This window comes from Primulina huaijiensis, chromosome 16, assembly GCF_012295235.1.
Source record: "Primulina huaijiensis isolate GDHJ02 chromosome 16, ASM1229523v2, whole genome shotgun sequence".
Lineage (NCBI taxonomy): Eukaryota > Viridiplantae > Streptophyta > Magnoliopsida > Lamiales > Gesneriaceae > Primulina > Primulina huaijiensis.
The window spans coordinates 15,770,376-15,839,391 of NC_133321.1; the positions used below are offsets into that span (position 1 = coordinate 15,770,376).

At 34.2% G+C, this 69,016-nt stretch overlaps 11 protein-coding genes and 2 long non-coding RNA genes across 21 annotated transcripts; 6 read left to right on the forward strand and 7 right to left on the reverse strand.

Moving 5' to 3' along the window:
- Positions 1-12: 12 nt before the first annotated feature.
- LOC140960797 (uncharacterized) lies at positions 13-3,036 on the reverse strand. Of its 2 annotated transcripts, none has more exons than XM_073419074.1 (6): positions 2,636-3,036; positions 1,569-1,689; positions 921-1,060; positions 743-802; positions 567-635; positions 13-344 (listed from the first exon to the last, which is right to left on the reverse strand). In XM_073419074.1, the coding sequence occupies exons 1-6, from the start codon at positions 2,846-2,848 to the stop codon at positions 273-275; spliced, it is 675 nt and encodes a 224-aa protein (XP_073275175.1). In that variant the 5' UTR covers positions 2,849-3,036; the 3' UTR covers positions 13-272. The 2 variants fall into 2 exon arrangements, with proteins under 2 accessions (XP_073275175.1, XP_073275174.1); XM_073419073.1 differs by having other exon boundaries at positions 743-805; positions 2,636-3,035.
- A 2,332-nt stretch (positions 3,037-5,368) lies between these two features.
- Positions 5,369-9,496, reverse strand: LOC140961847 (NAC domain-containing protein JA2L-like). 4 transcript variants are annotated; one of them, XM_073420587.1, is made up of 6 exons: positions 9,256-9,496; positions 7,966-8,172; positions 6,556-6,782; positions 6,310-6,483; positions 5,872-6,202; positions 5,369-5,776 (listed from the first exon to the last, which is right to left on the reverse strand). In XM_073420587.1, exons 2-6 carry the CDS (start codon positions 8,126-8,128, stop codon positions 5,529-5,531), a joined length of 1,143 nt encoding a protein of 380 aa, XP_073276688.1. In that variant the 5' UTR covers positions 8,129-8,172; positions 9,256-9,496; the 3' UTR covers positions 5,369-5,528. The 4 variants fall into 4 exon arrangements, with proteins under 4 accessions (XP_073276688.1, XP_073276689.1, XP_073276691.1 ...); XM_073420588.1 differs by having other exon boundaries at positions 7,966-8,167; positions 9,251-9,407; XM_073420590.1 differs by having other exon boundaries at positions 7,966-8,167; positions 9,256-9,399.
- Positions 9,497-13,647: 4,151 nt separating this feature from the next.
- LOC140961343 (geranylgeranyl pyrophosphate synthase, chloroplastic-like) lies at positions 13,648-15,117 on the reverse strand. The gene is made up of 2 exons (XM_073419805.1): positions 14,386-15,117; positions 13,648-14,276 (listed from the first exon to the last, which is right to left on the reverse strand). Exons 1-2 carry the CDS (start codon positions 14,936-14,938, stop codon positions 13,726-13,728), a joined length of 1,104 nt encoding a protein of 367 aa, XP_073275906.1. The 5' UTR covers positions 14,939-15,117; the 3' UTR covers positions 13,648-13,725.
- Positions 15,118-23,815: 8,698 nt separating this feature from the next.
- On the forward strand, positions 23,816-25,909 carry LOC140961344 (protein BRASSINAZOLE-RESISTANT 1-like). Its single transcript, XM_073419806.1, has 2 exons — positions 23,816-24,286; positions 24,912-25,909. Exons 1-2 carry the CDS (start codon positions 23,996-23,998, stop codon positions 25,605-25,607), a joined length of 987 nt encoding a protein of 328 aa, XP_073275907.1. The 5' UTR covers positions 23,816-23,995; the 3' UTR covers positions 25,608-25,909.
- Positions 25,910-34,009: 8,100 nt separating this feature from the next.
- On the forward strand, positions 34,010-35,520 carry LOC140961226 (anthocyanidin 3-O-glucosyltransferase 5-like). The gene has a single exon (XM_073419608.1). It carries the CDS (start codon positions 34,094-34,096, stop codon positions 35,516-35,518), a length of 1,425 nt encoding a protein of 474 aa, XP_073275709.1. The 5' UTR covers positions 34,010-34,093; the 3' UTR covers positions 35,519-35,520.
- A 615-nt stretch (positions 35,521-36,135) lies between these two features.
- Positions 36,136-39,708, forward strand: LOC140961227 (lysophospholipid acyltransferase LPEAT1-like). 3 transcript variants are annotated; one of them, XM_073419611.1, is made up of 8 exons: positions 36,143-36,811; positions 37,432-37,551; positions 37,640-37,677; positions 38,140-38,204; positions 38,504-38,572; positions 38,768-38,901; positions 39,071-39,211; positions 39,438-39,708. In XM_073419611.1, the coding sequence occupies exons 1-8, from the start codon at positions 36,305-36,307 to the stop codon at positions 39,543-39,545; spliced, it is 1,182 nt and encodes a 393-aa protein (XP_073275712.1). In that variant the 5' UTR covers positions 36,143-36,304; the 3' UTR covers positions 39,546-39,708. The 3 variants fall into 3 exon arrangements, with proteins under 3 accessions (XP_073275710.1, XP_073275712.1, XP_073275711.1); XM_073419610.1 differs by having other exon boundaries at positions 36,155-36,832; XM_073419609.1 differs by having other exon boundaries at positions 36,136-36,811; positions 38,504-38,901.
- Positions 39,709-39,937: 229 nt separating this feature from the next.
- LOC140961228 (uncharacterized) lies at positions 39,938-42,667 on the reverse strand. Its single transcript, XM_073419612.1, has 8 exons — positions 41,893-42,667; positions 41,181-41,703; positions 41,024-41,078; positions 40,867-40,931; positions 40,719-40,784; positions 40,553-40,630; positions 40,304-40,480; positions 39,938-40,233 (listed from the first exon to the last, which is right to left on the reverse strand). The coding sequence occupies exons 1-8, from the start codon at positions 42,282-42,284 to the stop codon at positions 40,195-40,197; spliced, it is 1,395 nt and encodes a 464-aa protein (XP_073275713.1). The 5' UTR covers positions 42,285-42,667; the 3' UTR covers positions 39,938-40,194.
- Positions 42,668-43,507: 840 nt separating this feature from the next.
- Positions 43,508-45,883, forward strand: LOC140960810 (APO protein 4, mitochondrial). Its single transcript, XM_073419090.1, has 2 exons — positions 43,508-43,938; positions 44,945-45,883. The coding sequence occupies exons 1-2, from the start codon at positions 43,670-43,672 to the stop codon at positions 45,666-45,668; spliced, it is 993 nt and encodes a 330-aa protein (XP_073275191.1). The 5' UTR covers positions 43,508-43,669; the 3' UTR covers positions 45,669-45,883.
- Positions 45,884-47,194: 1,311 nt separating this feature from the next.
- On the reverse strand, positions 47,195-49,467 carry LOC140961698 (arabinosyltransferase RRA3-like). Its single transcript, XM_073420361.1, has 2 exons — positions 49,030-49,467; positions 47,195-48,487 (listed from the first exon to the last, which is right to left on the reverse strand). The coding sequence occupies exons 1-2, from the start codon at positions 49,204-49,206 to the stop codon at positions 47,375-47,377; spliced, it is 1,290 nt and encodes a 429-aa protein (XP_073276462.1). The 5' UTR covers positions 49,207-49,467; the 3' UTR covers positions 47,195-47,374.
- A 765-nt stretch (positions 49,468-50,232) lies between these two features.
- LOC140961556 (probable protein phosphatase 2C 55) lies at positions 50,233-55,887 on the reverse strand. Of its 3 annotated transcripts, XM_073420156.1 has the most exons (7): positions 55,602-55,887; positions 53,500-54,403; positions 52,722-53,046; positions 52,337-52,486; positions 50,790-51,080; positions 50,497-50,549; positions 50,233-50,454 (listed from the first exon to the last, which is right to left on the reverse strand). In XM_073420156.1, exons 2-6 carry the CDS (start codon positions 54,252-54,254, stop codon positions 50,517-50,519), a joined length of 1,554 nt encoding a protein of 517 aa, XP_073276257.1. In that variant the 5' UTR covers positions 54,255-54,403; positions 55,602-55,887; the 3' UTR covers positions 50,233-50,454; positions 50,497-50,516. The 3 variants fall into 3 exon arrangements, with proteins under 3 accessions (XP_073276257.1, XP_073276256.1, XP_073276259.1); XM_073420155.1 differs by having other exon boundaries at positions 50,233-50,549; positions 55,602-55,886; XM_073420158.1 differs by lacking the exon at positions 55,602-55,887 and adding an exon at positions 55,348-55,558 and having other exon boundaries at positions 50,233-50,549.
- A 990-nt stretch (positions 55,888-56,877) lies between these two features.
- Positions 56,878-57,362, forward strand: LOC140961331 (uncharacterized). The gene is made up of 3 exons (XR_012172331.1): positions 56,878-56,932; positions 57,095-57,163; positions 57,267-57,362. It is a non-coding gene; the product is annotated as an uncharacterized lncRNA (long non-coding RNA).
- Positions 57,363-65,415: 8,053 nt separating this feature from the next.
- On the forward strand, positions 65,416-67,223 carry LOC140961125 (uncharacterized). The gene is made up of 3 exons (XM_073419422.1): positions 65,416-65,879; positions 66,642-66,866; positions 67,029-67,223. Exons 1-2 carry the CDS (start codon positions 65,601-65,603, stop codon positions 66,864-66,866), a joined length of 504 nt encoding a protein of 167 aa, XP_073275523.1. The 5' UTR covers positions 65,416-65,600; the 3' UTR covers positions 67,029-67,223.
- Positions 66,737-67,937, reverse strand: LOC140961127 (uncharacterized). The gene is made up of 3 exons (XR_012172285.1): positions 67,334-67,937; positions 67,027-67,287; positions 66,737-66,861 (listed from the first exon to the last, which is right to left on the reverse strand). It is a non-coding gene; the product is annotated as an uncharacterized lncRNA (long non-coding RNA).
- Positions 67,938-69,016: the final 1,079 nt, after the last annotated feature.

Below are 69,016 nucleotides of genomic sequence, written 5' to 3' on the forward strand. Positions count from 1 at the left end.
GAAAGCTCCCCCTTCGTTAGCAATACATTAAACCAAAGCTTTAGCCAAGAATGGCTTCTTAGTAGTCGAGAGTCATCCGATAGTCCACCGGCTTACATATATCTACATAGCTAAAAACTAGGCCTACGTTAATAAAGGGATAACCCTAGAAGATACATGCATATACATTCTTCTAAGGGAGGAGATGGGGTAGATTCAGGTATCTCGATTAGTTAGAGTCAGCAAACAGCAAACCAACAGCATGTAAAAGAGTTGGAGTAGTCACTCGATAGTCATTTGCAAACCATTTTAAGTCTCTTAGCAGCCCGCACAAACCCTGAGATCACTTGCAGCTCATCCAATTGCTGCACAAATGAAAGAGACGTGATGAGGAAAGGAGGGGAAACAGCAGCTTATGAACTCCTTTACCACCTGGGGTAACCAGTTTTATGGAGGGGTCACAGTTATAAAATAGCTACTGGCAGAGCTTCGATCGCATGTGTGCGGACACTGGAAGTGACAATTTGCTTGAATACAGTGAACGAAAATGAGTTGCAAGTCATTTAACAGGACCAATGTAATGTTACCTGCGACATGAAATGCTTCTGGACAACATCGATTAGTTGCTCTTTAGAAGGATTGGGATTAGAATCCACCTAATGGACACAACATTATATTAGCATCGTAATTTAAAAATTAGATGCCATACTTCCGAATTAATATATAATTCAGATCAATTCCTATGTCATATGAAACTACTCACGAGGTTGAAGTGACGAAAATATCTCCACAATGCAGCCATCTCAAGTTTACCGAAGTCAACCTTCTGTGCAAAATGAATTGACAATTTTTTTCAGTAATTGGTTAATGGATATAAAATTATTGTAAAAATATGGAAACCCTTTTACTTCTTTAAAAAAGAAAATATAGATGTCTCTTACAGTGGAGCCCCTTGTAGTAGAAAGGGAATCTTTCGACTGCGAGTCACAAGAGAGTGACCATCTTATGGATTTGTGAGACAACCCAAATGACCGGTGTATACGATGCCTTGATCTATGCGATTTTTGAGTATCATCGGATGCTAAGAAAATGGTGTATATGACACAATCAGATTATGTGGTGGGCCAAAGAATAAAGGACTGAACACCAGAGATTGATAAAAAGAAAAAGAAAAAAAAAAAAAAAAAAAAAAAAAAAAAAAAAANGCAAAAAAGTAGGCAAAAGAATGAATGGGGGAGAGAAATAAATGAAAAGAATCCAATGCTAAAACCTAAGCAACTTTTAAAAAAATTGTATGATTGTTGAAATGAAACAAAGCATTAAATAAGATATAAAAAACTTTACCCCAAAGCAAAAAAAGTCTCATTCAAGTTTCAATTGAATCATAATTTCGTGCATATGATCATATAAAAGAATGCCGCCTAATTTCAGTAAATCACCAAAAAAATTGAATGCTTAAAGATTCAATATTAAGTATTCAACCATATGAAGAGTTCTCTTTAAATAGCTGAAAAAAATAGCATCTAATTTAGCAGTGGAACATTAAAATCGAGTAAAAAAATTTAGGTAAACACAACACTAACTGGTACCTGAGCCATTCCACGGCACATGTTCAAATTCAAAGTCATCATCTTCCTCGTTCCCGGTTGGAGCTTCAATGACACTTAAGGCATTCCTTTGAAGCTTCACCTCAATCCCATTAGTAAGAACCTGTAGTACTAAAATAATATCAAAATCTTTCATCCATAACCAAAAAGAACCATTTGGAGTAATGCTTTCTCAAAGATACGATAAATGCAGATTGGATCTCAAGTTACAATGAAAATAACTATAAAATATTTCACAACAAAAATTAGAATAATAAGAAAAGGGATCTGATTCTAGTTTCAAAAGTAAGTGAAATACAAGGAATAAAACGGACATTTAGAATATGTACGAATATACAAACCAAACAAGGCACACACCACAATCCCAGAGAATGTCTCCCAGTATGAATCTATTATTGTGCATAAAAAAATTATAATGTTCAACAATCTTGCAGAGAAAATTATAATATACTGACAATGAAGACATAAAGAAAAAAAAAATCAAAGAATGATTCAATAGAAAACTCTGAACAATATCAGATGCCAGTAGCTAGCTATTGCTATTAATTTATCCAACTATTATATTCTTAGTGTTGTTTAAATAAAAATCCACAATTAATCAGTGAAATGATTATATCAAAGAAATCGTTGTAAACACATCATTGGAATTATAGATAAACAAAATAACATCAATAAGATCAAAATCAAAGGATATAACATTATTAGAGATAGATCCGTTAACAAAGAGCCCCATGCAGAAAAATACCAGATGATGACACAAAAAGGTAAATGGAAATTGGTATAAAATTGAAACTAAAACTACAAACTTTTAAGAAATGAAATCCATAGAGCACATCCTTTTGAAATTCAACGACGAGAACGGAAAGTTTTTTGCCATAAATAATCAAGAAACCCCCCGAATCACAAACATAAGCATCCCACATTACTCCACCGAACTAGAATTGGGAATTCAAAAGGTCGATATGAATTACTAAAACCCAAAATAAAAAAAAAATCCAAAACCCACTCCTAGAAAAACAAAAAGACGCAAAATTTCCACCATGAATTACCAGCCAATGCCATCCACCGAGCCCAACAGCTTTCTTCACCACTCCGTGAAGACCCACAAGCACGGATTTGGTACGGTTATTCCCAGTCACCACAACCTTCGTGTGGCGTGGCAGCACAGAAAGCTCCTCCTCACTACTATCCCCACTCTGCAGCTGCGACGAATGCGACGAAAATCCACCATTACTCTCCATCACCGCAGCAGTTTGCAGCATTTTCAATACTGTCTAGACACCTTATGTAACGAAAATCACACTAGCGGAAAGATGCGGCATTACTGAGTCCAAAAATGTTGTCTTTAGGCGAAAAGATGCTGGAGAAAAGGGGAAATTTCGGTTTTTTTCGAGAGAGAAAACACAGTGCGCAAAGAGAGAGAAGGAATGAGAGTGACGCTGCTAGTTGTGTTTTTTCTCGCTATAATTTCAGCTGTGTGTGGAGGTTGTGAATCCCGAAGGCCTAAAGCTGACGAATCAGTGAGGGCCACGTGGTGTAGAAGAGTCGTCAATCATGCATTAGGGGGGCTTGCGTTTCGGCGTGATGCAATATACCACTCGCAGGAGATGGGCGTTGACAATCTGACTTGATGGAGAATGGTGTCCGACCTCTTTGTCAAATTACTCTTTTATCCTTTAATTCATCCAAATATACAAAGGAAATATACTATCAAATATAAAGTATTAAAAATCATTATTAAATATATTAATTAATTATGTACTTTTTATGTTATTAAGATATTTATTAAATAATAGTAAAATGATTTTTTACTCTTATTTAATCAATCAACCATTATTATTAAATACATTAATTAATAGTTGGATGGTAAAAATGTTTTCCCTCCAAGTAGAAAAGGTGTTCCCGCCATAACCGAGAATATCATTATTGGCCATTAATTATCGTTATTATTATATTATTGTCAGCCGTTAGATGATTTCGGCGGAAAAAGGAAGTGACTCCTGGATTTTTTTTTTTTGGTATTGAAGAACTAGGAGGTTTTTTCAAAATGTTACGGCAGTATTTTTATTCATTCAATACATGATACGTGTGAAAGATAATAAATCATGATTACTCGTCAATATATCATAGTTGAATACATGTGCATGATTTATTCACTAAACATACGTATCATATGATGAGTGGATAATGACACTTTTTATAATTGCATATTTATTAAAAAGGTAAAATGGTGCATGTAGAATCAAGAATCGTAGGTTCAAAGATGGCTCTATAGATTGAAGGGATAAAAAATTAGGCGGATACAAATTTATGTAACTTGTTATGGATGAAATATACTATTTCATAATTTTAAATTCTAGAAATAAATAATAATTAGAATTTAATCATGATAACATATTTAATGTTTATGAGCAAGTCGGTGAACATCGATAAGTTTGAGTGATATAAACCTCAAATAGTCTAACGGAAACGTAACTAGCAGTCAATAGCAAAACTGGAAGAATATATGAATATGTATTTGATTCTCAATCAAATCTATGACAAAATTAATAACGTTTGGTGACATTAATGAGTGGTTGGGAGTTGGTCAACATGAAAAGCTAGTGTGAAACAAATGATAGAGACACATTTCAATCAATATGAAACGCATTTTACAGTAACGAGAGAATCTATAAATCGAACTCTCTCTTTACATTTCAGATAATCTCATTATCAAGTTTTTATCCTCATCTCATGAGTATTATTTGAGTGTTTATTCTATAATATTTGTGAGGTATTTGTTATTTTGTATTGAGAAAATGATTGTTTTCTTTAAAACATAGTTACATATTGTAACTTAAAAAATATCATAGTGGAATCTTTTCATCTTGTCCATAATTTTTATCCTAATAAGTTTTAAGAATCTTCCATTTAAATATCGATATTTAATTTTATTATTTATTTTAATAATTATATTTCAAGATGTCGAACCACCGATGACCAACAACAAGGAAGACTTCATGATTTTAAGCTTTAAGTGGTTCTATATTCCGAAATTTTGAAATAGCCAAAATTTATCATTTTCAAAACAATAAAGAAAAACCAATCAATCGTATCTAAGTTATAATAATAATAAAAATAAATTATAAATTATAAATTATAAATAAATATAAGAAAAGGAGCAGCCAATTAGAAAAAAAGTATCCAAGTATAGAGCATAATTATAATGTCACAAAAGTCAATAATAGTAGCCACGTTATTTATGTACGATGGGCTGATATGCTATCGTAGGTAACATGTGTCTGGTCAAAATTCCTTTGTATTTAATGTGGGGTATAGGGGCTATGTTGACTATGGGTTCCCCTACCTTACTTTTTGTTTCATTATTATTATTAGTTTTATAACTTAATTTATAAATAATGAAATGAATACATTTTAAATTATAAAATGTCAAAAGTTAAAATTTTACTAATTTCTTTTGAGAATTCCACCTAAATTTTTATTAAATAGACATTGTCATATATCTCATAATTTTTTACAATAAAAAAATAATAATGCATGATAATGAGTAAAAGAATAATAATATCAAAAATTGCTGCAAACGTTCGCATAGTAAGCGATTGGTATTAATCTTCTAATTGTTAAATTTGTATAAAATTATATCTCGATAGATTTATCATAATTAAATTTTTTAAACATCAAATATTACAAAAGTTTGGTTGGATTGGGCCAACTTAGCCCAATCCTTAAACAAACCCATCACCATTGTTTTCAATGTGTGCCATATATTATAACATAATACAAACGAAAAATACAGAATATCAGAAATAAGAAGCCTCCAAAGATTCCTTCTCTGCATGGATCAATTTTCTGATCTTCTTCTTAATATAAACTAATTCTTGCAATATTAGTCGTGCTTAGCTTAATTTTCTTGGATTTCCGTGTGAGTGAAATGTGGATGATTCACAATGGTTTAAAACAGCAATATCGCTTCAGCTTTTTCATCCGGCCTGACCGAGCCCGGGGGGAGGTCTTCTTTTCTCCATCTGAACTTGCATTTGTATGGCTAGCGGATGGCGATGAAGAAGAATCAGAGAAATTCGAAGGGCCTTCATCTCGGGTGTCGGATATATGCCTTTTAGCAGTATTTTCTAGTGTTGCCGTTAACCGTTCATTTCCTGAAGTACTTCCACCAACAGAGAGTGCAGATCCTAGGAATGCATCAAAAGAAAATAAAGAATAAAGTCTTATCGAGTACGGATACAGACTATATGGAAGTGACTCGTATTATCACTGATAGATACACCTGAAGAGGGAGGCTGAATGATTAGGCGGTCGGATTCCACGGAGTGAGTGAAATGGCATCTAGAACTCAAAGGATTCTCCTTAGTTTTTATGCGACCTTCTTCCTCAAGATCCTGTAGTAAACCCAACGAATCAAAGTATTCTTCTGACAACTTGCTAGGACAGGTTGAATTCTGTGAACTGGAAAAATTAGATTCAGGATCATCTTGTAGATCATTCAATTCCAAATAATCGCCTCTTGACAAACATTCTAGTTCAGACCAATCTCGTGGAGAAAAATTTGAAGTGATATCCGTCAATGGGAGCAATCCTGCATCACATTCCGGTTTAGCCTACAAAAAATGAAATATTGACAGAGCCAAGAAACCATCGGTTAAATATTGTGATTTAGATCATTACAAGTGTAAAACCAATGTACAAGGAACATAAGTCAGCGCACCTTGGATTCATTTTTAGAATCTTGTAGTGAGGTACTATTTATGTCTGGTATAATCGATGAAGCCATACTAATTGGCTTTGATCCAACCACAGTTTTGCTGTTCTGAGAGGAGTGCGACTCATTTTCCGAAATTCTTGCCTTACAGAGGAAGACTTTACACAGCGATCTCGACTCCTACACAATTACTAACCAAATTGATTTGCAGTTCAAAAGAACACAGATAGATATAATAGCTACAGTGGGTACTTTTGGCTTATCTTTATAGAATGGTTCCTTCTGAGTTATCTTGTGCTCATGCATAAGCCAATCAGTTCGTTGTCCATAAGGGGCTTGGCCTTCGAAATATTCAAGACTTGCTCTCCAACCAAAAATGGATGAGTTCGAATATATCTCACAAGCTTCCCCTTTGTCTTTCCAAAATCCGTAAACTGAATCCTTTTTCTCATTTGCATCTACTAGGTACCAAATTCCTTCTGCAAGAAGCATCGAGCATTTCTTTTTCATTTCGGAAACTGTAAAATGGTAGTAGCTAAGCATGCCCAAGAATCTTTACTGTTTTGTCGTATATGCCAGGAATATCACGATTTAACACGAAAGTTACAGGTGAAGGTCTTAGCTGTGTTCTACTGAATGAAACAACATATGTTGGTGAGTGATAATTGATGGAAGGACATATTGCATATTGAAGTATAACTAGAAAAACATCTAAGATCCATATCCATGTTAATGAAATACTATGTCTAAGCACTAAATCGGTCAGATTATCTAGTCCAATGAAGAGCAATAACTTATTTATTCTGTGTAAAAGACCTGTTTGATGTGAGCAGTTTTAAGGAAATAGAAAAGAGAGCTCGAGTCAGAAAAATGCTACTGACTATATCCTCGCTGCCATACAAAAGCTCCAGATATATACGTCTGCCTACGGGTGATTTTATTAAATATGTTCAACAAACTTTGTGAGAACTGAAAACAATAGTCGATGACACACGAGACTTTGGTGAATTATTACTCCAAACAATTCCCCTTACAATATTGTATAAATAAATATTTTATGTGAATTGAATATGTGATATGAACTCTGATACATTGAGCTATCGCCCGTTGTACTATGAGTTAAAAACTGGTGGCTGTGACAAGACTCTAAAGTTGAGCTTGGATAGAAAGATTTCATTTGAAGGGAAGGATTTGAAGGGTGAATTTGAAATAACATTCATCTTGAGTGTATTTCAAATCCATTGTAATCGACATTACATCTACATAAGCTAAGGAATGGGTGAATTTGAATAATATCAAAGCAATCAAATAGATTTGAAATTCATAACCTCGAATCCCTGTATCTAAGCACAACCTAACATTTGAAACCATATAGCAATCCGAACTTCACATTTTGATTGTGACAGCCATCAAAAGACAGCCACAGAAGATGACCTAGGCAACTACTGGTCAACTATTTAATTGTCACCACCATCATAAAAGTAGTTTGACACGAGAGTTAATAATCACTTCCATAGTATTTCCAATCGGAATCAGTCACATTAGCGATGGCACATAAACGAGGCATGAGTAAGAATTTTTACAAGCATGGATATTCAATTGATATAAAGAATAATAGTTAACATACATAATAAAACCAATGGCAGAAACCTTAAAACTCACCTGGTAAATTCGAAGGGTGGTACTGGAAGGGAGTCATATCTGCTAGCACGTTAGTTGGGAGAGAGAATCCTCGACTGTATCGATCCAGCCACAAAAAACATTGCTCATCATTCAAAAGCTGACCAATTTCAGCAGGAGAAGAGGGCCCTACCGGAGGACACATGGTAATCCAATGCAAAGAGAGTGCCACAACACTTGATGCCTTAACTGGGTTCATGAGAAAACAAAGCAAGAAAATTTTGACACGAAAGCTGACTGATCACAAAGGGAAGTTTTAGATTGTGACAAGAAAAATAATACAAATCCCATTTGCTAACAGTGGCACAGAAATGAGCAAATAGTATGTAGGCAGCTATTTGAAGGATGAACTGGTTATGTGGAAATGTTAGTTTTAATAGATCATATTCTACTTAAAATAAACATATAATTGAAGAGTTTTGGGCTTTATTCTACATTGTGATGCAAGTTGATATATATGTTAAAATCGGATAATGAAATATATAACGATGAAGTTATAATTCTGAACTCCATCAAAGGGACCCACAGTCTCCACTCCCCTTCCCCAGCCAAGTAACTCCCCCTTGGCGTATTTTATATGAAGAAGCTAACTCTTAATATAGACGACGACACACACTAGGGCTCAATACGCTTGCTTCACAGGAATTTCCCGAATGTAGGGAGTCATCCCCACTAAAATTGTAAGTTTAGACAAACAATTATCGTTGTGTCATAGATTTTTCGAGCTTCCTATAAAGCCGATGAATTCTTAGAATCAGAAGTGTTACAAGTTGGCCACACATGCTTCAGGTTTGTATCTTTCTATGAATGATTAATCAAGTCCCATCTACTCATAAGAAATTTCTACAAGTTTCAATAACAAGATTTTCACCACGGATTCCACTCCGTGCCCGTGTGTTAATTCATAACAGGTTCCATCTAAACATAAACAACCAGAGAAGACAAAAATCACAGCGGAAAATGCCTCGAAGTTTACTCAAATAAGGTCTAAATATGAGAAAACCTGAAGTACACTACGATCACAAGTTGCAATAATTTCGAGAAACCTCAGCTCAAGTAAACCCAACTAGAAATTTGAAGACTGCTCACCAAAAACACCAAGATCACTCAGTTGCAAACTCAATCCAAGAAAACAAAGCATCGGCTACCAAACCAGAAGGGCAAAAAAGAAGAAGCAATATTTTCGCAAACAACTCACAAAAATCCTCAAAGAACAAGCAAAACAAATAAAAAAATAACCCACAAACCCGAGTAAAAGGGCGAAAACCAAACCTTCTCGTTCACAAGGCAAGGCAGAAACGCCCAGCCCTTCTCTTCGCGTCACTTCGACGCTAATCAAGAAATACCACTGGTTTATATGTAAAATATGATTATATCACAATTTTAACATAATTGCTCTACTTTCTTTCTTTCTTTTTTGTCTCTCAAATCATCTTCATTTATATCTACATCTTCGAAAAACAAAAACAAAAACAAAAACAAAATTTTTAATAATAATATTTACAAACCTTCGTGCTTTGCTGTATCAAATAATATTTATAGTAATCAAATAATATTTATAGTAATTTGAATTAATTTGTATGTATCTATATTATCAAGTATAAAAACAGAGAGAAATTAAAAGTCGATCTTATTATCAAATGGAAGTCGGTGAAAAATCCCTAATAAAACATTTATTTGGGTTCACTCTTTACCCACAAAATTGTGGTACTATGTCATATAAATTGTGGTACATTTCATGTGGAAATGTGATATACTTCATGTGGAAATGTAGTACTAAAAAAGTACACATGGACTAACACAAAAAAAACGACGGCGGAAGACTAAAGACCAATTTCCCGTATTATCAATCTGGTCTGGTTGGTGAAAATGGACATGACAAGTGTCTTATCATGATTGGCTGAGAAGATAATTGTATAAACCTAAAATCATGATGAATTCCCTTTTTTGGTCAAATAGAAAGACCGCACATTTGACATTTTGTGACTCACTAGAGTAGTTTTCTGTTATGAACAGGATTGGAAGTCGACAACTACGATTAAGTCTGCTAATCAACAAGAAAGATGATCTTAACATAAAAATATTGTCCTTGAGAGTTATTCAAATATGTTGGATTCGTTGGATCTACCATTCAAATAAAATATTATACATGAAATATCAAACCATGAGCTGGTATTGGAACGTGCATGAATCAAATTTAGGCGATTTTGATCCTATGGTTCAGTGTATCACCACACATGTCATGGTATGGTTCAAAACAAATCAATGGATGAGAGTCTAAAAATATTAATGGAGTCAATACAATTTTCACTTTCAAATCATTTTGGCATGAGATGATCGTTATCCAAATGAGTAAGTCTTTCATGAGACAGTCTCACGGATCAATCATATCCATATTTACAATAAAAATTAATATATTTGACGTAAAAAGTAATACTTTTTCGTGAGTGACACATATAAAATATATGTATCACAAAATTAACTCGTAAGACCGTCTCACAGGGATTATTGTGTATCTAGATAATTAACTATATTAATTATTGAAATTGGAATAAGGACAAACAAATCTATTCATTACACAACACATTCACATACGAATATGATCAGCAAGATTTTAGTTTTTAACAAGTCATCAAATACTTTTATTCAATGAACATCTTATTTAAATAAATATAACACATACCAAACTAATATTAACAACTTATTAAACATTTTGTGACAAAATTATATTCTCTTTTAAAAATACATTTTTGTATTCCCCTTGTTTAATAATTATATTTGTTTGCCATATCATTTTAAGATCACCTAATTAAATATCCATAAAAGATGCATTTTTGTGGCATAAAAAAGAAGCGCATCTTCGAAGAGCGACACTTGTGTTTTTGTAATATTTGTGGACCTAAGACAGAAATGGCTATACAAGAGGACAATAACTAATTGACCTTTCATAATCTTTACATATAAATTTTCAATTTCCATATCTTTATGTTTGGTCACCGCATTTTCAATTCGTATTCATTTTAATGTTATGTTTAGTAAATGAAATATTCTTTAGCACAAAAAGAATGAATTAGTTGCTAATCTCAAAATTCCTTTAAAGCAAGAACAATGATGTGATGAAGTTGATAACACAGTGATGTCAATTTTGATAACTTCATCTCGTTTTGTTCAGTGATGAGATAAAGTTGTAAATATAAACTTTTTTATTTCGTTAAATAATTTTGTTTTTTAAAATCAAAATAATTAAAACAAAATTATAAATAATTTGAAAAATACAATTCATGTACAATAGTGTGATGAAGTTGATAACTTTATCTGATAATGATATCACTATTCATAACTTCATCTTATTTTGTTTAATAGTGATATGAAGTTGCAAAAATGATGTTAAAACATAAATTTTTTATTTCATTAAATAACTTTGTATTTTAAAAACAAAATAATTTAAACAAATTACAAATAATTAAAAAAAAAGTACAATTGCATATAATAAAATTTAAAACACAACTAAAAATTATACATAATTAAAAAAAACATAATTGAAAATTATACCTGACTAAAAAGTATGTGGATTTTAGTATGCATCCCAATGTAAACTTCAAACATTTTAAATCAAATCCTTTTTATTGTTTGTATACATTTTTATAGCAGCTTATCTCAATCAGAAAAATCTGGATGTCGAAAATTTTCCTAAAAATCAAAAATGAGAATGAACATTTCACCGCATGGAGCCCACCAGCTTCCTCATCCCTTGGAATCCGTGGCGAGTATATAAAAGGGAGAGGAAGATGCCTGGCCTTTGTTTTATAACTCTCTTGAAAAATATTATATCGCTATGTAATTTCATATTCTATTATCATTGATGTTTTCATGATCAGATCGATGATTGAAATATTTCACTTTTTAAAAAGGTCCAGTTGATTGTTCGGATCGGAAACTTTTATATCATATAAAATAATAATATAATATATTAAATGTATATAAATAATTTTCAAAATATATTTATTAAATTTTATACATACATATATTTTTAAAAATAAATTAAAATAAGACTAATACTAATAAAATAATATTTTAATAAAATTCAAAATCTAAATAATCATATATATAATTAAAATAAAATATAAAATTAAATTTAAAATATAACAAATAATCAAATTGTAAACAAATTTTTTTTTTTAAAAAAAAATTGAACCAATCAAATTGATTTTTCACCATGTAACGACCAATCCAACCGATTCTTGATCGGTTTGTCTCGTTCAAATCGATTGGACCGTACAAACGATTATCAGACTTGGTCCAGATTGAACCCGTGATTAGTTTTAGTCAATCCGATCGGTCTGATTTTAAAAACACTTATTAGTACAATATAACATGTTCTAAAATTTATAAACACCAAAATATTGTAGAACATCAATCACACAAAAAGTTATATTATCTGATCACCAGTTGTATATGTATTTTTTCTTAAAACATAATCCAGGGGTTTTTTTAAAAATAATTTAATTTTTAAAATTTATTTCAAAATTAATTTAAAAACATAGGATGACAATTTTACGACAATCCGTGCTTACGAAGCACGTACGGTGCCCACGTGGAGCATGGTCCGTGCTTCGTAAACACGAACCCTGCTCCACGTTGGAGCGTCCGCGCTTACGAAGCACTGGCGCTCCAGCGTCCGTGCTTCGTAGAAGCGGACGCTCCACGTGTCTCGTTCCCCACCTTATCCCCCCTCCACCTTATCCCTCCTCATCTCCTCCTTCCTCCTTCTCAACCCATCCATTTTTCTCTTCTATTCTTCATAATTTTTCCTTTTTCGACATCGGTGCTTACTATATATTGAATTTTAGAAGATTGACAACATATTTCAGAATGTGGCTTACAAGTTTTTGATAATCATTTGATTACTGCTCTTGTTGAACGTTGGCGACGCGAAACACACGTTTCATTTTTCATGTGGTGAAGCAACCGTCACGTTGCAAGATGTTTCAATAATTTGGGGCTTAACAATTGATGGTGAAGCAGACAGCAGTAACTGAAATAGATGTGTCACATAAAGTTGAGGAATGACAACACATCTGTTTGGATTTGTTGGGATTTTTGCCATTATCAAAACATTTGAAAGGTGATCATCTGTCTATGACTGCACTATACGATCATTGTATGTCTAACCTTGTTACTGATGATACTTAGATGTTAAATTTACATGTTATGTAGCGTTAATGATTATTGGAGGAATAATGCTCTCGACTATCAAGAAATTGATAACTCAATTGCTCTCAAATTCAAGAAGAAATCAATAACTCAATTGTCTATACGATCGATTATATATACTAAAAAATTTCAATACCAGTACAATTATTTTACTCCACGTGAACTTCTGAATATTCACGTGAAGGCTCCAGAAAAGAAAATCGAATGGACAGAAAAAAGCGAAAAAAATAGATATTTACAGAGTCCGTGCTTGCCGGTGCTCCACGTTGGAGTGTCCGCGCTTGTCTCCAAGTTGGAGCACGATCCGTGGTTACGAAGCACGGACCGTGCTCCACGTGGGCACCGTCCGTGCTTCGTAAGCACGGATTGTCGTAAAATTGTCATTCTTTTTTTTTTAAATTAATTTTGAAAAAAAAATTAAAAATTAAATTATTTTTTAAGAAAACCCAATAATCCAGCACAATTTTATTGAAAAAAGGCACTAAAAACTCCCAGGAACTTGTTACAACAAACCCCAAATTCCCATCTCTAGTTCTGCCTAAAAGCAATGTAATTGGCCAAAGCCACCAGCGGTGCCGCCTTATAGGGATCAAAACCAACCAGCTGCTCCTTAGCCTCTTCATTCAACTTATGAGCAAACTCCCTAGCCTTTTCCAATCCAAGTAACTTCGGATACGTCGTTTTGTCCGCCACCAAATCTTTACCGGCAGTTTTCCCCAGTTCAGCTGATGATTTTGTAACATCTAATATATCATCCACCACCTGAAACAGAAGCCCTATTTTCCTAGCAAACGTCCTTAATTTCTCAACTTCAAAATCACTCCCTCCGCCCAAAATCGCCCCCAAGACCACCGAAGCCTCGAGTAATGCAGCAGTTTTATGTAGGTGTATGAACTCTAAAGTATCCAATCCTACATTTGTATTCCCTGTGCAGCTCAAATCCACCACCTGCCCAGCCACCAGACCTTCCGACCCAATCGCCTTCGCCAATTCCCCAATCGCCGCCAAAACCCTGTCCGGGGACACCCCGGTGGTGCCAGTGGCGAGAAATTCAAATGCAAAGGCCAGCAAAGAATCGCCTGCAAATGGGAATTTAAAACCGAGATTTTAGGCTGACTAAAAAAGTCAACTAAGAGTGTTGTAGCAGTTTCATTCAAAAAATTAAACCAAATGTCTTCCAAATCTTACCGGCCAAAACCGCCACATCCTCGCCGAACACTTTGTGATTAGTGGGCTTTCCACGGCGGAGGTCGTCATTGTCCATACACGGCAAATCATCATGCATAAGGGACATAGTGTGAATCATCTCCGCCGCGCAGGCAGCGGGCACAGCGGCGGACTGCTGGCCACCGACCACCTCACAGGCGGCGATGCACAACATGGGGCGGACCCTTTTTCCACCAGCTAACAAAGAGTACCTCATCGACTCGTGAATCATCACCGGATTCTTCACCGAAACCGCCTCGTCTAAAGCTTTGTTCACAAATGTGGCTTTCTCTAAACCGTAAGCTTTGAAATCGAAAGGGGATTCCTCATCCGAGGTCAAGACTTTTGGTTCCTGTTCCGTAACAATGGCGGACACGCTTAAAGAAGAAATGAACTTCCTCGATTTGGAAAAAAAATGGGGCTTGCAAACGATTCTGGGATTGTAAACGAGGCCAATTAAGGATCCAAACGGCAATGGTTGCTTCAAAATCGAGCAAGACTGAACCCATGGATCCACAAGATTTAAAGATCTCATCTTTTTCTTGATTTCAGCCTAAAAAATCACAGCTTTTGTTTTCTGGGAATTGAAGAGTTGGTACGTTTTTCGAACTAGTGTAGCTTAAATTGATTTAAATGGCTGTAAATAGGACACGTAAAAAAGGGTTACGAGACAACATTGGAAAATCAGATGCTTTAAGTTTGGAAAGAGATAGGGTTGTGGATGAGGAGTGGGATTGCAGTTAAAAATGCAAGATCACGCAAATGGTGGATGCTTCATATTTGGTTTAGGTTGGGTGTGGTCTGCTCCACTAGACTGCCTAATCAAGTCACCAAATTATTTAAATATTTTATGAAAACAATTAAATTTTCCCTTAAAATAATATTGTTTGATGTATTACTCATACTTTATTTTACAATTTATATATATAATTTAGAGATGGTATCGCAGTGGAGATAATTTTTTAGATTAATAAGCATCTTTTTTATATTTTATGGTTAATTATTGACATTAAAAAGTTGAAGTATAAGCGTCATTAAATTAATTAGCATCTTGAAAAAACAAGTTGTTTTGGTATAATTATTGACAATTAAAAGACAATGGAAATGGGCTAGTGAGATCTAGATTAGGGATGACAATGGGTAGGGTATGGGTCGGATTTCATACATCCATCCCCATACTCATTTATTAAATTCATCCACATACCCATTGGGTATTGAATTTCATCATCATCCTCATACCCATCGGATTATCGGATACTCATATCCTACCTAAATACCCAATTATCATATACAATTGAATTTTTTCAAATTTAAATTGTTTCAATGAAGTTATGAATATTTAAAAAAATATTCATTATGATATAATGAAGTTTTATATATTTTCTTCTCTTTTAATATACAAAGCATCGTTTTCTTTAATTTTCAAATTTATGATTATAAGTATTGAAAACTCCGAAAATCGGTGGATTGACTGATGAATCTTTAATATAAATAAATATAATTACAATATATATATATATACATATATATATATATATATTTATATATATTAATTTAAACGGTATTCGGGTCGGGTGTGAGTCGGATTATATCAAACCCGTCTCTTTACCCGAACCCGAAAATCCCCATACCCGATTACCCAATTATTTAATCGGGTCTAAAAATCCCTCCATACCCTCTTCTATTCGGGTCGGGTATCGGATCCTCCAACGGGTTCAGAGGAAATTATCATCCCTATTCTAGATCGAATAGTTAAGAATGAGGACTGTCATGAGACTTGTTGGTCTCATATTGATTGCGAGTAGTTCTCTTAATTTTCCTTCAGTAATGCGGACAATTATATTGTATCTAATCTATACTATTTTATTAAGGTTAAGACACTTAGAATAACTAATTTTGGTGTCATGGTCTGTTTCAATAATTATATATAATAATAAAATGTTAAAATTTTAATGTAAGTTATATGTAGTTCAGATGATAGAGTCATTGATTTTTTGGTTTAGGTTATAGGTTCAATTTTTACTGAGATAATTTTTTTATCCTTTTAATTTTCAATTTATTTTTTAATTTATATGTCAAAATTACAGTATAGTCTCTCACTATTTATAATTATATTTTGATCCTCATTTAAATATAAATCAAATGAATTATAAAAAATATTATACAAGCACGCAACGCGTGCGTCGACACACTAATATTTATAAATTTCATTATACATTATGTATGGAATGTATAATTATTGTATATACCAGATAAAATATGTTCATTGCCATGGATGGATGTGGAAAAAATTGGTTTGGACGACGAAAAATGGTTTTTCAAGTTGTTGATTGAGGAATAATTTGTAAATATTTTTTAAATAAATAACCTCAATAATAGGTGAAGTGATTAATACACATCAAAGAAAAATCAACTGCGAGTTTTATGGTCATTAAAAACAAAGTCATCTACTCCCTTAAAAGTATTTTTTTTAAAGTAGAAGAGAGTTTCAAACCAAACACAGCCATCTTTCTGGACACATTAACGTATTATTTTGTCTTGGTTATTGTATACATCTAAGCTCATAGCAATAAAAATAACATTATTAACTCAAACCAACATATATCGCTTAATATAATTTTGACATTAAAAAAATATTTTTTACTCATACTATCACATATTACACAATATTTATTCAAAATATAACTAGGAAAAAACGATATTTTTGTAGTAAAAAAATAATATTTTCACATAAAAAATAATGTGTTTTCATTTAAGGTACTTATATATGTTTATCCACAGTTATTGGAAATTTTAGAAATTTGTTTTTATTATTCATATCAATATATTTTGGGAATTCTGGGAAAATATTTCCGAATAATAAATCGTGACACTTGGTTTTTATTTTGGAAAATGAAATCGTTGAAGAAGAATATATCAGATCGCAAATTATTTTTGAGAAAAAACGAAAAAGTAAATAATAAACTAAACTAAAATAGAGAAAAATGAATTTGTGGAAGAAAATTCCAAAGCCAGAAATAGAAAACTTAATCCATAGACACGCCTTTGTGGCCCAACGCGGCAACAGAAAAATACAGCGGAAAAGGTTCCAACTGAAGATAATAATAATTGCCTAACAATTTCCATTTTCATGTTTTAAGTGTTGTGAAAAAATAAAAATTTACGGTAAAAAATAAAAATCTCAAACTCTTTAAATTATCACACTACACACTTTATAATATTTTTCTCTCAACTCAATTGTGATTTTCTTCACAAATGAGAGATCTATTTATAGAAAATTTTTACAAATAATCCAAAAATAAAATACATCATTACCTACATCATCACACACTAATTTTCAATATTCAACACCTAATTTTACCTAATTTTCAACATTCAACATTCACATTTTCAACACAAATATTTTTCACATTTTTAAATAATTTTTCAACACTCCCCCTTGTGATGATGATCATAATGATTGTATACATTACGTGTTTTTATACTGTCTCGTTAAAAATCTTACTAGGAAAAATCCATTTGGATAAAAACCATAGTAAGGGAAAAAGAGTGCAGTCACGTAAACTCCCCCTCATGTTGACACGAACAATTCTTCACAAATTTCGTAGATTGCGCATCCCAATATTATATATGTGCTTTCTGAATATTGTCGTAGGAAGTGCCTTTGTGAAGAGATCTGATGAGTTTTCACTTGATTGAATGTGACGAACATCAATACATTTATTCTTCTCAAGCTCCTTGGTGAATGCGAAGAACTTAGGAGGAATATGTTTAGTTCTGTCGCTTTTTATGTATCCTTCTTTCATTTGAGCAACACATGCAGCATTATCTTCATATAGTATCACAGGCTTCTCGTCGAATGATAATCCGCATGAGATTTGGATATGTTGAGTCATTGATTTTAACCACACACATTCACGGCTTGCTTCATGTAGTGCAATAATCTCGGCATGATTTGATGAAGTTGTTACAAGTGTTTGTTTCTGTGAACGCCAAGAAATTGCAGTGCCTCCACGAGTAAATACATATCCAGTTTGAGAACGTGCTTTGTGTGGATCAGATAAGTATCCAGCATCGGCATAACCAATTATACTTGGATTAGCATCTTTTGAATACAAAAGTCCCAAGTCTGTCGTTCCTCGTAGATAACGGAATATATGTTTAATTCCGTTCCAATGTCTCTTTGTTGGATATGTGCTAAATCTTGCCAATAAATTTACGGCAAAAGATATATCAGGCCTTGTACAATTTGTAAGATACATAAGGGCACCGATAGCACTTAGATATGGTACTTCTGGACCAAGAATATCTTCATCATCTTCACATGGACGGAATGGATCCTTTTCTATGTTTAATGATCTAACAACCATTGGAGTACTTAAAGGATTTGATTTGTCCATATTAAAACGTTTAAGGATCTTTTCTGTATAATTTGTCTGGTGAACAAATATTCCACATTCTTTTTGTTCAATTTGTAAACCCAGACAATACTTGGTTTTTCCAAGATCCTTCATTTCAAATTCTTCTTTCAAGTATGACACAACTTCTTGAATTTCCTTATTTGTTCCAATGATGTTTAAATCATCAACATATACAGCAATAATTACGCATCCGGATGTTGTTTTCTTAATGAAAACACAAGGGCATATTGAATTATTTACATATCCCTTTTTCATCAAGTGATCACTTAGCCTATTATACCACATTCTGCCGGATTGCTTCAACCCATATAATGATCTTAGTAATTTCACAGAATAACATTCTCTGGGTTTTGAACTTTGTGCTTCAGGCATCTTAAATCCTTCAGGGATTTTCATATATATATTACTATCAAGTGATCCATATAAGTAGGCTGTAACAACATCCATAAGACGCATTTCTAAATTTTCAGATACTGCCAAGCTAATCAAATACCGAAACGTAATTGCATCCATCACAGGAGAATACGTTTCTTCATAATCAATTCCAGGCCTTTGAGAAAAACCTTGTGCAACAAGTCGAGCTTTATATCTTACTATTTCATTTTTCTCATTTCGCTTTCGAATAAAAACCCATTTGTATCCAACAGGTTTTACACCTTCAGGTGTAAGGACTATAGGTCCAAAAACATTACGTTTATTTAGCGAATCCAATTCAACCTGGATGGCATCTTTCCATTTTATCCAATCCTGCCGATTTTTACATTCACCAAAAGATTTTGGTTCATGATCTTCATTATCATTTATGATGTCGATTGCCACATTATAAGAAAATATATCATCAATTTCTTCTATATCTTTTCGGTTCCATATTTTTCCAGTATTAATATAATTGATAGAGATTTCATGATTCTCGTCAGTTTGTGGTTCTGACAAAACATTTTCATCATCATGTGTTTCTTCAGGAACATCATTCTCTATTTTGTGATCATTATGTGTTTCTTCAGGAACATCATTCTCTATTTTGTGATCATTGTGTTTCTCTATGAATTTTCTTTTTCGAGGATTTTTATCCTTGGAACCAACTGGCCTTCCACGCTTCAGGCGTTTAATGACATCATGACTATCTTCAATTTGTTTCTTCGGAATTTCAATTCGAGCAGGGGCATTTGCAGCATGTATATATGATTTAGTTACCCCTTTTGTGTCTGCAAATGCATCTGGTATTTGATTTGCTATTCTTTGCAAGTGCACAATTTGCTGTACATCTTTTTCACATTGTTTTGTTCTTGGATCCAGATGTAACAATGATGATACATACCATGTAATTTCTTTTTCGGTATGTTTCTGTTCTCCCCCTAACATTGGGAAGATTTCCTCATTAAAATGACAATCAGCAAAACGTGCTGTGAACACGTCGCCTGTCTGTGGTTCAAGATATCGAATGATCGATGGACTATCATAACCAATATAAATTCCAATCTTTCTTTGAGGTCCCATTTTCTTTCGTTGAGGTGGTGCAATAGGCACATACACCATACATCCAAAAATTCTCAGATGAGAAATGTCTGGTTCTTTACCAAATGCAAGCTGCAATGGGGAGTATTTATGATATGCACTTGGTCTGATGCGAATTAATGAAGCAGCATGTAAAATTGCATGTCCCCATATAGAAATAGGGAGCTTTGTTTTCATAATCATTGGTCTAGCAATCATTTGCAGACGTTTAATCAATGATTCAGCCAATCCATTTTGAGTATGTACATGAGCAACAGGATGCTCAACAATGATTCCCATAGACATACAATAATCATTGAAAGTCTGGGAAGTAAATTCACCAGCATTATCAAGTCTAATTTTCTTGATTGTATAATCGGGAAATTGATTCCTCAATTTTATTATTTGAGCAAGTAATCTTGCAAATGCAACATTTCGAGTTGACAATAAACATACATGTGACCATCTGCTGGAGGCATCAATCAATACCATAAAGTATCTGAATGGTCCACATGGTGGATGGATTGGTCCACAAATATCACCCTGAATACGTTCAAGAAACATTGGTGATTCAGTTTGGATTTTGGCTGGTGATGGTCTTATAATAAGTTTTCCAAGAGAACATGCTTTACATTGAAACTTATTATTCTGAAAGATCTTCTGGTCTTTCAATGGATGACCATGTGTATTTTCTATAATTCTTCGCATCATTGTTGAACCAGGATGTCCTAATCGATCATGCCAATTGGTTAATATTGAAGAATTATCAATTACCATGTTTGATTCAATGGGACGTATATGTGTATAATGCAATCCAGTAGGGAGCATTGGTAGTTTTTCAATCACATATTTCTTTCCTGATTTATATGTGGTAAGACACATATATTTCTCATTCCCTTCATTCATTGTTTGAGTATCATACCCATGGGAATATATATCATTAAAACTCAACAAATTTCTTTTCGATTGTGGTGAATATAAAGCATCATTGATCAAAAATTTTGTACCATTAGGTAACAAAAATTGTGCTTTACCACATCCTTTAATCAAGTCTACAGGACCTGATATTGTATTCACCGTTGTTTTTGTTGGTTTTAGTTCCAAGAAATATCTTTTATCTCGGAGGATAGTGTGCGTTGTACCACTATCAGGTATGCAAACTTCAGCTTGGTTCGTAGCATTTTCCATATTTGAACTTCAAAAAAATATGCAATGAAATAAAATTATTGACAATAAAATACAATACAATATAACACACTATAAAACATTATCATACGAATACATAAAAAATAAAATATTTTACATATTTATTCCACCATCAAATTGATCATTATCTGAGAAATCAATCAGAAAATCTCCAGCATCAAAATGAGTTGAACCACTCAAAGGTTCACTGTGTTCAGTAAAGTTGGTCTCCTTTTCTTTCCCCTTTATTGATTCTTTATAAAGTTTACAAAGGTGCTCAGGGGCTCGACAAATACGGGACCAATGTCCTGGAGTACCACATCTGAAACAAGAACTTTCAAATCTTTTTGAGTGATTCTCATTAACACTCATATTCTCTTGATGCCTTTTCGGTGGGTGGTTTGGGACGTTCTTTTGAGATGAGTTATAGAAATAACTATCTCGATTATTTTCAAAACCACGGCCGCGTCCACGACCACGACCACTTCCACGTCCACGTCCACGTCCACGACCACGACCACGACCTCGATTTTGTCCTCGACCAAAATCTTGTCTGTAACTTTGATTTTGGTTTCCAGGTTTAAATTCATTTTTGCTTACAGCATTTACTTCTGGAAATGCTGTTGATCCAGTGGGTCGGGACTGATGATTTCTCATTAATAGCTCGTTGTTCTTTTCCGCCACAAGAAGACAGGCGATGAGTTCAGAATATCTCGCAAATCCACGCACTCTATATTGTTGCTGTAGTGTTATATTTGATGCGTGAAACGTGGAAAATGTTTTTTCAAGCATTTCCGATTCTGTAACCTCATGTCCACAAAATTTTAACTGCGAGATTATTCTATACATCGCTGAATTGTAATCACTGACTTTTTTAAAGTCTTGGAATCTTAACATATTCCATTCATCACGGGCGGTCGGAAGTATAACTTCCCTTATATGTTCAAATCTCTCTTTTAATCCTTTCCACAGAGCCATGGGATCTTTTTCGATGAGATATTCACATTTTAAACCTTCATCAAGGTGTCGTCGTAAAAATATTATAGCTTTTGCTTTTTCTTGTGATGAAGATATACCATTTTCTTTAATGGTCTCGCTTAGACCCAATGACTCCAGATGCATTTTTACATCAAGAGTCCATGGCATATAGTTTTTCCCAGTAATATCAAGAGCGATGAATTCGAGCTTTGCCAAGTTTGTCATGGTGGTACTAAAAATTACGATGCATTTTATTAGTTAATGAATATTGCAATACAAAGTAATGGATAAACAACAAGTACAAGTATTCGTAAAAATAAAGAAAACACACGAGGAGGATATTCTCCGATAAATACAAGACTGGTGAGTATGATAACCAAAATAATTAAAAATAACCTCGTGAAAGCCATCTTCTTTTTTTCTTCGAAAATTTGATGAAGAATAATTTTTAGAGAAGAAGAGAAAGTTGGAGTGATTGAATGTATTTGTGAGATTGTATTTATAGAGCAAAAACTAGCCGTTTTGTTACCGTTTATTACCGTTGGTGTATAAGAAAATAAATGTATGTATTTGTATAATTTTATGGTAATAATATGGTGTATATAATATTAGTCATATTTAAATAATTATGTATATCATATCACATTATTATAATTAGGTGTCATAAGTTATTTTGTTTAAAAANTTTTGAATTTCGAGAATATTTATTGGGCTTCTCATGTATGTTATTAATAATCATTATTATTTATAGGACAATGTTCCACTTTATCATAATTAAATATTAAAAAAATCACACGTACCATACAAATTTTATAGGTCAAGAAGGGTTTTAATATGTTTTTGGTAATATTTCAATACCATAGTTTCTAATCCACAAACAATTGAATTGGAGTGAACAATTGCAAGAACAAATCCACTTAATGAATGAAAATAAATAAATTTCTTTTTAACTCAATATGTACACAAACAAAAAACTAATCCTCACACATGCGCGAGAGTCTATTTTATTTATTAACAGGTCTTTTGTGAAACATATCTATAAGACGTGTCAACAATGTACATATTTACAATGAATATAATGAAGTTGAATAGAATCGAATGTTAACACTGACAAATATTATCATCATAAAAAATCAATTTATTTATTTATTTTAATGGATTTTGCTCTCTCCATGAGGAGCTTACATAAGAGGATTCAATTATTTTAATATACGATTTTTGACGAGGCGGTGAATGTTTATAACAATAACTAATGCGGCTGCTTTTGAAGCGCCCAAGTCTAATGTTATGTGAGCTGTTTAATTTTCCTTCCCTGTCCGAACACATGCACATTAATAAATACAAGAACACTTCACACACAGATTCTTCCATACTCTGGGAAGGAAGCGTATTCCTCGTGAGTACTCTACATCCTGCAACGCAATATACGCTAATATTAGCTGTAGCCCAGCTTTATCTATCTATATCTATATATATAAATAATTATTCAGGGAGGGAGAGAGAAGAAAAGAAAAATGATGTGGGAAGCTGGAGGATCGATATCTTCATCATCAGCAGTTGGAAATGCCGACGGCGGCGGCGGAGGAGGGGACGGGTCGGGCAGGAGGAAGCCTTCTTGGAGAGAAAGGGAGAACAACAGGCGGAGAGAGAGGAGGAGGAGGGCAATTGCGGCCAAGATTTATTCAGGGTTAAGGGCACAGGGGAACTACGATTTGCCTAAGCACTGCGACAATAATGAAGTATTGAAAGCGCTTTGTGCCGAGGCTGGTTGGATCGTTGAGCCAGATGGGTCTACTTATCGAAAGGTTAACTTTTACCTACATTTTTCTTGCAGTTTTTTCATAGTTTCTTTCGTATTTTCCTCTTTGCATCTGGGTTTTTTTCTTCTCTCTTTCCATTTGTGACTGGATCTTCCTTACTGATGGGATTTTAAGGTCGAGTAGTGGGTTTCGTTGGATCTGTATAGGCCTGTAAGTTTGGGATGCAGGTTCTCCAAATTTTGATCAAGATTGCTGTTTTCTGTTTTAGAGTTTGTTGATTTCTTTATGTTGCAATTGTTACTTGGGAAGGGCAGTGCACATTTTAGGATTTGATCTAGTTGTTTAATAATTTGTTCTCTGTTAGATTGGAACACAACACATAAAGTAGCTGAATCTTGATCTGAAGCTCTGATGGCTGCTGCATTGACATTTATTTCTGTAAAATTTGTCTTAAAATTTTTTGCTCTGTTTAAGGTTTATTTGATGCAGAGGGAACTGATTATGTGTTGTGGTGGCAAAACTAAGAAAATGAGTCATGAAAGTGGAATTGGCTCCACACTGATTAAGAAATACGCAGTTAATTTCTTGAAACAGCTTCGAGTACTAATTATGCTTTATTATATGCGAGTGCAACCTTTTCATCTGATCTTATGTATCAATCAACATGCAGGGATGCAAGCCATGTCCAATGGAAATAGGAGGCATTTCAGCCAACATTACCCCGAGTTCGTCCAGGAATCCTAGCCCACCATCTTCATATTTTGCGAGCCCTATTCCTTCGTATCAACCGAGCCCATCTTCCTCTCTGTGCCCAAGCCCTACTCGTCAAACCGCCATTGCTCCATTTCACCCATTCGCTTTCCTTCTTAACTCACTCCCAACGTCTCTTCCTCCTGTCCGGATATCAAACAGTGCCCCTGTTACTCCACCTTTATCATCCCCCACACGAATCCCCCAAAACACTTTCAATTTAGAGACTCGTGCCAAGGAATCCATGTCTGCCTTTAATATCCCTTGTTTTGCAGCTTCGGCCCCAGCTAGTCCAACTCGTACACAGCGTTTCAAACCAGAGTGTGCTATACCCGAATGTGACGAATCTGACACATCCACTGTTGATTCGGGGCAATGGATGAACTTTCAAGCCTATGCAAATGCAACCAACTTGGTTCCAACATCTCCAACTTTTAATCTGGTGAAACCTGTTGCTCAACGTGTTCCATCCAAGGGTGCTACCTCAAATGAGGGAAAGTGTCCTGAATTCGACTTTGAGAATATGGCTGTTAAGCCATGGGAAGGGGAGAGGATTCATGAGGTGGGGATGGATGATCTTGAGCTCACACTAGGCAATGGGAATACTCGAATTTGAGTCATGACCTCGCCTTAAACGCAAGCCATCTTTCACACACAGTTGTGGGGAAAAACTCTTGAGTTGTAGATGATATTAGTAAACCATAGCGTAAGATTGAAGCTCGAGTCAATTCCTAGTTTTAAGTTGGATTGGTTTTTTAGTTTTTTCCTGCTTACCTTCTTATTTGCTTCTTAAGTTTCTGGTAATTATTTCTTTAGGAGCTAGCATCACATGTAGATACATATATTGTATTATTTTTTCATGTCATTTACTGTAGACTATACAGTCTCAATCATCGATGAATTTACATTTGAGCTATTTTTTCTCTGTTCAAATAAATGATTCTGTACTATTTTTGGTAGTAATGGATTTTGCAGATATACCATAGATGAGCATCTGCAGATTCTTTTAGCTCTATATAAATAATAATAATTTTTTGAATAAAATAAATAAATAAATTGTAACAAACTTAAATAATAATTATAAACATAGATCCCTGATTATGATATCACATTGTACTAAGGATACCTATAAAATCAGTTCCTTACTCATCAATTTATTAAATTTATTAGGGAGTATTTGCACAACTTCTAATTTTAAAGAACTGATTAAATTTATCGATTACGAAGATATGAAGAAAAATCATAAGTGAGTGTTTTGGATAGTTTCTACTTGTTTTAAAGTGATTATTCTAGAAATTATTTTGAACTTTGTAAGAACCTAAAGTAGACAAGCTAAAGTTTAAGTGTTTGGAAAATAATTGCTTCCAAACTTATTTTTTTTATTAAATGATGACTATATCATTAAACTATATGAAATCGATCTCTTTTAATTATCTAAAATTTTATACTCACATCATCAATAACGTGTTTATATAATTATTATTACACCATGAATATTGTATCAAAATTAATTTATTTTTTATAACATGAAGAAAAAAATATAAGATTAATAAAAAAATAAATATAAAAATGATAAATTTGTATAAATACACAAAATATGTATAAAAATTTATTGGAAATGAAAATTATATAAAAATACAAAATATTGTTTAAAAAATAAATGTAAAATGATAAATATTTTAAAGATATAAATGTCAACTTAATAATTTTAAACTCTAAACCAAAAAGTAGAAACAAGAAAAAAAATCGCATTTTCGCTTTTAACTTTTGAATAAAAGTTATAGAAGCTGAAGCTGAAACACAAACAGTTAAAAACAATTTCATACGGTTAGAATCTATTGATCTTTCTGAAACACTACTATAGAAAACATATATATGAGAAGATATCATAAGTCTGAAATTGTCTTCTCTCAAAAACTCATATAAGAGCGTCTTATGGATCAATTTTATGAGATAAATTTCTTATTCGACTAACTTGATCCATGAAAAATATTATTTTTATGTCAAAATTATTATTTTTTACTCTAGATATTGACTAGATTAATTCATTTTATGAATCTATATGTGTGAGACCATATGACCTATTTTTTGTTCTCTTATATACACACACACACACACACACTCTAAGATAGCATGATGATGTTGGATCAATTTTATATGTATGAGTTTATATGTTAATAATTCTTCGATATAGATTTTTGTTAAGGTGAATTCCAAAATTTAAAATGATGGGTTAAGATTTTGGTTAATAAAATTTAATATATCTGATAGGTTGTGGGCCTTTATTGTCAGAAAAAATGATAGATATTATCTATATATTGGTCATGGTCCTCGAATCGCGAGTTTTCACGTTTTCTATTCTTTACCTTAAATATATAAATTAATTTTGAAGAGAAAACTAAAAGATTCTCTCAAGAAAGAACACGTAAATCTAAAATATAAAACCCTGCCTAAGGAATTAAAAATTATGACTTTAGGTACGCTTCCGCTTTAGTTTTTAGTTGAATTTTTAATGATTTAACATGATAAATTCTGTTGTTACATGGATTTTCTACAACAAGTAAATTCTTTGTCACTAAGAATTAAAAGAAATTTAATTTTAATTTTTCCATAAATCTCTGGGTATTACATTGTGAAGACCATGTTAGAAACTAATTTTGTTGTCAATGCCCATGAAAAATAAACAATGCCCATGAAAAATGGTCAACTAATTGTTTATATTGTTTGGTAAGTATGATGTGACGATCAAAGATATAGATAATTAATGCTCATGAAAAATATCAAAAGATATTGTAAATCAACAATAGTATTTCAAATTTCATCAAGTGATCATCTCGTTTGATTTTGACATGAATTTGATCGATGATTGTGTGTACCATAAGTTCAATGAGAGTAAGCCTATTTTTATAGTTTTATATGTTGATGACATCCTTCTCGTTAACAACGATATAGAGCTGTTGTATGACACCAATAAATTTCTAGTTAAGAAAGATCTTGTTGATGCACATTTTGTATTGGTTATCCAGATATATAAGGATTGTTCTTGAGGTATTCTTGGATTATCATAGAAATTCTATATCGAGAAATTTCTCAAACGATATGTGATACAAGACTGTAAACCAACAAAAACCATCGTGGCTAATGGTGACAAATTTGTCTCAAAAAGAATCTGAATAATTATTTTGAGGTAAATGAAATGCATAAGATTTCCTATGCATCTGCAGTAAGGAGTCTGATATATGCTCAGGGTTGTACACGTCCAGATATTGCGCGCATGACATAAATAATGAGAAGATATTTAAGTAATCCAGGAGTGAAATATTGGAAAGAAATCAAAAAAGTTTTATGGTACCTACAGAGAACAAAAATTACATGCTCATATATAAGAGGTTGGATCAATTTGAGATCACTGGGTATACTGACTCCGATTTCGCTGGATGTCAAGATAGTTTGAAATCTACGTCGGGCTACATCTATCTCCTCGCTAGATGTTCCATTAGCATCTTCTATTTAGCACTTTTCCACCATGTCAGCTGAGTTTCTAGCGTGTTATGAGACATCTAATCATGAGATATGGCCTAAAAATTGTCACGAGACTGCGCATTGTTGTTGGCATTGAAAGACCACTAAGATTATATTAGGACAATAAATCAGCAGTTATGTACTCTAATAAAAACATGAGCTCGATAAATTCAAAACATATTGACATCAAGTCCTTAGTTGTTAAAGAAAAAATTCAGAGTGACAAGTTGTCTATTGAACATATCGGTACAAACTCCATGGTTGCGGATATGCTTATTAACAAACTACCACTCAAATAATTTCATGAGCATACTGCTCGTATGAGTGTTATGTACATTGAGGATATTGAGTTTTAGTTGGAATTTGTTATTTAAATACTTTTCAGTTGTAGATATTTTCACTTACAATTTTGTAAAGTTATTTTTTGAAGAAATAAATTTCAGTTTATTCACTTTGATTATAGTCAAAGTTTGATCTCAATATGATTTAAGGAGGATCGGTTGGAAATATGCATGTTATGATCATATTGCATAAAATTTTCATGCTACACATCTACTTCATAATACATGTCATTAAGTTATGTCAGCATATGTGACCATTGATGAGTCGAGTTAACTTGCGTGTAGCGAAGACTACTTTGATTCTATATTGATGTGATTGATAAACCGAATTGGTTATATATACATTTCGGTAATGACAACATTTTGAGCTCAAAAGGTTATTTTCACAAAACATAGTCATAATGTTACATATATAGCTCTAGTGAGAGATTTTTGGGTCAATTTTATTTGTATATACTTATATGTTAATAATTATGTGATGTTTGTTGTCTGTTAAGGTGAATCCTAAAATTTAAAGTGATCGATTAAGTTTTTACTTAATGAGCTTTGTTGTATATGATAGGTTGTATACCTTTAATATGTAGAGACAAAAATATAATTTATATTTTTATGATAAGCTAAAACAAAAATATTAGAAAATAATGATATACATTATCTATATATTGGTTAGGGTCTTCGGATCGCGTGTTAGCACGTTCCTTATTCTCAACTCTCATTATATAAATTAGTTTGGAAGAGAAAAATAAAGTGTGGCACTCCAAACCTCGCCACGTAATCATACAACATGTGACGTCATATGCATAAAAATTTTCTTTTCAACGACGTAATAATATAATGCATATACGAAAAAATAGTGCAATCACCACACTATCTACGTCAATGCAGTAGAAACAGTATAATAAATACACACATACAACTCAAGTAAGACAATAAACTATACTGTCTCTATCTGCTATCAACTACAAGACTGTTTGACTAGACACACCTAGTCCTTCACCACTATCCTGTCTCACAGCATAGTCCTGTAACCTGTCTAACAGAAACAGCCCCCAAAGGGTGAGCATACACAACAATCATCATCGTAATACATAACAGTTATATTATCAACAATATAAAATATAACTGGAATGATAACAGAAATACTCCTTTTGCTGTCTCTGGACAATCAAACCACCAACGATATCAACGTCATCACTCCCATACTACTGCAACAACAACATCGACGATACGTCGCACCCCAACACCGGCGACATCAATATCGTCGAACGAATAACATCAACGATACGTCGCACCCCTACTCCGGCGACAGCAATATCGTTGAACGAATAACATCGACGATACGTCGCACCCCAACACCGGCGACAGCAATATCGTCGAACGAACAACATCAACGTGACGTCTCCCAACATATCAACGATAATAAACAACAACAGATATAATATAAAATCACCCAATACCAGTGATTTATCATCGTTCAACGCAATAGTATTAATCAATACTAAACAATAACAACATATGCTCGTACGTCAACACGTACCTGATAATCGAGTATATATATATATCTGGCTATTTCTTTGATCCCGAGGCTTGTGATGTATCTAAATAATTTAACAACAATTATCAGATCATTGTCACCGTATCAACACAATCATAACATCCTCAATATACAACATCAAATAGCCCAACAATAATCATATAAAACTCGATTATAAATTCTTATCGTTCATCAATTTAATATTCTAGTGTATTTAATTCACAATACTACCAGCAAATACACACTAATTAATTTAATATCAAATAATAGGCTATTTTACAACATCCGTCAAATTACGAAAACTTTATATCAACGTGTAGCATATCCGTCATAGACTCCGAATATACAATCAGAATTAATAACAACTGACAAACAACTCTCTAATCTCAATCCAACGATTAAAAATCCCTAATTATAATAAATTGGGAATAATTCAAAACAACAACACAATAATCTTCTATACTTCGTTAAGATCATACACTATTCAACAATTTTCAATTTCAGTATGATTCAACAATTTATCGGATTTATTCTAGAAATCGACGAATTTCAAACATCACCAAAACTATAAAATTTATACATCAAATCAAAGACCTCGTATCAACGATCCCAGAACTGAAGTCGGTTCGTCGATTGGATAAACCGATAAGTCGCAAGATCGAAAAGAAAATCCGAAATCCCTATATCTATGTCTTCTTCTCCCGTCTGTTATAAAACTTTCGAATGAATTCTGATTCATTCAATCCTTTTCATATTTATCTTTTTTTTTTATTTTTATTTTTTTAATATTTTATTATATTATATTAATATAATATAATATATAATATTTAATATTTAAAAACCGGTATATCCCTTTGGACCAGTCAAACGATCAAATTTTTCAAAACTCAAAACATAAAACTTCTATATCTTTGAGTTTTCTATGTTATATCCAAATATCAAATCATTTGGACTTCACATGAGCAAAATATGTCACTAATTACCATTTTGTCTTTAAAATTAATTCATTATTTTTCAACTTATTTACGAAAATGCCATCAAAATAAATTCAATATTTTTCAACTTATTTACAAAAATGGCATAATACTATTTTATAGTTGTAATATTTACTTCAGGCATTACATTTACAACTATTTACTTCAGGCATTACATAAAAGATTTTCTCAAGAAAGAACGCATTGATCTGAAATATCAGATTGATTAAAAAAAATTAAAGATTATGATTTCAAGTTCCCTTTCTCTTTAATTTTCGGTTGAATTAATTCTTAACCGATAAATATCAACTTTATTGGGCGAATATAATCGGTCGGGGATGGATAGCAATTGAGCATCCGAAGCAGACAAAGCGTAATAAATCCTTGAAAATGATAGAGGTATACCTAAGAATAGAATATGGCATCCACTATTAAGATATTGTCCACACTTGATCTTCAATAGTTCAATTCTTCACTATCACACATGCAGAAAGTAAATTCTTTGCCACTGAAAATTAAAAGAATTTTAATTTTAATTTTTCCATAAATCTCTGGAGATTACACTGTGAAAAATGGTCAACTAATTGATTATATTGTTTGGTGAGTATGATGTGATGATAAAAAATATAGATATTTAATATAAATTATAAAAATTAGACGTAAGATAATATGTAGTATAATTAATTATATCAGCTCACAATTAGAAGTCCAAAAGCTAGTTCAACCAAATAGAAAAAGGCAATTACCAAACACTAAATGAATGAGGGAAAAATTGTAAAAATCGAGTTAGAAATATTTGGCATCATATCCATACTCTGATGAAAAAAATATTAGATACACACAAACAAAGTTATTATAATAATACATAATTTTAATAAATTAGAATAAATTATCAAAATCGAGTTAAAATCAACTTACATGACTAATTTTACTAATATTTTTTTTATTAATTAAAAGCCGCCCATTTCTTTTATTTTTTTCTTTTCAGACGAAAAAACCCCATTTCCTACTAACTTTGAAGTGATGAGCATATTTATAATTATCTATTATAAGTTGTTGACACGAAAAGTCTATCGCCAATTTAACTTGTAGAAATGAAAACATAATGTTTCTTTTATGAGAATAATTTTTTGGGGGTTTTTTTTTTGTCTTGTATATTTGCTTAGTTGTTTTGATTCTTTCCGTTTTCAAATTTCAGTCTTAATATACTATCTTTGCTTCTTTATGTGTGGCAATTTTAATGTTTTTCCGATATGACATAGATATGACACCATTACAGCGTTGATGTAGTGTTGAGGTGTATAACATTACATCAAAATTCTAAATGAAAAGTGACTAAAATTATCAAAAATCGAAAAATGTAAAGCTAAAACCGATATTTGATTACATAAATGTCTAAAATCATAAAATATAAATATATTGAACTAAAAATGTAATTTTCCTTAATTTTTATAACAAATTAGATCCTACTTAATATTACAACTGATCGGAGATGGGGCATAAACAAAAGGACCTAAAATTCCAAACAAGTGCGTGATGAAGACGACGTGCAGCAGATACTCTACAAAATTATTCTATACTAATTGTACATAATCGTGTTATTATACAGTGTTCTAAATTATGCGTAATACATACAAAAAAAAGTGCTAGTCGGTCAGCTTAGACGGCCTTAATCAAAAGTGTTAGTCGGTCAGCTTAGACGGCCTTAATGTGATCGAGAATAAATTAATAAGATTTCGGCAGTGGTAGTCTTCCGATATTTCTATAGTCAATAAGATTAATCCAGACATGTTGAATGATCGAACAGTAGAAAAGAAGGAAAAAAAAGAGAACGAATAAGAATAATCAATTGTTATTTTAACTTTAGATAAATTAATGGACAAGCTCATTAATTTATAAATGAATCTAATTCCAAATAACTAAAATATTAAACATATTTCCTGTTCTTTAATATTAATAAAAGATTTATTACTTGTTATCAGGAATCCGACTAATCACTGCCCAGACGACCTAGATGCTACTGTTCGATTGACATCTAGCGAATTTTAGAATCTTATATAGTAATAACAATTTTCTCTATATTTTGTTTTATCTCTTACAATTTCAATTTAAAAAATTATAATTTTTATTTTAAAATGTAGTTAAAAAACAATTCCATGCTTAATTTTTTTAAAGAACGATTCCTCGTATTAATAAATACTGATGATATTTAAGAATAGCACGAGCCACGAAACTGTTGGTTGTCCCACGTCGGTTGGGTAAAATGTATGGATGTTGCATATATGGACTTGGACAATCCTCCCCCCTTGAGATAGCTTTTGGGGTTGAGTTAGGTCCAAGTTCCATTCTTAACATGGTATCAGAGCTCAGGTTTCACCGTTATGTGTTGGACCTCCTATAGTTAGGCCACCCGTTCTGCCCATAATTGGGTCATTTGTAAACTCCACGCTCCAGATGTTCATTCTTGGGCGTGAGGAGGGTGTGTTAGTTGTCCCACATCGGTTGGGTAAAATGCCTGGATGTTCCATATATGGACTTGGACAATCCTCTCCCTTGAGCTAACTTTTGGGGTTGAGTTAGGTCTAAGTTTCATTCTTTAACAGAAACCTTCGAGTTCACGTAATCTAAAGGCAGCCGAGTTATAAATAGCGAACAGACAGACCTCCACATTACTCCATGAAAAGCGAAATAACTTCAAAACCACAGATTACGGCGGAGCACAACCGGAGAAATGAAACCCCACGTGTCATTCCTCCCCAGTCCCGGCATGGGACACATCATTCCACTCTTCCAGCTCGCAAAATGCCTCGTTTTCAATCATGGTTTCCAAGTCAGCTTCTTTGTGATCACCACACAGTCCTCCGCTGCGCAGGATCAATTCACACGCTCCGCCGCGGAACTCTCACCGGATCTCAATATCATCAGCCTCCCAGAAACAGACGTTTCCGGTATTATTTTTGAAGACATGAGGATCCTCACCCAAATATGCGTTATCACTAGGGAATCCATCAAATCACTTAAACCCATGTTAATCGAGCTCAATCCCACCCCGGTGGCTTTGATAATCGACATTTTTACCACCGACGCCATGGAAATTTGTGAAGAGCTCTCGATTCCCGTTTACTCATTTTTCACTGCCTCAACCCCTCTGCTAGCCCTTTCACTCTATCTCCCGACGCTAGACTTCGAAGTGGAGGGCGAATTTGTCGATCTTCCGGCTCCTGTTGAAATCCCCGGTTGTAAACCCATGCGCACGGAGGACCTTCTAGATCAACTCAAGGATAGAAAGAATGACGAGTACAAGTGGTACTTGCTCAATGTAAGCCGGTTGCCATATGCCGCCGGGATCTTGGTGAATACATGGGAGAATCTTGATGTTCAGCGTATCGCAGCGCTGAAACAAAATTCTTTCTTCAGAAGCATACCCACTCCACCCGTTTTCCCAATCGGTCCATTAATAAAAGAGGAGGAAACTTTAAAAGAAAAAGACGCTGAAATTCTTGCATGGCTGGATAATCAGCCCTGTGAATCTGTATTGTTCGTGGCTCTTGGAAGTGGAGGAACTTTGTCGAGCAAACAGCTGATTGAACTGGCCTGGGGTTTGGAAATGAGCAAACAAAAGTTCATTCTCGTGGTGCGTAAGCCAACCGATGCCAACGCCTCCGGTACATATTTCACAGTCGGAAGCGACGAGGATGACCCGTCGGCGTACTTGCCGGACGGGTTTCTTGAGAAGACCAGTGGGGTCGGAGTTGTCGTCCCTTCCTGGGTGCCGCAGCTCGCTGTTCTCCGCCACCGGTCAACCGGAGCATTTTTGTCTCATTGTGGTTGGAATTCTGCCTTGGAGAGCTTAGTTCAAGGCGTTCCGATGATTGCATGGCCAATGTATGCGGAGCAGAGAATGAACTCCACCATGCTCGTTGAGGAAATAGGGGTGGCGGTGAAGGCTGCGGCGGAGATAGGGGAGGTAGTCGTGGGTAGAAAGGAGATTGAGACTACTGTTAGGGAAGTAATGCAGGGGGAAAAGGGGAAGATGTTGAGAAGCAGAGCGGCGGAACTGAAACGAAGTGCAAATGAGGCGTTGGACGGCGGTGGCTCCTCGTATCTTTCACTTTCTCTACTTGTCGATATTTGGAAATCTTATCTTAAAAAATAAATCATTGATGTATTCCAAATTCTTAATTTTCAACGTATTTCGGTAATTTGGATAAGGGTGTATTTGGACGCTTATATGATTTAAAATTCAAGATTTTAAACATATTACTTTTGTTATATAAAATATTATTAAAATATATAAAAAGAGATAATCACGAATTAGGTATAATAATATATTCGTTTTAAAAAATTGACTAAATACATCTAATATGAGTTTTTACCTATTTTTAATGATAAACTATTTTTAAAAGTAAATCTATTGGTAGATTTTGCATGGGCAGTGCTATAAAATTAGGCAAAAATTTGTGTGAGACGCTTTACGGATCGTATTTTATGAGACGGATCTTTTATTTGAGTTATCCATGAAAAAATATTATTTTTTATGCTAAGAGTATTATTTTTTATTGTGAATATAGATAAGATTAATTTGTCTTATAAATAAAGATTCGTGAAACCGTAGACCTATTCATAATAAAATTATGTGTTTGTTTAATTTTTGTTTAAAACATAATTTATGTTTTGTTGACCCCAATTAATGTTCAAAATCAAATTGAATAATTGATCGATATTTTTAATTAAAATATGGTGGGCCACCATTGGCAGCGTATGGCCCCCTAATATATAGACGCGTCGTTTGTCAAGCTTCCTCCACGTGGAGCGTCTCTCTGTGAATCCTTGTACACTTGCTGCGTCTTCACAAAAACGATGCAAAAACTGGCTGCCCATCGACTTAATACTCTGGAAAAGAACAAAAACCACTCAAGTTCTGAAAGGAAATTTGTTGAAAATGAAATCCAAGCTCAAAACCCCGACTTCAAAATCTGTAGAACGGCGATCGGACCACAACATACCAGTCGATGACGGCAACCCGCTCCTCGAACCCGACCCGGAAATCCTTTTACCCCAAACCCAAGCCTTTGACATAGAAGAGCTCAAGAAAATGTCTGCCGCATTTGTTCGGTACGACGTGTATGGGACACTGGGCAGGGGGAAGTTGCCTTGGCCGGAAAAGATTTTACTTGCTGTGGGTCTGGCTTTTTTGGTACCTACGAGAGTGGCGATGGGAATGAGTATTTTAGTCCTTTATTACGTTATTTGTAGGCTTTGCACGGCGTTTTTCTATCCTAACAGGGAGGATGACCGGGAAGATTACGCTCAGATTAGGGGCTGGCAGAGGGAGGTGATTGTGCGGAGCGGCAGGTTTCTGTCCAGGCTTTTGCTGTTAGTTTTCGGGTTTTATTCCATTCGGGAGACCAGTCTGAGCAAAGACGTTGTTGGGCAGTTGAATAATGAGGTTGATTATTGTGTTCTTTCGGTATGTACTGAGTTTTATTTAACATTCCAGAATGCTTTAATCTTAGTTATGGAATGAAGTTTTTTTAGAATGCTAGAAATACCGTGCTTTGAGTGAAATTATAATTGTATGCCAAGTGGCTATACAAGAAACTAAAGCTCGATATAGATAAAACAAGATTTTCTGGTTATATAAAAAACAAGATCTTCATGATTATATAAAAATAAAAAATATATATGAATATATAGAAAAAATTTCTTTCCCTCAGCGTGGATGTCTGTATTCCATATGAAAAAGTTGTTTCTTTGGTCCTTCAAAATAACCGGAAATGCGAAAGAATTCGACTTTGAGCGTGTGCTAAAAGTTAGGCTTTGCTTGCGCTGTTGATTAAAGTAATATGCATGTTATATATGGCTGTCCTGTTCATATGATTTCTCATATGGCCATTACGTTGAGTTGATTGTCATATCATGCTAGAAGTACGTGTGCCATAATTATTCATGACAAGGAATGATTTTGTCAATAACGATTTGATTTACAACACTAGGATGCTAGTTTCTTGTTTATGCATTGTTTTGTAAAAATGTATTTTTTTTGTTTATGATTTTTGAACTTTTCAGCCCGCCTCTATGGATCAATATGAAGAGTTGGAAAGACCTGGTGCTATTGTGTCGAATCATATATCATATATAGATATTTTGTACCACATGTCTTCCTCTTTCCCAAGCTTCGTTGCCAAGGTTAGGTTGTCTTAGATGCGTGTGCTTATGTTACCCCTTCTCACTCACGTCTTTATATTTTCTCGCTTACTTGGCAATTTTTCTGAAGAGATCAGTGGCTGAGCTTCCTCTTGTTGGTCTCATAAGGTTCGTTCAATCAGTAATTTTTTATATGCAGACGGTATTTCAAGGATGACAAATGGATCTTAACGTCTCCTTTTTCCTGATGTATAGTTTTGGCCTTCTCTTTTGGGTTTTAACATGTGAATGATTGGTGATAACAAGTGTGAAACCGGTCTGTACAATATGTATTGTTGGATTGGTTTTCCGAATATGATGTACAATATTTGTTTCGCTGAAGGTAAAAATACATTGTTTTGTAATATAAAATTCTCGTTACAAATTTCTTCATGAATGACGTTTTTCCGAGTAAATAAGGATGACTTTTTTTATTTTTCTTCCTTTCAAGGAATTATAGAATAAGTCTGGTTTGATGATAAAATATACATCTGAAATGTTTGATTACGTTCTCTAGCGAGCATGTTCCAGTCAATAGTTACTTGTTCAGTCATAAGGTGTCTTACATTGTTAATATTGTTCACATTACAGCAAATGTCTTGGTTGTGTCTACGTTCATCGGGGGTTAAAATCTTCAGACTTTAAGGGTGTCTCAGGTAGCTGTTTACCATTTTATGAACATTTTAGTTATTGCGCAAAATCTGATCTCCATATGGTACTTCTATAGCTGGTGCCATTTAGAATCATTTGAGTTTATGTATGGATTGATATCTTGGAAAAGCCGTAGTTAATTGAAGTTAAGTCAACTCAATGATGTGAATAACACGTATTTTGCTTTAATGCAAAACCTACTAAAACCAAAAAACAACGTTAACATCAAATTAATTGTCCAGTTAGAAAACGTAAAAAATCAAATATTCAATTGTTATGCTCAAAATGTTGGATTTTGTTTCAGGTATTGTTAACGAAAGAATTCTGGAAGCTCATCAAGATAAGTCTGCTCCACATATGATGCTTTTCCCAGGTTATGTTTTTAATGGCAGGCTAATAGCTCAAGTTGTTTGGTTCTTTCCCAGATTTTGTGCTGTATGTTCAAATTATTCTATTTTTCACCCCTTTATAATATACATCATAGCCTTTTTTCAAATGGACATAAAGTCAGTTATAATACTCTTTCTTTGCTTCTTTTGTTTCTTTGCTTCTTTTGGTCTTTCGGCAGAAGGCACAACCACGAACGGAGACTACCTTCTTAAATTCAAAACCGGTGCATTTTTGGCGAAAACACAGGTTCTTCCTGTCATTCTGAGATATCCCTACCAGAGGTTTAGTGCTGCATGGGATTCTATTTCCGGGGTGAGACTTCCAGTTTGAAATCTTAGTTTTTGTTTCTGTTGGTTTCTCGGTATATATATTTTTTGTTTTTGTATTAAGTAAGAAGATGAATGTGTATTTAATAGAATGATTCTTTCATGTAAAACTTGTCGTGTGTTAAAAATGCTGATATAACGTTCATTTTGTGCAGATGCGCCACTTAATTCTTCTACTTTGCCAGTTTGTAAATTATATCGAAGTGACCAAGTTGCCAGTTTATCACCCATCAGAACAGGAAAGGAAAGACCCGAAGCTCTATGCTGAACATGTGAGACAGCTAATGGCTCTCAAGGTATTTGATTGGTTTTATACTTAAATTATGATTACAACTTAGGAATCAAATGAGAGACCAACCAAGTATTTTTTGGTAGCTTTGACATATAATTTACTTACTTTTGATAATCCTCAAAAAAATTAAAAATGGTCGGAGAGTTTAAATACTTGTGTTTAGAATCTTGGCTACCTTCAGTCTTCAATTGAGGGTTAACATATCTTTTGCTTTCGCCCGAACGATGCAGGGTAATTTGATTCTTTCAGATGTTGGACTGGCAGAAAAACGAGTTTATCTTACAGCTCTCGATGGTAATCTTAGCATGCGTAATGTTTTGCAGCAGAAAGATGATTGATAATTTTATGGCCTGGTTCCGAAAAGTTAACTAGTCAACTTGTATCCTTATGGTTTAAAAGATTGCAAGATAGATCTTCGAGTGGTTTTACTCCAAAGGAAACCAGAATATTTACGTTATGCTTGTGTAAATGTTTGATAAAAATGTTGCTCATATTGTGTCATCCCATGGTTTAACGTTTTTATAATCTTTTTGGTGTTCCTGCAGGATTGTTTAATCAACAACAATCCTGGTTCGCTTTTGTGTTGATGCTTTTTTTTTTTTTTTTTTTTTTTTTTTTTTTTTTTTTTTNGTGTTTATGCGTTTTTGTTTATCGATTTTTTGTAAGCAGTCTTAGTTGCTGCCAACCTGTGGAACGTAATTTGTTTCAGGAAAAACTTTCAATTAATTCGTCTATCAAACATGCTCCACCAATTTTATTAAAAAAAATAAAATAAAAGAACACATGATGTATCTTTTGTCTTGCCTTTATGTACATACATTGTGAAACGAAGCAAAAAATATATATGTTGAGTAAACAAGCAATCCAACCTACACAAATTTCTCCCCTAAAAATTCTATTCACACCAGGATTCCTGAGTCAAATCCTCGCCAATTGCCAGAACATCACCCTTTATTGCTGTTCCATTTGTTTTTTTTTTCTTTCTCGTTAAAGAGGGGTAAGTGCATTGAACTGATCCCACGCCTCCTGCATGAATATAAGGATTCAAGAACGGTAGCCCAACTGGGTTGAGTCCGTGATAAAAAAACTAACATACCTGTAGAATGTCAAAAACTTTCTCCGCTGTATACTTATGATGCGAAGTAGCATCGTTCTGCTGCAACTTATCTGGATGTATGCGTAACAAAGCTTTCTGATACGCTCTTTTCACTGCATTCACCTCTATTAGATCAACCAGGGGAATTGGTATCCAACCATTTCCAGGCCAAAGAACCTGTGTGAATAACGTTAGAAACAGAGATGATGATGATTTGAAATTCCGAGGGAAATAATGCATTCTGCTTACAAATTGCAAATTCGCCAGCAGCGAACGGATGTTTCCTTTCTTCCCAACTGACCATTGAAGGATTTTAGTATCTAAAGCCTGAATCAGGTTCAAGTTATACAACGCTCAGATTTTCATTTTAAACTGCTCAGATTTTCATCTTAAACGGGTGAAATTCTGAACTTACTTTTTTTTCAGCACCGACTTCATCACTGTGTGTAACATTTTCATTATCATCGGACAATTCTTGGACCTGTTAAAGCATCGTGGGTTAAAACCTCATTAAAGACAACTAGAACTGTAATTCTAATGAAAAGAATGAACCGTCTGTGTACCAGGAAGTCGTCTTCAAAAGGGTCATCCAAATCTTCCATCATCTTCGACTCCAAGCTAAACGATTCTGCAAAAACACAAACAAATACTGACCCTCAGATCAACTAAACAGGGCCTGAGGAATAAAAAAATCCTTCGGTACAGTATAAAAATTGTTACTTCGAAAACTTGGGGTCTCAACTCGTGCTTCATCTTTGTTCATATTTTCACATTCCTGAAGAAGAACAAGAAAACATTACTGTGTATCGTTTTTTTATAGGCTGAATGATTTTTAGGAACCTACTGATATCTTCTTGTCCACAAAAAGGGAACTCACTTGTTCTTTCCCTTGTCCTGCGTTCAAGTTCACTCCATTATTCTTTTTTCCCACATATTCTGTTTTCAAGGAATCAGGCACTATATTTGCCGACAACTCTTGATTCATCATCACTTTCGGTGATTCCTTCCGAGTAAATTCACCTTCAGTCTTTCCACTAGGGCGCGAAAACTTATCATTTGTGCTCGATTCTTTAACGTTACTCCTCTCAATATGAGGCGTGAGCACTGGAACTCCCCTGCCCGCCCATTTGTATATCGAGAAATGGAACCGATCACCACTTGCCGGAGATTCCATTGGGTTGGTATTTTTTTTCAAGCTTTGGACATTGTCATTGGGATCAGGTGTGGCAGTGGACGACGAATCCTCGCTGCTAAAAGAAGCAAAGGGACTTCGATGATAGAATCTAAACGACGAACTTGAAGAACGAGTAGTGTCCATTTGATTTGTGGTACCATCAAACTGGCCCTGATTCTTAGAGACAGACGGAGAAAACGCCGCTTTTCTCCATTTGGCTGGAAGACTAGTACACAACAAAGAGTTTGAAGTAAAACTCCTTGATTGAAAATATGTACAAATATTTCATGTGCATAATTTGGATATACAAGAATTATACCAACAAAATAATATTTCAAATGAGCTCGTCAAAATTCTTGATTAGAACATATAAAGACTTGAAAAAGGTTAAATAGAAAAACAAAAGCTCAAGTACCTTGATTGAGTAGGTAGTGAAGTGCCAAAAAGCTCGGCTCTAATCGCAGGGCTCGTGATCCTCCAACTCTGACTCGAGCCCAACAAATTTTCCCAATCATGATGGGTTCGCGTTGGCGAACTGTAAGACTCATCGCCTCTAAATATATCATCGAAGAAATTATTGCTCAGATTCGGCCTTCTCGCCACACTTGCCTCACTAAACCTGAGCTTCTCCTTCGGTCTCAGGGTTGATGGTGTTCCACCATGTTCAGAGGCCAGTAGATCACCGAGGCTGCGTCTTACTCTCACTTCTTGCATCGAAAATCGCCTCGGCGGACCCCCGAATACATCTTCATAATCCAAACTTTCTGAGTTTTTGTTTGGTATTTTACTGTGCATGTATTCCTCCATTGTTCTGCAGAAATTTCTGCTTCTTGGCTATTGAGTTATATCATATGTGATTAGGAGAAAAGAAGAAGAGAAAACAAGATTTGGTGATTCTCGATTCTCGAAGACGAGAGTTTGTATTCCAAACTGAAAAGGATCACTTCATTGAAGAACAAGAAACACGCAGATCGCTGCGTGATCAAAAAAAGACAGAAAGATTCAAGACTGGAACCTGCATTGGAATTCGAATCCTACAACTTGGGCAAAGATTACTCCTTTTTTTTTCTTTCCAATGGCTTTTTTTTTTTTTTTTAGCATGAAGCAACAATCTATAATTGGGCTGGGTTCTGAATTTGGAGAAGAAATTAAGGGAAGAAGAGTGATAAAGTGGGAGTCCCAAATCGTAGCCACAAGTTGAGTATGAGTGGCATCGTATTTCTCGATCAAATTTCGGATAAGAAAGCAAAAAAGTGCAAAAATCCAAACGACATAACAGGTGGGCTAATCAAGATTCCATGCTAAAATACAAGAAACGAAGTCTTTTTGGTAAATTTGTTGGCGCCTGTTCATAATTGATATATACAATTTTGGTGGTTTAGAGTACACTTGAGGACCAATACACGAGCTGATGTTGGGAACTCAAGATTCGCAATTTATCGCTAGTTTGGACACATCAACTTCAGTGATCGCTAGAGTGGATTTTTTTTAAAAAATGATAATAATTAATTAATGCGCGAAATCGAATTTACACGCTCATGCATCTTAAAAATGATTCAAAGTCTATATCTACATTTGCAAAAATATCGGCTGATATATCAATAAAGTAATTTTTGTTGAAAATGGTAAAAAAAATGAGTAAATAACAAATCTTAGTGGAGTTTTGGGAGTCAATCATTTAGGCATTCTATGAAATTTGCAGCAATAATTTTTTCTTCGTTTTTGATTTTTTTCCCTATGTTTTTTATTTATGGTCTTTTTCGTTATTACAAAATATAGGAAAAATGTATTTTCGTACATATTTTTATTTCTTTGTGATTTTGATTATCCATATTTTCAAAATTCAATTTTAATAATACTCTTTTTGTAATTTAGCCCTTCAACTTCACGTATATTTAAAATTAATATGATATAAATACACAATCTGGCTATTTTAATGATATTAAAAATATAAAAAAGCATTAAAAAATTAGCATAGTAAAAAAAAAAATTATTTGAAATCGGAAATTATGGAATTTTGGAAGTATAATTTCATAAACATTGTCCTCCTGTCCTGCCCATCATCAAGGTAGTGCAGCTCCTGAAATCTGGTGTATCGAAGCCATCGTCAATCTCCCGTACGAGCTCTTCGCCGGCCGCCGCCAATCCTTTGAGATTCTGGTTTAAAACTTTAGAAGTAGGATTGTTCAGATATGATTCTCAGAAATCGGAAACTCTGGTCGAACTGTTCCATGATTCCTGATGAAATGAGGGAGGGGTTCAGATTTTACGGCACAAAATCCAATTCCAGGTTGGATTTCAAGAAGCTTAGACCCATGATATTGAATCGAATTGAGGAACGGTCTAAGGAATATCCTGTCAAAGGCATGCTCCAGGTAGCCCGCGAAGTTGTTGGGGCCCGAAATGCCCTCTACGATGGCGTTTCGACCCTTATCAATCACTTTCCCGTATGGTCTTGCAAGTAAGTTCTCACCTTTTTTCCTTTCTTTGTGGATGTTTCTCTAGGATGTGAATCTAGGTGTTTAAGATTTAATGATGGGATTAACAGACCGGGCAGGCGATTCTATTCATTGAGAGAGGAAACTTGTGTTTTATCAGAAGATTTTGTTTTTTCTTTATTTGTGAACCTGGTGGATGAAATTTTTAGCTGATCAGAAATGGGTGTTATGCTTTTCATCATTTATTTGCTTATTATGCTTTGATTGATCATTGAAGGCTTTATGGAACAAGGAAATTTGTTCTGGCCTCGTTGGTTGAGCTAATTAATCGAACTCAAGGAGATTTAAGCTATTAATCTCGAGGCAAAATAGAAGTTACTTATACTCAGCCTGCTAATGTGTTGGAGAGAGGTCTGTCCTAATTGTATACCGATGATTGTGTTGTTTTTTATGGGTAGAAGATTTTGGGTGATTGTATCTTGTGTCACAAACTTCAAAAGATTTCAAGCCATTAACTATAATTTATCCTGATTAGTTGTTTGGACGCCATGTAGTATCTTGTTTTGTTTCAAGCTTCCCTTGAAAATTGGTGTTGCTTTTGCAGTTAGTGTCTTTTATCTTGTGTCACAAACCAACACTTGAGTGATTTGAATGCTTTCGTCGGATTCTTATCTTTTGTAGCTTCAGCTGGCTTGAAAGTAATTCTTCTGCCAATCGCAGTTAATGGTTTCAAAACTTAATTTTGCTCTCTAATCCTTTCTATAAGTTCTCAAAGTCACATGATTCTGCCCAATAAAATTTCGAAGATACAGTCTGTTTTCAGATCTTCACATATTTGTATATATTTCAACAAGTTTTACTCTAGATATTTTTTTTATATTAGCTAATTTCTAGTCACATGATTAACCATTTTGTAGATTGCAACTTCTTAGCTTGAAGATTATTCTTATTTTCTTTTTTAACATGAGTAAGATGGAAACATGTTCGTTTGCAATTTCTTTTATACTTCCATAATTTTTATTGCAACAGATACTGCCCAGAAGTGTACATTGGTGAAGGTGGTCATTTGATTCAAACTTGCCCGGGTTACAGGCATCATGCAAAGAACAAGGTCCATAATTGGGTTAAAGGAGGCATAAATGAAGTGATAGTCCCAGTAGAAACATATCATTTGCAGAAAATGTTTCAGAAAGTAATCGAACACCACGAAAGATTTGATCATGATCGAATTCCTGCAATCTTGGAACTGTGTCTCCAGGCAGGTGTAAATGTTAACGATCCTACTCTTTCTTTGAGTACCACTAGCTCACATAGTCCAAGGAACGATAATATCATACCCGAATCATTATCAGACTATGATTTGAGAACATTAGGTATACGAACACTAAAAGCATGGGAGATTTTGAGATCAGGGGTGCAAAAGTTATTGTTAGTATATCCTGCAAGAGTTTGTAAGCATTGCTTAGAAGTTCATGTAGGGCCATCTGGACACAAAGCTCGTATGTGTGGGGTTTTTAAGTTTGAGAGTTGGAACGGGATTCATTTCTGGGAGAAGGCGAAAGTTGATGACTTGGTTCCCCCGAATATAGTTTGGTTTAGGAGGCGACAAGATCCGCCTGTACTTCTTGACAGTGGACGCAATTTTTATGGGCATTCTCCAGCTGTGGTGGACCTGTGTAGCAAGGCTGGTGCAGTGGTGCCGTCAAAATACTATTGTATGATGAAAATGGACGGCATAACGGCTCCTGTTTGAATGAGTGGTTGTTTCTACTTTAATAACCCGTGAGTTTCCCTTCAATCCATTTGTATGGATAAATACAAGAATGCGGTTCTTTTTGGTCCCATCAATATGGCATTTACTTTGTTCTGAATGATTGATTATATGCCATTTATGGCTAGGATAAATGCGCTTAGCATTTGAAGTTTTGTTGGTTCAAGAATTCTTCATTTTCTTTGTATACGTATGGTTCAAGAATTCTTCAATAATTTTATTTTGTGAAAATCGGATTTTATAGGGATCAGAATTCTTCACATACACACACATACCTAGTATGTTAGAATGGATAACGTTGAACAATCCTAGTAACGGAAACCACTCGGCCCACTCCAATCGTATTAATTATCGACAGACAACTCCACATTATTTCAAAATAAATAATAAAAACCCACGCGAATCGGCTTCCCCATTCCAAGTAAAAACTCTTTCAAAAATCGTTCCGCCCTCTCCATACGATTATTGGATCGCTTACTGGACACAATGATTGTACCACGAAAATTTGAACTTATAAACTTTACTAATCCATACGTATGACTGGATATGTGATGCCCGGGGCCGTAGAGGACGGGAGGTGATCGTCGGTGCCATGAAGTTGCACGGATAATGAGCGGCTCCTGGCAGGGTTCTAGGCGGAGGGAATATGAATGAACCGATCTTACACCGGAAGGATAGAGATTCCGAGACTGCTCAATGTAATGAACTGTACAGATGAAAATAGCTTAAAAGATTTGCTATGTACTACTCATACCACCAAGGTGCATCTTCTTTTCGGTATCTCATCACATAAGAACTTCAAAGTTAAGCGTGCTTGACTTGGGGCAATTCTGAGATGGGTGACCTCCTGGGAAGTTTCCTAGGGTGCGCGTGAGTGAGGACATATGCACGCTGGAAAAACTCGTCTTGATACAGTGAGGACAGTCGTCGAATCAGGGGCGTTACAGTTGGTATCAGAGCCGACTTCTCCTAGTACGGTGTGGGTTCGGGGACGAACCAAGCGAAAGCTGGTGGGCATGTGAGGCCCGAGGCTGAAGAGGGCGGGGGGTGATCGCCGGTGCCATGAGGTTGCACGGACAATGAGCGGCTCTTGGCAGTCTTCTAGGCAGAGGGAACATGAATGAACCGATCTTACACCGGAAGGAGAGGGATTCCGAGACTGTTCAATGTAATAGACTGTACAGTTGAAAAGAGCGTAAAAGATTTGCTATGTACTACTCATACCACGAAAGTGCATCTTCTTTTCGGTAGCTCATCACATAAGAACTCTAAAGTTAAGCGTTCTTGACTTGGGACAATTCTGGGATGGGTGACCTCCTGGGAAGTTTCCTAGGGTGCATGTGAGTGAGGACATAATCACGCTGGAAAGACTCGTTTTGGTACAGTGAGGACAGTCGTCGAATTTGGGGCGTCACAAGATATCAATGATCGAAATCCTAACTGTATCCAATGGCGATGTGAGACTAGTGCATAGAATTGATACGGCAAATGTAAAGAATATTACACTGAAGATAAAAAGCAGCTTTAGCATCATAACAAACGTGATACATGAAACAAAAGTAAGATGTTTAAGCCATGTTAGAAAACGACCCCTTCCAAAAACATGTAATCTGTTGAGAATCCAGTATACAGTAAAAAGAAGCAAGAAAAGAGACCAACTTAAACAGAAATCTATCACCAGTTCACTGTCATTCTGACCCATCCGGGAAAGGGTCGAGAGCATCCTTCTTGCCATTTACATAAAACTCGACAACAGCTTTCATTCTTTGAAGTTTATCTGGGTGGTAATTTACGTGAACAATAACTGGCATGTGCTTCTTCAAATTGACATCTTTTCGGACAGTCTTGAAAAGGACCTTACTGTTCATAAAGAGGTAATGGTCCATTGTTCTCTTAGCCGCATGAAGACCGATATAACCAGGATGCGACGGGAAGAAGAGTTCTTCGTTGAAAACTGCTTGGTCCCAAGCATTTTCTCGAGCAAGCCTATTAGCAATTCGATCCAAGAGCTCGATTGAAGGAACTGTAGGCCTGATATAGAAGAAACCTGAATTATACACCCATATTCGCATTGTGTGAGCGTACCTAGCCCAACCCATTGAAGGTTCATCAAATACGTCGTTGTATCCATAAGCTGTCATGTTATTATGACCATCAGACATCGACTCCACGTCAGAATCTCTGTATAAATGGTCGAACGGATTCTGCAAGTATACTATATCGATATCTGAAAGCAGTACACCATAACCAAGCTGCAGAAACTCCCTCAAGATTCGGAATTTCAGTCCTGAGACAGCATGGTTACCACCTGTTTTTCCCACAGAATCAATAGCCTCATCAGGGTCCCTTTGGTACACGGGGACGTCATTTGACTTGCAAAACTCTAGTATCCCATCATCTAATGCCACTACCAGATAATTTGGGATGCCCAGTTTTTTAATTCTAGTAAACCACACCTCTAGCATCCCCTTGACATTTGAATTGGCAATTGCAATTATAAGCTCTTTATTCACAGCAACCTTTGCCAAAATCTTTGCTAGTCTTGGATTCACATTTTCATCAGGAACGACAGTTGGATTCGTCCTCAAGCCTTTAACAGTACCGAAAGGTCCAGCTTTGTGTGGTTCACCCAATACCATAATCTGTTCTTGTGCACGACCTTTTCCTTGCTCAGCCAAGCGTAGCTTTTCATTCAACTCTCTAACTGTCCTTTTCAGCTCAACAGTCTTGTCAGATAGCTTCACTAAATCAGCTTTCAGAATATTTATTTTTTCCGTTGATTCGCATGAAGAAGAATCAACCTATGGAATAATCATAACATTACATCAGATATCATCACATTAAGTTTTCCATCATATTCACATTAGGAAGGATCTCTGCACGGTTAGGCTCAGAGTTAAATTTCCCAGAGACTATATACACGTCAAGCATGCACAAACAACTTTCTGCCTTAAATTTTTTTACTCTGCACATCAAGTTTTATCCAAGATGAAATTCACAAATTTTCTGTTCATAGCGACTAGAGAATAAGAAATCTACACTGTCATTCCCACCAACTAAAAGTCTTGCAACATCCATTCTGAATTATACAGAAAAAAGTAATTTTTTCACAAACTAATTCCTTGAAACACACCACCACTTCCAACAACAATACGTTATGAAATCACCGAGGGTAGTTGCACAACTCAAAATGGAATTTTATATAGATTCCTTCTAAAAAGCACTAAAATTAAAGAAACACCTGGGATTCCCCCTTGATAACCACTGATGAGAATCATGGAGGAACCAACAAATTAAAGGAAAAAATAGAGTAACAAAAAGGAACGAGAACGGAATTGCACACCTCCAGATTAGACTTGGAGAGCGGAAGAATTTCAGTAGGCGGCTTGGAGGAGACAAACCCATGTGGGAACAAGAATGCGAAGATGCATCCCGCCAAAACCCCGATCCCAATTGCCGCAGCGATTCGAGATCCACGGCTCGACAATTGGCCGCTCCTCTCCTTCCGACCACCCGCCATATCCTTGAAACTATATCCCCTACAAAACCTCGAGAAAGAAAATTTAAACAACACCAAACCTCAACAATCTTCCAAGAAACCCATGGATTTTATCCTCGTTTAGTAATCGATTGATGTGTCAACTTTCTTTCAGGTGTGCAGGAAGTGGCAAAGTCTTGGGCTTTGACGTGTTTGATGGGTCAAGAGAGGTTCGATTGCATGTTTCAAGAGCATGGATTGTGGTTTGTTCTTCAAAATCCTATTGGCTGGTGTAGCCAAATCAACTTGAGATGAAAGTTGACTTAATTTTCATATAGGCTGCGCCATCATCTTTTTACCAAATTCAGTTGACAACTAAGCAGTGATCACTGTTTAATTCTGTGATAAATCATACCTAACCTATTTAAAAAAATTCATTATTTTTTTATATGTTTTTCCCCTTAAACATCAGAGATAAATATATGAGACATATTAATTAATGATCGACAAAATAATTGTCCCATTAATAATTTTTCAAGAGATGACAATAAGATGAATTTTTTTAAATTGAGAGAAACTTATGTTTAGCACAAGTGGAAGTGTTATTTCATCCCAATTATGTCGGTATAATACATCCACATCCCTTTTAATGTAAAAATTATAAGAAGAGAAGTGATTGATAAGTGCCAAATACGAAAGGTAACGTTCATTCCATTAATGAGGTCGAGTTGAATTAACCAAATGTTATATCGGTTCTGAATGACAAATGCATATTAAACATATTAAGGATCACGATTTTGCTGCAATAAGATCTGTTGTTGGAGTCTTGCGAGTGAAAAACTGAACGTTGGAAAAACTAATCTAATAATAAATCTGACACAACTCAGATTAATATTAATTTAACGTGACCTCAGTGATCTAGACAAAATAACTATTAACTAATTCACATAGAAAAAGCATGCAATTATGGACAGAAATGGAAACATAGTCGAGGAATTTAGTTGGCAACCACGGTCCACGTTGTGGAATCCATGAGTACACTCTCCAAACAAAACCAGACAAAACAAGGAGTAAACTCACCCTTCACAGATTATTTCCATGTACATCAATTTTTAGAATCTGGGAGTTAGAATCACACGCAAAATGCACAAAGCAAGTATATATACAAGAGAACAAGATTGGCATACGTCACAAAAACTACATAAACTCGATCATGAAACGCATGCATCAACCTTAGCATAGGGCCAAAACATTCCATGAAATTACTTTTGGAACATCATAAAATAAAATCATTCCATGAAATTACCTTTGGAACATCATAAAATAAGAACACACCGGGTAACACTGATTCTCTATTTAGAGCTGTTCGTTAGAAGGCCTTCCTCCTGGACAAGAACATGAACGACCATCACAATTTGATTTCAGGAAAAAACAAATCAGGATGACTACTTTTCTAAAACAAGGAATTACATCCAATAATGCAAGAAATAAGTCGCATTGCCCACAACATACTAATACAGAATGCGAGAAGTTCTGTGACAGTTGACAGAATGCAAGCACACAGACAAATTCTCAATATGTGTAACTAACTGTGTGCGTGTGTCTGGGAGAAAAGGAGTTCATACATTTTGGTCACTGGTGATAAAAGAAACAACTACAGTGATATCGTCAAGCTTCCCACCATAATAATGGAATCCAGCTTCTTGGGCTGCAGTAGAGAAAGGAGTCTGTCGGTTTTTGTCAAGTGCCCGTTCCCGCGCCAACGCTGCTATTTTCTGTGCAGTCACTTGAGGTGCTAAACCAGCTCTCACAGCATGGACCACAACCGCAGTAATGTCATTGTTGTACAAATTGTCAAAAAGGCCATCAGTCCCAGCAATTATGACATCTCCGGGAGCAATGGGGACGGTAAATACCTGTGTAACACATAAAACCATTTAAGACCTGTTTGGATAGCAAACATAGTTTAACAAACACTTCAATAAGCTTGACTTTTTTAAGGGTCTTTTGCCCGAAAAAGTAGGAATTTTAATATTTGGATATGTGATGAAATAAATTTTTCTTTCGTTTTTAAAGAATAAACTTAATCATAAACCTCAAAGCCACAATTTCTGGCTTGTGGAAAATGAGTTTGTAAGCCCTTTAAACGATATTCTTCATTGAAACATCAGTTCTTTTAACGCCTTTAACTTAAAAGTTTCTCTATCTAAACACACTATTAGTTTCAGATAGTTCGTACTTCATCCCCAACATCAAGATAATAACAAGTCATGTAAAAAGTAAACACAGATGAAAGTGATGGACAATCTTATGCCTTCAAGGAGAAAGAAATAACATTTGAATGATACATCATAAAGAGATGAACAACCAATTAAGAATATATAACACGTGGAAAACTACTCACAAAGCGTGAAAATCTACAGCATTAATGAAAAGAAACAGTGGAATATCCATTTGGCAAAAAAGATAGAACTCCCATTAAGGGTCAGATTTTCAAAGACGGAGTCAATACATTGAACAAGTCCTAATATATAGAAAATGAAGTTGAACATAGAATCAGGGACGACCATGGAAGTAGGTAAAAGTTACTGGTAAATACCCACACAGGTATATGCCAGGACTAGTTTTTATGTACAATTCTATGCTTCGAATAAAGGATCCACATGACAGGTGCTTGTTATCACGACTAGGTGCAACATCCCTCCAATATTAAACAAGAGTTGATGAAGAGAGCATATTTTCAAATCCAGGATTAGATACTCGAAATCTTGCAGGAATTAGTATCCAGCAGTTAGTATGCACGGAAAGCAGAATTAATCAATGATGAGAGTTCCAAAAACTAAGTTCCTGGAACCTTGCAAGGTACTTTTTTTCGGTTGTCGAATCATCAATGAAAAACAAATAATTAATACACACGATCAAACAATGTAAAATGCAAGGAAAGCGCAAAGCAATATTAAATGCTAGACACTGGAGAGCTACCAAAGCCTAGATAACTTTCACCCAGTCAGTTTACAAATTACAGATACTCCCAAATGCGTGTGACATCATGAGAAAATAAACACCATGAAAAAATAAGCGTATGATGCATAATGATGGTTATTGCTATATCTATGAATGTATCAGAACAATAAGCAGAAAGCAACTATAAAGGAAACAGGAGGTAATCTACCTGTCCAGAGCTCGGTAAATCTCCAGCGTCACCACTCTCCAGCTGATAAGTATAATTGAAATCATGCTGCTGAACAGGGGATCTAAAAACTGTACTTCCATCTCTAACAACCATAAACCCACTATCCCCCAAATTAATGGCATGGAGACCCTACATAAGAAAGGTAGCACGAATAAAAAAGCCATGCAACTTGCAAGCATTGAGCTTATCCGTTGTTTCTTATAAAATCTTAACATTTAAAAATCAGGGACAAATTACAGCTAAAATTTGCAGCAATGATTTTCTTAAGGTTCCTGGAGCAACTTTAGATGAGCAAAGTATGATGGTCAACTATTGCATATGGTAATGATAATAATAAAAGATCTATACGCATACTTCAGGATACCTGATCTGTGAGAGCAATAATACAAGCAGTGGAAGACCCTTTCGCTTTTGTGCTGGCATGGGCTTTCTCAAGGACTCTGGCTGTGTCAATGGAACCTCTTGGTTCATCTTGCACTGCATTAACCGAATTAGACATTAACTCACGAGCATAATACCCTGCATTGACACCAAGATCAGCCCATCCACCAACGCCATCAGCTACACCAATTGCTGGTTTATCAGTACAAATGAAATGAGCATCCTCTCCACCAGTTTCTTCTTTGTCAGGATGAGGCAGGTAACATGACCCAGATTTTAGTTTCAGTGTCCTGCCCGTTGGGATGCTCCTGAATACAAGAAGATGAATAAATCCAAAGTAGAAATGGCAAAATAATTCAACATAGCAGAAAAGCTTCAGATCTCTCATCACGATGGTTTCAGAATAGAGTTTGTTGAGAACAGCAAGGCCTCATTTGCTACCTGGATGTAGGATTAGATGATGCTCTGAAGGAAAAACTGTAGGATTAGATGATGCTTGGATGGAAAAACTTTTTAAAACGGATGAATCAGTTGGAGAAAGGTCATACAGAAATATGTGGGCGATCGCAAACTTTTCTTTACAAAAATTGATGAGTTTGAAGTTTTTCCCTTGTAAGGGTTAGAAAAATTCAAACAACAAAATCAAATGATCACAAACCAAGACATAATGTGGAGGTGAAACTCTACTCGAAATTTCAATGTGTAATAAAGTATAGCTCTTAGTGAATATAACAAAATCAAATGGAATGAAATCAACATACAGCTCTGATGAATCTGCAAAACTTAAATGTTGTTCCTCCCTAGTAGAATTTTCAAAGGACACATCATGAGCAGTCCCAGCCGAGGAATAAGAAGGTGATAATAGATGAAAACCCTCAAAACCAAATCCCAGGAATGTATTGCCATTTCCCTTTCGCTTCACAGCATTGTATGTGAAATACCCATAGAGAAAGAAGTTATTCGGCTGCTCTTTGTTTCCCAAACTCATGCTCACTTTTCTACTAATGTCAAAGCTTCTTCTGCTGTATGAACTGAAAGAATGATAAGCAGCCACACAAGGTTGAACAGGCCTAGAGTTCAAATTACTGATAGAGCAGCGAGTGAGAGCTGAACTAGATCCACAGACAGACATAAGTTCCTTTTGAGAATTATTGCCCAAAACTTTATTAGGCTCTGATAGCAGACACTCGATGTGATATCCACAAACTTGAAACGAAGGACCTGATACAGAAGGTATAGAAATTGTGCGAGAAAATGCTCCAACAACTGAAATATTCTTTCTACGATTGGCTGTATGCAAATTTGCCTGAGCGGCAGCAAGACTGCCAGGACGCACAAATACGTGCAGATCGGTGAATTTCGCAGAGGATAAAGAATTTGATTGGTAAATAAGCTTTTTCCCTTGGTCAATCAAAACATCTACCTGATCTCGTATTCCACGTTCTCTTCCAGATATTGTTCCCCGGATTCCTTTCCAGATTACGTGAGAAAGGGCTGAGAAACAATTAGATGGCATTCCTTGGCCAAAATGATGAAGCTTTTTTGTTACAAATGGTGAAGCCAGGAGAACTAATAAAAGATAATCTCATGCTTCAATTCATCTATGCAATAACCATGCAACCAGGAGCCCCTTCCTCACCAAGATAGGTTATGGAACAAGAAAACCTGACAAATGAAAGTGAAAACAATGAAGAAAAGATGATAAAAATAATATGACATTATTCTATTGATTACTGTTAGAAATTTAGAACAAACAGCATATGTTTAAAGTGTCATGCGAGATTTCAAAAATATCTAGGTCTCCACGATACTTAATCAATGATTTATATGCTTAAATTATCAAGCCTCTGTTTGAACAAGTGGTATTTTCTTTCATTAATAATGCAAATTTAACAGTAAGAAACATCTCCAAGATTTATTACAACTCGTCAATCCCCATATCCAACAATTTCGACAAAGAAAAGAAGTGTCAAGAAAGTAAATCGATAGGAGAAAAGTAAACTCCATTATGAAATTTGAGAAAAAGGAATACAATAAAATCCAATTGCTCAGTACATCTGCGCCTATTTATGCATTTCTAATCTACCTAAAATACAACTTTAAAATAAACAAAACACAACTCTTAACAAAAAAATTTGTTAAATTGCATTGTGGCACAAATAAACTTACATACGAAAACCGAGTGAATCTAGCTTCTAACAGGGAGCAATACAAGAGTTATATAATACATAACTTACTTCCTCAGTCCCAAATCAGGCGCTCTAATTTTTTATTAGGAATCGAAACACTCTATTTCCTAGAGTGGCAATTTTCTACCGGATATCAAGCTAACTAAAGCTAATAACTACTTATGACACTAAAACTAAATCGAATAATTGATTCAACACTCAATTTTCAATAAGTAATATTTGCCAATTCCACATGACAGTTTAATAACACGCAGGAGAGAGGTAGCATGTTCTAGATCAACTGCTTGTCTATATTATGTACTTTACTAAGCTAGAGACTGCTGGAGTAGTCCATTTGAACATCAAAGAAAACCGAGAAACAGAACAAATATTGAATACAGCAAAATACTCATCCACAAATACAGGCCATAGAGACCCTACCGAGCAAAAAGAGAGAGCTTTACAACGCCAGAGTCGGAAATATTAAATTTTGCTCATTTCCTACCATAGTTTATAATCACCATCGCCACCACACTAATCTCAGATTAAAAACTAACCAGAAACCAATCCCAATAACTACATCCTTTTTCCATCCGAATAAACATAAAATAATGAGCTAGGCAAAACCGCATTACCGGCATCACTAATCCAAATCCCTCTTCATCAATCACAATTCACTGAAAAAAAAATCTCACCTTTATTAATATCGATGAACCGGGAGCAACTTGATCAAAGTTTTAAAATTATCGTCAACGGTATGTCAACAGAAAGCTCACAATTTAACACCTGTTTTCGGTTTCAGGGTTAGTGGTGTTAAATCGTTGGATTTGTGATTCACGTATATTAGGAATGATAAATGCAAGCCACGCGTATGCTCTAAAACTAAGGCGGCTCCTGGAGCTTCGTAGGGGACTACTTGACTTGATTTTCGGACTCGGCTTCAGGAAATCAACGGAAAAACCCTAATCAGCTTTGACTGATTTGAGGCTAACTTGTCAATAATACTGGATTTGCTGCTTCGCACAAAAAGCTCAGGAGTGTGAGGTCTATTTAAATAGATTTTGTCATTTTTTTTCCTTCTTTTTTTGGTAACTAGTAATAAATAGATTTTTTATTTAATTTGTTTGAACTTTTTGTGTTTTTAATTTAAATTTTTTTGGTGATCGTGGGCTTCTGTGAATGGGATAATAATATATTTTTATTATTTATAAAATAATACAACCATAAAATATTATAGTGTAGTTCTTTTCATATTGTCCGTGGTTTTTATCCTAATAATTTTTAAGGGTTCTCCGCGTGAATCTCGATGTCCAATTTTATATTTTATTTTCATATTATCATCTCAAGTTGTCGCACGTGAGATCAACACATCCACTTGCAATAATTTTTTTAATTGTATAATTCAGAAAGATATCTTCCAGTTATAAATAAAAACTCAAAATAAAAGCTAACAATCAAGAAGAAGACTTTGTAATGCTTAAAAGATCAAAACACATTACAGATTGATATAGAAGGTTTCTGCATCCAAAAGATAAGATAACAACCTAATTTTTATTTTTAAACTTAGAAAGATAAACTAAAAAATAATTATAATTAACATAATGGACTTATCAATACTTTCCCTCAAGCTGGAGTATACAAATTGTACGGTCCTAGCTTGTCTACAAACTTTTCAAACATGGGTTTGAATAGGCATTTTGTTACTATGTCAATTGTTTGCTCAGATGCAGGGACATGGTCACATGGTTTATTTTGATTATTGTTTCGTCAATCTTTTCTTTGATAAAATCTCTATCTACTTCGACATGTTTAATTTGATCGTGGTGGACTAGATTGAGAGTGATGTTTATTGCAGCCTTGTTATCAGAAAGTAGTTTTAGTGGTGTCGCCATGTTCATTTTCAGCTCTTCAAGTATCATCTTCAAGCATAGGTCACTTTGCTCTGAAATTTGATTGATTATTTTTCCATGTCTTTCACCAGGATGAACGTTGCTCTAAGCTTAAGATTTACCCAATCTTGAAGAAGGTGATCTGTTCTTTCTTCATAACTTGACTACATATCCTGTCAAACCTCTTCTTCTAAGTCTCAATGTCACACATGCTCCTTGTCATCAATTCACACACATGGATAAAAATACTTTTATGCCTGCTAAATGCTAATTGATAAAGTTGGCGTGAGACTTCCCAGGTTTATTTAGAGAGAATTTTGAGAAAACCAGAAATAGATGCCTTTGCTGAAGAATTGAAGCCACATCAGGTTGGAATTTTTGTATATATTTTGCCGACTTTTCATTTTCCGACTGTTGATCCTTTATAAATTTTTTTCAATAATATAATCTATCCTTGGAGTTTATTGACAGAAATAATTTTTACCTGACAATTTTACGGTTCTTGATCGTGCAATGATTGAGTACGATCTCTTGAGTGCTAGCAAACTTTACACAAATATGAGGTGGCGGTGGGAAAGTCTATCAACCTTTGGATTCTTTCACTTTAGACTCAGTGAACAATCAACTCATTCATGATATTGGGCTGTTCTAGTTGTTATATCTGATTTAATATCAACAATGTTCCTGTACAGCTTTGACGAGCTGGGCACATTGCAGGGTATTGCTCCTATTTAATATCAACAATGTTCCTGTACAGCTTTGACGAGCTGGGCACATTGCAGGGTATTGCTCCTCAAATGGTTCTTTTCAATCTTAATTGCTGCTTCATGGGCATATAAAGCTTGACGTACGTGTTCAGTTCTTCATGTTTCGTTTATAAAACAATTTTTGAGGGAAAATGATTTTATGTACGATCATGTTCTGGCTTGATCTGGAGTACTCTTTGACTAACTATATTTGCTTTTACACTTGAGAGACATGGTTTTCTATGGTGTGCATGTACCATTACAGAACATATCCGTACGAATACTCACAAAAGCATCGTATTCTCACAGGCTGAGAAAATAGCTTCTAGAATGATATGTGAAGATAGAACGAAGGGATCTATTGACCAGGAAAGGTAAATCTTGTCTTTACTGTAATTAACGATTTGAGCCGTCCCCTTGATCCTTGGGTTAGATTGTTATTTTGTTCCGAAGTTGTGGAACTTTTGCTATCAACATGTTGTTGACTCTTAACATGCTTTATATTCTGTACATGGTAGGATAATTTTGTGAGGCCTGGGGCCGAATATGGCGCGAGGTGATCGCCGGTGTCATGAAGTTGTATGGACAATGAACGGCTTCCAAAATTGTTCAGGTATGAGACTGTCCAGTTGAGTAGTGCTTAAAAGATTTCATAGGTACTACTCATATAAAAAATGTGCATCTTCTTTTCGTGAGCTCATCATATAAGAACTTCAAAGTTAAGTGTGCTTGAATTTGAGTAATTTTGTGATGGGTGAGTCATAGGGAAGTTTTCTAAGGTGCGTGTGAGTGAGAATATAAATACGCTGAAAATACTCGTCTTGATATAATGATGACAGTCGTCGAACGTGGAGCGTTACAAATTATTTTATGAAATTGTGTCTAACCAGAGTACATTGTCAGGAAATCATGATAATTCTGACTGTTTTTACCACCAGAGCGCCTCAAGTTGGTAACACCTATTTATTTATTGGGGATCAATAAATAAAAGTTCTTTATCTTTTCATTTTGAAGTAATAGTTATCGCTAGTCTAAACATCACATGAACACGAATTTTAGAAATATAGTGGTGTCATCGGATCTCTTCAAGGAAATATTTAACCATTTGACCACAAATTTGAAATATAATCTTATCAATTTTTAACATTTTTTTGATCTTTGTTTTTTCTGTATTTTAGAAATCATGATTCAAAACAAATATTTGATCAAGCTTATTTGTCAAATAATTTCACCTTTTTCAAAGGATAGTGTCGTAAATTAGTACATTTCATCCCAGTTTGCCGATGATGTTGGTGGGACTCCGCAATGTCTAAATCTTTGCATATGCTTGAACTTCGCCACCCTTCTAATATCTAGAGAAAGCAAAACAGAGGCCGTACAATTTGCTCTATCGTTTTGTACTGTCCATTCATACATTTTGGGCCACGAAAATCCATGTTCAAAATATTTTTCTTCCCAACATTTGTATCAGATGAAAATTTTCCCAGGTACATATGCAATCACATAAGAAAAAGCTTCGAATGATGGGAAAATTGTGGAAAGTCACAAGTAACCTCCAAAAACTTTCCCATGGCACGTCTGTGTTCGTAGTTTTTCTTTTTTAAAAAAATCAGAAAGACGATAGTACCAAATGATTTTCAAGTGTTGTACTGCCCCTGATATTCCATCTTTGAAGTAAGCTGATCTAAGAACTCGAAAAAATAAAGAATAAAAGATTACATTACTGCATTCTAAGTTCCTTGACTAGTTAGTTCCATGATCCACAATACATTTCCTTCCAAATCTCTGCAAAAACTTCTATGATGACTTTATGATGCTGTGTTGAATTGAGAGACAGGAAGCTCATCAACAGGTTTTCCATTTCCTTGGGATCAGACATTTTTTGATCCCAAATCATTTCCAACATCCATCTCTTGAAATCCCAGTAGGGATCGACTGACCTTTTCACCACAATGTGTGGCACTAGCCTCTCTGATATTGGTTTCCTTTCGGCAGACTCGCGTAGTGGCAGTGTCAACTCATCATCTTTCCATTCTTTTGAACCGAATCGTTTAAACCTTTGTGGTCCGATATGCTTCTGCTGCATCATTTTCTCTCTCGAATGAAGGTGCTCTTCAGTAGTAGTATTTAACGGATGACTATAACTACAAGATGAGTTGAAGCTCGTTGGAGATGAAATGCTGGAGTAAAATCTAGCTTTTGATATCTTTTTTATGGTCTTTTTACTTTTCTTTTCAATTCTCGAATTTGCAATTGCCATATCGTTTTCATCCGAGTCACTCGAAACCGGTGAGGAGTTGTACATCTTCATCTTGCCTTCTACTATTGGTTTTGAGTATCCATTCGATCGGAATTCACCGCCTATCATCCTGTGTTTCGTGCATGATTTTGATCGACTTTCACATTTGCCAAGTGATTTGATCTCTGATGATCCTCTGGAATCAGATGTTGGATGGGTTTGGGAGCTTGGGAATGAAATGTCACATGATCTAGAGTTGACAGGGGAGAACATGCATGTGACAGCAGGCAAAGGGTTTCTAACCAATGAATTTGGGTTTTTGGGACAACAAATTTGGAAGTGGTCGAGAAAAGAGAGTGGATATTTATTACCTCTTCCCATTTTTTCTCGACTGTGGAGATTGTAGAACGTGCAACACGAGACCATGTTTATATAAGCAAAATTAGTGGATGCACGCACGCGAATTGAATTGGATAAACCGAGGGATCAAAAAAGGACAGGCCGGCATGGGATTTGTCAGTTTGCCACTGACCAAATCTTAGTTGTGCAAATGAGGTTCACACCTAAATGGGACAACGAAATCTTCGGCTGCCTACAGTTGAACTAGTCTTTCTAATGTAAGAGTGAAAATTGTGACCAAGTTATGGTTTCAGGCTGGATATTTTGTTCTATTGAGATTCAAATTTAATAGACAGAAAAATTTATTATAGAACTTATATATATGTGGCAATTGATTCTTATCCAATCAGAGATGAAAGTGGAAACACGTCCATTCTTTTTTTTTTTTTTAAATCCTAATCTAGGAGGTGGGGGAGGGATCGAACCCTTGCCATTCTCATGGAGAGTAGAAGTGAGAATCAATGAGCCACTACCCTGGTATCGGAAACACATTCATTCTACTATGGTTTTGACGAAATCATTCAGAACCTGGATTCAGTATCACGTAAGCAAATTACAATTAGAATATGATCAGCTAAGTAGGAGGACGCAGCGCGGATTGAGGGATTTGAAGAAGTGTAGTTGGCAAAATAAGTTGGGTTAAATTTTTTTTTTTTTTTTCAAAAACACTAATTGGGAGTGTTATTTTAAAAAAAAAATGACTAAGGATGTATTTCTCAGATTTTCCCGCATAGATTTCAAATTCATTTTACTGTTTGAAATATATATATATATACATATTATTGATGATATATTTTTTTGTTATTGATTTAATATAAATTAATAGATTTTAACTTGTGATAATATTTTTTTCCATAAATATTATAGATATAAAGTTGAAAATAACTTTAATAATTTATTACTTTTAAATGTTTATTGTGTATTGAATAATATAATTTAAAATTTATATACCTTTCGTCGCATCCAACTCGGATCGAACTTTTCTGGTGTACGGGCCCAAAGTAAAGTGGGCAAGTCCCAAGTTTACATGCCTACTCTGAACGGCTTTTGATGATTTGCTTAACATGCCACATCGACGGCCCAATCAACCTACTATTTTCTTGATCTTATTTATCTCTCATAGAGTTGTCAAAAGGTGACGATGGGATGCCAACAACTCGTCGTTTGACGAGACGGGGTGAGGCAAAACAAGTCACCAATTTTTGGTTATATTTGACGGGTTGATACGAGTGGACCCTCAATCTACTACTTTGCGGGACGACCCGAATTTTCCAATCCAACTCTCCTATTTGACATGACGAATTCAACCCATTTTGACAGGTTGTTTAATATATCTGCCACCTCATACGAGCTCGTTATCTCGTCTATAATGTGTGAGATGGTTTGCATATATAATAAATAGAAAACTGGAAAATCAACATGAAATTATAATTCTTGAAATTGAAAAAATAATTGTATCTGGATAAACTGAAAGAGTTATAATTTTGTTGGAATGGAAACTACAAGATTTAATTCAGTTTACAGTTTGAATTTTTAATTTGTCGGATAAATGAAAATTAATGTTTTACTTTTTTCTCGGTCTCAGCCAACAAATCACCGAGAAAATTAAGAATTCTTTTTTATGACGTGGGGACCTAAAATCGCTAATCTTCGGTGTGTATTGGGTAAACCTTCATACTAACATAATAGCTTATAAACCATACTAACTTACATAATAGCCTATGTGATAGGTTTGTTCGAGAAGATATTGATAAGATAATCAAATTTTTGATCATTGAATAAGTGTTCACCTGCTCTACTAATAAAGATAAAAGATATTTAATTTGTTTGTCATGATCTATAATCTAATTCTTTGAAGAAGAAAATGGTTAGTTCGATCTTAATGCTTTTAAGAGTTTGTCCAGTGACATACATTGAGTCACGTATAATTTTTCATTATGGACCACGTATTGTAGAATATGAAAAATCTGATGTGACTCATATTATTCGTCATATCAACACGAATAAACTGAACAAAAGTACACAAAACATTCATTTGCTCGCATATTTGCGTGATAACATCATATGTAGGGATGATAATTAGTCGAATTTGCGTAAGATTTCATACCACACGGCTTCGTCCTCATTTATAGAAAAAATAATAAAATATGAAAAATAATTTATTTTAACATCATCGTCCTATAAAAATAACATCAATTATATGTCAATAATTTTTTCATTTAATCCAACTAATATCATTCAAAAAATCATATTACAATAAAATTCATAATAAAAAAATATAATATATCTAATCTAATCTAATACTATTATAAATATATGAATTTGAATTGTGAATTTACATAAACGTCTTTATCTTTATTTAATAATAATCATTAATACATGTTTCTTTCTTATTTGTTTTTCATCTATTAATAAATGAAATTTAAATTACATAAATATCTTCATCTTCATTTAATAATCTTTTTTATTTGTTTTTTTTATCTTCATTTAATAATAATCATTAACTTTTTTATTTGTTTTTCATCAATTAATTAATAATAATCATTAATACATGTTTCTTTTTTATTTGTTTTTCATGTATTAATGAATGAAATTTAAAATTATATAAATGTCCTTATCTTCATTTAATAGTCTTTTTTATTTGTTTTTCTTCCAACTATTAATGACTTTTAAAATAAATTGATATATGAATTTGAATTGTAAATTTACATAAATGTTCTTATCTTTATTTAACAATAATCATTAATACATGTTTCTTTCTTATTTGTTTTTCATCTATTAATGAATGAAATTTAAACTACATAGATGTCCTTATCTTCATTTAATAATATTTTTTATTTGTTTTTTTTATCTTCATTTATTAATAATCATTAACTTTTTTATTTGTTTTTTTAATAAATAATACATGTTTTTTTATTTGTTTTTCATCTATTAATTAATGAAATTTAAAATAAATAATATACTATTATAAATGTGATGAAATTTGCACACAATTTTAACTAAATTGTTTTTTAAAAAACCTATTCTAATGAAATTCGAAACGATAATATTGATAAATATTTTTTGTTTGTTTTCTAAAAAATAATAATCATTAATATATGTTTATTTTTTATTTGTTTTATTGTTTGTTGTTTCCAAACTATTAATTAATTTTAAAATAAATTGGAAAAGTAAAAAAGAAATTTAGCCATAATTTTTTGAAATGGAATTTATACTCTATTTGTTTTAAAAACTATTATCTTTAATAGAATTTAAAATGAATAAAAGAATAATAAAATTTACAATATATTTTCAAAAAATGAATTATATCCTTATTTTAAAAATAATTCTTTTGTTTGACTTCTCTCTTCTTCTTTTTTTTTATTAATTATTTATTTATGAATACTTCTTTATTTTTATTTTCTTTTATTTGATTTCTTTTTTTACATTAATTAATGAATTTAAAATAAATCGAACAAAAATGAAGTATACATACAACCTTGTTCAAAATTTTATAGTTCTTTAATTTTTTAATAGGTCTTCTGTGAGCCGGTCTCATGGATATATTCTTCAGATGGGCGAACCCGGTCAATTTTCGAAGTGAAAAACAATATTTTTCATGATTAAGGTCGGATAGAAGATATGTTTCACGAAATCCTTATAGGAGTTTTTGTGCCAATTTTTATTTTTAACTTGAGTAAATTAATATCCATTAATAACCGTAAATAATACACTACTAATAAATTTGAAAACTCTAATAAAATTGTGTGATTTTACATATATGTTCTTAGCTTCGTTAAATAATATTAATAAATACAGGTATTTTTTTGTTCATTTTCACGAATTAATAAAATTTAAAATAAGCAACACAATGTCGTTAGTTAAACTCACGAGAACTTCTTAGGAGTTCATTCATTCAGTACTACCCTCACTCACGCACGCTCAACCCAACAAAACTGAATGATAGTGGAATATTTATCTTTTAGTTCGAACATTTCTCAATCTTCAGGTCGAAAGTTTTATTTGTTACTGAAGACACGCTTTTTATTTCTTATAATTGTTTACCGTGCAAAGCTCTATACTAAGCTAATGGTGAACATAATGAGGATTACACTAACGTGGATTTCAATTTGCCAAATCGTAAAACCATATGCATGACAAACACAAATAATTGTTTGGTACCATAAGAAAACACTTCAAAAGATTCAAAATGAGTTTAAATTAATTTTATGTCTAATAATTACTCTTATATACATCAAAGGGATAGACAAAAAGAAATAAAAATGAATTCAAATTATTTTTATGTGAAACAAATTAATTTACATCTATAGTTACTTAAAAAGATTTATAAAATTTTTAAATTTTGCTTATGTTTTTAAAATATTTTTTCTCAAAAAATAAAAATTTTTAAAAATATTATAATATCTTCATGTTTTATGTCGTGTCAAATTTTCATCGATGAATATTTGAAGAACTTGTAGCTATTTTTTTAGGAAATTATTTATTTATAGAACTTTATAACTTCAAAATATATTATGAGAATTTTAGAAATTATGGTTCTTGTAAAAAAAATTAATATATTTGTTTTTTGTTATATTATTTTGAATATTCATAGTCTAACTATATTATTTTTACAATTTTAAGGTTGCAATATTAAAATAAATATTGAATACGTTCTGATTACGGATCACATTAATAAATATTTTTATATTTAGACATAATATTGCAACATTATATACTTATATGTATATCAAACCTAAAACAACTCAATTATATTAATATTCAAGAACTCAGGTAAAAATAAATTATGAACTTTATCGATGAATCGTAGATAATGTGAGAATTGTTCTACTCATATCATCCTTGTATGTTCCATACGTGCAACGCACGTACGTATCTTCTAGTATGTATATGTGTGTGTGTGTGTATATATATATATATATAATATCATATCCGAGTTGGGTCTAAGTATGATTCTTTAAGACCAACTTTCATATACATACTCGATTGTCTATTTATTTAATCTGGTCATATTCGTCTTCATTCGGATCCAATATCGTCGGAGTAAATGACCATATGTGATCCAATACCATATTTTATGTACGGTACAAAACATTAATGCAGAAGACCCCACCGTCGGTGGAGGGTTTTGAAGCTGCCGCTCAACTGGCCAGGCCGTGTGATAATTGTACTCTCCTTCATGATAAGTGAGTCGCATTTGATATTGAAAAATGAAAAATGAAAAATGAAAAATGTAAGAGTAATTAACAATATACTGTCGAGGAATCCAACATCTTAACCCAATCAATTATCAATAGTTTTGCACTTTAAAAGATACCCTTTTTGTGATGTTCATTCTCGGCTCATTCTTCAAGAAAACTGAACTGAAAAACAAGTTGAATCGTCAGTGATTGTACTAAAAGCCCACCAACCACAGTAAAAATGAAAGATGAAGAATCCCAAAAGTCCCACACAACTACCAGTGGTGGTAGAAACACGTGTTCAGCTGAAAGTTGCAGTATCAAGAAATATGGCCAAGGTTTCGAGGAACTCTTTGTCAAAGGCAAATACAGGTTTTGGGCTTTGGCTGCTATTGTTTTGCTTGCATTGTGGTCGATGTTTACTGGTTCAGTCACTCTGAAACTCTCGGCTGTAGATCTTAAGCTGCCCTCCTCACATGATTTGGATAGTTCCACCACGCATGCCAATCTTGATGTTCTGGTACATGTGTTTGATTCTTACTGTTGTTCGAATGTGTTATTGCTTTTGGTTTTATTTTTCTTTAACGGGCCTGTTTTTTCTGTCTTTTGACATTATTTAAGTGTACGTAATCTGTAAAATATACAGATACACTGCTAGATCTGAATTATTGCCTTTGCCAATAATTGGAGACATCATGAATAGTTGATGGAAGGCTAAAATTTGATCCATTGGCAAGTTGGACGGCATCTAGAATGTCGACGAAATGCGGCATAATAAGTTGAAGAGAAAAACTTGCTCAATTTTAAAAAATTACTTGCGAAATTTCAAGATTTTTGTGTCTGCTCGTGATCTGATAACACGTTGTTGCTGCTGCATTCTTCATTTAGGTTGTGTCCGGATTGCAGTATGTGACGAACTATAAATTATTGGATCTGATAACAAACAGTTGCTGCTGCGTTCTTCATATAGGTTGTGTCCAAATTGCAGTATGTGACAAACTATAAATTATTGAATTTAAATTCATCCTTTTGAACCAAATATGAAGGTGCTTCATTAATTTTCATCATATTCGAATGTAGATTGAAAATAATGAATTTGAAATCCGCAACAAAACCTGAATTCAGACAAAATGTATCACAATCATTCAGAATCAGGACCGTCAGGTCTTCCGCGTTTTTCTGACATTCATTTTGTCACCAACCATTTTTTGCAGTTTTTTCATGCGATTTCAAACATTTGGGGTCAATTAATAATCTTGATTCGTGTTTTGGGAATTCGTAGGATGTGGAAGAAAGGGAAAAAACGGTGAAAGAAATGTGGAATGCATACAAGTACAGTAATATCATTAGGCTGCCAAGCTTTTTTCGAGACGCATTTGGGGCAGCGTACCAGGACTTGACCAGTGAGGTATCAAGTGTGCGGGATGCTGCCCTTTTGGAGATTGCCAAGATGTCGTTCACGTCCAAGGACTTTTATAAGACATCTCCCGTTCAATCTACTACTTAGGTAACTAATTTCTTCCTGGACTCCTTATCCTTTGCAGAATTTTGGGTTCAGAAACTTCATGTTAAGTGATAAACATGAGAGGAGAGTTCTCCTTGGATTGATGTGGGACATGCAAAACTTTACCTAATGAATTCCACCATCATTTCTTTGTTTGTGCGACAGAGTCTCTGAGGAGGAGGCAGAAGCAAGAATGCATATGGAGAAGAGAAGAAATTATTCATCTACTACAAAAAAATTGCGATTTTTCTTGTGTTAGCTTATGACTCTTGCATCTTTGTTGAAATGTAATGAACGAGATGTATTCTGTGTTGTATTGCTAGTTTTCATATAACATACCTGGTTCTTGTGATCAAATAATCAGTTTACATGTGAAAACACTAGTTTTTGCTCTTTCTTTTGCAGCATACTTTAGTATTTGCAGCTTGAAATTCAACACCACAAATCTCTATGATATGTATAATGGCCACTATACAGTGTATACTCGACTGCACGCCCAAAGTACAACATGAAAAATGGCGGGAACACTTGGCGCCGTATGCAGGGGAATTCTCCCTCCATTTAATCCCCTCTACATACAATCTCTGAAACCTTCTTCAATCTGCAAGTTCCTACGGAACCCATGTCGCAGAATCTTGCACGGAGATTGGCGGAAAGACAAAATCACTGCCATGAAACCTCAGGGCCTTCGCCGAAGATAACGAAACTAGAACATGACTGTTTGTGGGAAGATCCAATCCCTGAAAGCACTTCATTCCTTCCTCTCTGCGGGCTACGATCTCTCCAGGTTTAAGTTCACCTAGTTGTATTTTCTTCTCCCTTCCGTTGTTTATGCAGATGGACTATTTTCTTGTTGCTTATTGATCATACTCACGATTCGATCTTATAGTGCTGCAGACACTACAGTTCCTGCCTGAGGCAAAACCTTGATTCCCACGGATATAAGCATCGCGGTTGCCGAAGGAACTTATGCTCGAATTGGTAAATTTCCACCACTTTTCTTTCATTGCATCTCCTAAAAACTAGTTCATGGTTCCTTCTCCAGCAATGGGTTGATTCTATTTTTCTTGATTTGCGTAGCTCCGGATCGGGTTTAACTTGGAAGCGTTCGATTGATGTGGGGGAAGGGGCGATTGATGCAGATTACAGAGGGCCAGTGGGGGCGATACTGTTCAACCATTCGGATGTGGGGGATGGTGCTCTCCAACTATTTTGTCAAACACGTGTTTAAGGAATTTGATCGGTTGTTAACTGCAAGTGAGTATTTTTGTAACAATGCGATTATTAAAAAAAATTTAAAAATAATATCAACAATTTAATTAACAAATTCGGACAAAAAAGCTAAATTGTTAATCGAAACGCAAAGAGCTGGATTTTTGAAAAAAAAACCCATACCCACCTTTGAGGTGCATTCAAAAAAGAGTGGAGGTGCATTCAAAAAAGAGTGATGTTATATGTACATCCATATTTATATATCAATTTGTACAACATAAAAATTTCATGCAAAAATTCAATTTGTCCAAATCTCACTACATATTGAATACAAAATCTCGCGATATAACAGTAAAATCTCGCGATATAATGGTTGTAAATATCGCGGTAACGATATATTAGTTGTACATTTAGCATTATTATTAAAAAAAATGGTAGAAGGTTTTCAATTTAATGTTATTTGGGGTGACTTGCTATTTTTTTTTTTTTTACATTTTCTTTCAATTTTCTTTTAACTTAATAATTAACGTCGAATATTTTTTAAAAAAATTACTATCACTTTATGTAGTGTATAACGTTATTCTTAAAATTTGCGTTATACAATTTCCCATTTCTCTTACTCATTATTTAAAATTTCTCCATCATATCTTAACTAAATATTTCTATCTTAAATAATTGAAAATTTCAGTGAATTTATTCATCATTTTTTAATTTATCCAAATACAGAAGGAAATGTAAATTCTTAAAATTCTTTTACTCATTCTCGTCTCAATCCTCAATTTGCTCAATTTGCTCATGCACCATAATTTTCACAACATATTTTCATGTATTGCAAGAGTTTGTGGTATTACTATCAACGACTCAAAAATTGTTAATGCACAAAAGAATAGACATTTTTGGCACATTACCATCATCTCTTATAATGACAATCAGTTTACGGG

Excerpts from the sequence above, each read along its gene's own strand:
- LOC140960797 (XM_073419073.1), bottom strand. The coding sequence starts at position 2,848 with ATGCTGCAAACTGCTGCGGTGATGGAGAGTAATGGTGGATTTTCGTCG. Across the intron at positions 636-742 it reads ATTTTCGTCACTTCAACCTC|GTGGATTCTAATCCCAATCC; the intron begins GTGAGTAGTTTC and ends TGTGTCCATTAG. Across the intron at positions 345-566 it reads AGAAGCATTTCATGTCGCAG|CAATTGGATGAGCTGCAAGT; the intron begins GTAACATTACAT and ends TCATTTGTGCAG.
- LOC140961847 (XM_073420587.1), bottom strand. The coding sequence starts at position 8,128 with ATGTGTCCTCCGGTAGGGCCCTCTTCTCCTGCTGAAATTGGTCAGCTT. Across the intron at positions 6,783-7,965 it reads CCACCCTTCGAATTTACCAG|AAGGAATTTGGTACCTAGTA; the intron begins GTGAGTTTTAAG and ends TGCTTCTTGCAG. Across the intron at positions 6,203-6,309 it reads ATTCTAAAAATGAATCCAAG|GCTAAACCGGAATGTGATGC; the intron begins GTGCGCTGACTT and ends CATTTTTTGTAG.
- LOC140961343 (XM_073419805.1), bottom strand. The coding sequence starts at position 14,938 with ATGAGATCTTTAAATCTTGTGGATCCATGGGTTCAGTCTTGCTCGATT. Across the intron at positions 14,277-14,385 it reads GGATGTGGCGGTTTTGGCCG|GCGATTCTTTGCTGGCCTTT; the intron begins GTAAGATTTGGA and ends TCCCATTTGCAG.
- LOC140961344 (XM_073419806.1), top strand. The coding sequence starts at position 23,996 with ATGATGTGGGAAGCTGGAGGATCGATATCTTCATCATCAGCAGTTGGA. Across the intron at positions 24,287-24,911 it reads ATGGGTCTACTTATCGAAAG|GGATGCAAGCCATGTCCAAT; the intron begins GTTAACTTTTAC and ends ATCAACATGCAG.
- LOC140961226 (XM_073419608.1), top strand. The coding sequence starts at position 34,094 with ATGAAACCCCACGTGTCATTCCTCCCCAGTCCCGGCATGGGACACATC.
- LOC140961227 (XM_073419609.1), top strand. The coding sequence starts at position 36,305 with ATGAAATCCAAGCTCAAAACCCCGACTTCAAAATCTGTAGAACGGCGA. Across the intron at positions 37,552-37,639 it reads TCCCAAGCTTCGTTGCCAAG|AGATCAGTGGCTGAGCTTCC; the intron begins GTTAGGTTGTCT and ends ATTTTTCTGAAG. Across the intron at positions 37,678-38,139 it reads CCTCTTGTTGGTCTCATAAG|CAAATGTCTTGGTTGTGTCT; the intron begins GTTCGTTCAATC and ends TTCACATTACAG.
- LOC140961228 (XM_073419612.1), bottom strand. The coding sequence starts at position 42,284 with ATGGAGGAATACATGCACAGTAAAATACCAAACAAAAACTCAGAAAGT. Across the intron at positions 41,704-41,892 it reads TCACTACCTACTCAATCAAG|TCTTCCAGCCAAATGGAGAA; the intron begins GTACTTGAGCTT and ends GTTGTGTACTAG. Across the intron at positions 40,932-41,023 it reads TGAGACCCCAAGTTTTCGAA|AATCGTTTAGCTTGGAGTCG; the intron begins GTAACAATTTTT and ends GTGTTTTTGCAG.
- LOC140960810 (XM_073419090.1), top strand. The coding sequence starts at position 43,670 with ATGATTCTCAGAAATCGGAAACTCTGGTCGAACTGTTCCATGATTCCT. Across the intron at positions 43,939-44,944 it reads TTTCCCGTATGGTCTTGCAA|ATACTGCCCAGAAGTGTACA; the intron begins GTAAGTTCTCAC and ends TTATTGCAACAG.
- LOC140961698 (XM_073420361.1), bottom strand. The coding sequence starts at position 49,206 with ATGGCGGGTGGTCGGAAGGAGAGGAGCGGCCAATTGTCGAGCCGTGGA. Across the intron at positions 48,488-49,029 it reads TCTCCAAGTCTAATCTGGAG|GTTGATTCTTCTTCATGCGA; the intron begins GTGTGCAATTCC and ends ATTATTCCATAG.
- LOC140961556 (XM_073420156.1), bottom strand. The coding sequence starts at position 54,254 with ATGCCATCTAATTGTTTCTCAGCCCTTTCTCACGTAATCTGGAAAGGA. Across the intron at positions 51,081-52,336 it reads ATTTACCGAGCTCTGGACAG|GTATTTACCGTCCCCATTGC; the intron begins GTAGATTACCTC and ends TGTGTTACACAG. Across the intron at positions 50,550-50,789 it reads TTATCACCAGTGACCAAAAT|GAGGAAGGCCTTCTAACGAA; the intron begins GTATGAACTCCT and ends GTTCTTGTCCAG.
- LOC140961125 (XM_073419422.1), top strand. The coding sequence starts at position 65,601 with ATGAAAGATGAAGAATCCCAAAAGTCCCACACAACTACCAGTGGTGGT. Across the intron at positions 65,880-66,641 it reads ATGCCAATCTTGATGTTCTG|GATGTGGAAGAAAGGGAAAA; the intron begins GTACATGTGTTT and ends GGGAATTCGTAG.